The sequence below is a fragment of the Lactuca virosa genome, chromosome 3, assembly GCF_052849685.1.
Source record: "Lactuca virosa cultivar CGN04683 chromosome 3, Lactuca_virosa_CGN04683_v6, whole genome shotgun sequence".
NCBI classification, from domain to species: domain Eukaryota; kingdom Viridiplantae; phylum Streptophyta; class Magnoliopsida; order Asterales; family Asteraceae; genus Lactuca; species Lactuca virosa.
This window is the reverse complement of record NC_136428.1, coordinates 35,302,080-35,363,027: the sequence shown is the minus strand read 5'-3', so window position 1 is coordinate 35,363,027 and position 60,948 is coordinate 35,302,080. Positions and strand designations below refer to the sequence as shown.

The 60,948-nt window shown below is 35.8% G+C and overlaps 1 protein-coding gene and 2 long non-coding RNA genes across 3 annotated transcripts; 2 read left to right on the top strand and 1 right to left on the bottom strand.

Annotated features, from left to right (window-relative positions):
- Window positions 1–1,882: 1,882 nt before the first annotated feature.
- Window positions 1,883–2,139, top strand: LOC145162269 (uncharacterized). The gene is made up of 2 exons (XR_013738999.1): window positions 1,883–1,946; window positions 2,035–2,139. It is a non-coding gene; the product is annotated as an uncharacterized LOC145162269 (long non-coding RNA).
- A 16,189-nt stretch (window positions 2,140–18,328) lies between these two features.
- On the top strand, window positions 18,329–18,921 carry LOC145165470 (uncharacterized). Its single transcript, XR_013740065.1, has 2 exons — window positions 18,329–18,520; window positions 18,701–18,921. It is a non-coding gene; the product is annotated as an uncharacterized LOC145165470 (long non-coding RNA).
- Window positions 18,922–18,985: 64 nt separating this feature from the next.
- LOC145165468 (protein NRT1/ PTR FAMILY 7.3-like) lies at window positions 18,986–25,141 on the bottom strand. The gene is made up of 5 exons (XM_079084207.1): window positions 25,000–25,141; window positions 24,217–24,337; window positions 21,024–21,241; window positions 20,355–20,914; window positions 18,986–20,267 (listed from the first exon to the last, which is right to left on the bottom strand). The coding sequence occupies exons 1-5, from the start codon at window positions 25,024–25,026 to the stop codon at window positions 19,397–19,399; spliced, it is 1,797 nt and encodes a 598-aa protein (XP_078940333.1). The 5' UTR covers window positions 25,027–25,141; the 3' UTR covers window positions 18,986–19,396.
- Between the last annotated feature and the right edge of the window lie 35,807 nt (window positions 25,142–60,948).

Sequence of the window (60,948 nt, the reverse complement as noted above, 5' to 3'; positions counted from 1 at the left end):
TCGTAACGGGTACGAGTTTTGGGTTCCCCATCGGGTATGAGTTTTTTTGCCATCCCGAATTAATATAGACATTTTTTTGGGATACATTCACGCACTACAGTTGCAATAGGGAACGGACGTCTTGAAGATTCTTAGCATCAAAAAAATCCTATTTTCATTTGTAAGTTTATATCTTGATTACGTTTTAGTTTCCAGGGTTTCGCCATCTTAAACGGCTAAACCACCGAGGTTGATATTTGAATTTGTATAATCATTTGATTTTTGTTTTAAATCGTTGTGTGTAATTGTTATTTAGATTTAATACACTCCTATCCATACGATTTCTGATTTTTATAATTTCGTTGTTACAATTTTAGTTGGGCTTTAGCAACCCGGTTAGAGTTTTTAATAACTAATTGCTAATCAATTAATGAATCTGCAATTGTTCTTTTAATTGGTCTAAGTAGCAAATAATACATTTAATTTCAAGATGAATGTGAGTCTTGTATTATGAAATCATGTTGGTAAGATGTAAATTCTCTGAGCTTACATGAGGGTTCATTGTGTTTGGTGTTTCACTTTTGCTTTAATGTGGCTCACATCTAATTACACATTGTTCGTTTGATAATTTTGTAGTGATTCAGTTTAATTTGAAGCATTCGTTTTAGTTAGATAAGTTCAGAGCTTGGTTAAAGAGTTTGTTTTAATCGAGTGTCTGGTGAAATGAGTTGTTAGAGCTTACTGAAACCACAACCAACTAGGAGTTGTATAAAAATCATTGCACGTAACAATCCATGATCACACGTCTAGATCGGTCTTTTGATGCTAATTCAATCATCAACTAGTTAGTACCTTGTAGTATTTATTATTGTATTTTAGTTAACACATCCGGTTTCGTAGTTTGAACTCCATTTTATGTAGTTGATCATATTATTTGATATTATATTTGTATTATATCTAGTGAATTTGTTTTCGTGTTAATTAAAAGTTTGGTTTAATTTTGATTATTGTTGGCCACTTGAATTAGGGTTAGATCATTCAAGATTTCAAGTTATTTGATTTGCAAAGTTCGTAATTGTTTTGTGAATTAAAACTAGTAACAAACATTAATTTGATTTCCAATGAATGATTTTAATGTAAACCAAAATCACACATTCTTATGCTTCCGAGCTTGTGGGGAGTATTGAATGTTGTTTGGAACATTCACACAAAACTTAATGTAATTTTTTCAGTTTAATTCTTAGAGCTTTGTTAGGTTCATTTTTACGTATCATTTTAGTATATTTTGTTAATTATTTTCACGATATATTGTGTATATTTACTATGCATTTCATATGTTTCATTGCGGTTTTAGTTTGGGACAATTTTACTCGTTTAAGCTTAATTTGTGCAGATTTATGTAAGCGGGTAATGATATTTTTGAGCACCGATACAAGTCACATGGAAGGCCTTGCAATCACGATTGAAGTCCTGTGACAACATCCACGATAAAGCAATAAACCGAAGCGATTTAAAGATTTTTTTGGAAATTTGGTAGCAATGCGCGGTTTTCGTAAAGTGATTGGATCGAGGGGTAAACGAGGTCTGATCGAGCTGAAATTTTACCGGTGTCTTCATAACTGGCAGATCTTTAATATAAAGGGTGGAGATTGAATTTTGACATCGTTTGATACACATTTGGACCTCGTGTACAGAAACGACATAATCTGTCCAACATCAGATTTTAGCAGCCCATGTTGCAGCCCATAACTTGACTTTATCAGCCCATGTTGGAATTAATAGCAGCCCATTTGTTGAGTTTTTGGCAGCCCAATTTGTTGATTAATGCTCACGTGAATATTAGAAAAAAAGGGGGAGGCATGACAATTTGAAGGGACAGATCGGTTATAAAGAGGGGACACATATTTTTGGGGGATTATTCTGAGGTACGACGACAAGGAGAGACGAACGAGAACGGCGGCTTGAAGGTTTATTTTGGTTTTTGGCATCAAATCAATCTTTCTATTTTCTGTTTGTAAGTTTTATTTTTATTTTGTTTTGTCGATTGTTTTGTAGTTTTCAGTGGTTTAGCCGTCTTAAACGGCTAAATCACCGGCGTTGACATCCGGTTAATCATGTGAATGACTTTGGATTTGCAAGTGAAGTCATTGATTATGTTTCTTTTTTCCTTTTTATCCATATGATTTCCGTTAGAAAAATAAATTTCATTGTCTTAATTCTTTTTGAACTTGATCATCTCAATTAGGGTTTAGACGATTGAATTGCTATGTTGATTGTTTGGTTACGTAATCGACCATTTAATTAACTTAAACAACAAATAATGTTATTGACTTCGTAAGATGTTGAATGACGTTATGAAATCAATTGGTACAATTGTTGGTTTTCCGAGCTTATGAGAAAATCACTTGTGGTTGGTATATTTGTTTGAACATTAATGCAATTTTCACATAATTATAGAGAGCTTGTTCGGTAATTATGTAGTGAATTAGTTTCAATTAAAGAATTTGTTTTAATTGGGTGATTTTGTAATTTGGTTGAAAAGCTTGTAATCAAGTGCTAGACAAATAAGATTTATTATTCGATAAGCTCATTAATGAGTCCGATCAACCTAAAGAGTGTTTAAGAAACTATTGCACAATCACAACTTATGATCATGTTTTTCCAACAATTACACAATTATAATATGAATGTCCATTATGTTATTTTTAGTTTATTATTTTTCAAGTTGAATTAACACATCCAGTTTTATAGTTTGAACTCTTTTTTTCATCTAGTTAATTATATGATTTGATGTTATGTTGTTATTCTTTCTAGCCAGTTTAGTTTTGTTATAATTGAATGTTTGATTCTTACCCCGATTCATGTTGGCTATTTGAATTAGGGTTAGTTCATTCTCGTTATTCGATTTGTAAAATCCGTAATTGTTTTATGAATTGATGCTAAGTGACACACATCGAATTAATTTTGTGATAGGATTAACTTCGGTGTAAACTAAAATTGCACATTTTTACGCTTCCGAGTTTGTGAGAAGTATTAAACGTTGTTGGGAACATTCACACAAAACTTAATGCGATCTTTTAATCTATTTCTAAGAGTTTGTTTAGAGTAGGTTAGTAATGTTAGGTTTAATTCAAAGAGCTTGTTTTGATTAAACAATTTGGTGAATGGAAGACGCTAGAGCTTTTTAGGGTCTTCAAGTACCAACTTAGATTAGAATTTAATTTGACATCAATTTATCATTAGCTTGTATCATTAGGTAAATAGATTTTGAAACCGGATTGTTTTTACTTTTGTTTCTAGTATTTATTTGTTATACACTAGAAAAAATTTCAAAAATGGTCCTTGTGGTTGTCAAAATTATGTGATTTTGGTCCAAAAACGTTTGGTGGTGCATCAATTGTCCAATTTTGAATATCTTGTGTGATTTTAGTCCCTATGGTTGACATTTTTTGTGGTTTTCGTCCATTCCCAACTTGAAATGAAAAAATTGCCCTTATATAGATATTTTTTAATTTCTTTTAATTAATTTTTATTATTTTTAAATTAAAAAACCAAAAATAATCATACCCGCCCCACCCCTCCTCCTTCTAACCTACCACCCCTTACGTTTTACTTTTAAAGAAATTTATCCCATCTCTCTCTCTCTCTCTCTCTATATATATATATATATATATATATATATATATATATATATATATATATATATATATATATATATCCGGACCACCATCGCCGCCTGCCGGGCACCGCCACTTGCCGAACACCACCACCTGTCGGACACTAACACATGTTGGACACCACCACTTGCCATGGAAGAAAATCGTAGCGCCGTCGTCACGAAAACGGGATCTGCCATGGAAAGCTGAAAAAAGGGGATTTGCCACGGTAGAAACCCCACCGACATCATCACCCACCCAAACCTCCTTCATCGGCGTTGCCCGTCATCTTTCAACGATGATGGTTTTCAGCCACCACCGCTACCTTCTTCATCGTTTTTAGATCTCCTAGAACTACCACCCTTTTGATTTTCTAAAACCCTAGAGCCACCACATTTCTCATATGTATGAGGGTTTTGGTTCAAGCTCTAGTTAGGGTTTTCCATATGGATGGTGATGGTACCTGATGGGGATAGTCTTTGTCGGAGATTGCTGCTACGACGCTATTATTCTGGTGAAGATTGTTGAAGCCCTATTGGTGGCGTAGACAGCGGTGAAGGTGAAGACGACGAAGAAGAACACAACTAGGGTTTATCTTTATCTGATTTAGATTTACGACGACGGTGTGTGGCGGTGGTCCGGTGATGTTTGGGAAAGAGGTCGACAACTCCGGAAATGTAGGGGGGCAGACCGATGGGCATTTTCAGATGGGGGTGGGGTGGGGTTTTTGATTCCATTAACATTGAAGAAGTGAGGTTGAGATAGGTGTTGTAGAGGAGAGAGAGGACGGTGGGATGGGGTTAATTTTTAAAATGTCTTTAAAATATTTAAGTATTGTAAGTATTAAAAAGTGGAAAAAAGTAATTATAAGGGTATAAAAGTAATTTCAAGTGTATAGGGACCAAAATCACTAAAAAGATCCAAAATTGGACCACTAATGCACCACCAAACATTTTTGGACTAAAACCACATAATTTTGACAACCATAGGGACCATTTTTGCAATTTTATATATAAACTACTATATGCGCGTTTAACTAAAAAAGCTAGTGTTAATGAACTAGAAAGGTAACGAACTTTGGTCTTTGTTCACATTAAGATAACCATGTGTTTTTTCGTACACATTTGACCATTGAACTTGTTTGACCTGTTCAAAATAAGGTGATATGACTGGTAATTAGTGGTAACATTACCCTATTATGAACATGTCAAACAAGTTTACTGGTCAAATGTGTACGAAAAAAACATGGTTACCTAAATATGGAAAAAAACACAAGTTCCTTACCCATTTTGGTAATATTGAGTTTTTTATGTTAAGTGCAAATAATCATAAGATCCACTGATATGACATGAAATTGGGTTGTCCGGTCTTTGTTTATGAGGAGATGGTTAAGTCTTGGGCCAACCCAGTTTAGGCCCATCTAGTTAGGGGTTAGGCTGTATACGCTTACGTGGCTAGGTTGTATGTGTTTTAAAGACCTAGCAACACAGCCTAGCCCATGACTAGCTGGGACTGAACTGGGTTAGAACAAGCATAACCTAATTTTTCATTGACTATCAGAGCCTGATCCCTGATCCCTGGGCATGATCCCTGATCCCTGGGCACAGTCCCTGAGAAGATTCTTGTCGAATATTACTAAAACGGGTAAGAAACTTTGGTTTTTGTCCATATTTAGGTAACCATGTTTTTTCGTACACATTTGACCAATAAAGTTGTTTGACCTGTTCATAATAGGGTAATATTACCGTAAGTACCAATCATATTACCCTATTTTGAACAGGTCAAAGAAGTTCAATGGTCAAATGTGAACGAAAAAAATATTGTTTACTAAATGTGCACAAAGACCAAAGTTTGTTACCTTTCTAGGTCATTAACCCAAAACACTATTGTTATTAGTTTGTCTACTGCGGGCTGTTGGCAAAGTTAGGATACTTTAGGCAATGACTAGGATTTTCTATACGAATTTTGGGATTATTTTGTATGGATATGTGATATGAGTGACCATAGTTATTGGTTATTGGTTTGTCACATGAGGGATATCGGCAAGCAATTCGATACTGTAGGTCCATTGGTGCAAGCATCTTTTCACTTGGAACTAGGGGTGTAAGTGAGCCGAGCTACTCGTGAGCTACTCGGGATCGACTCGTTAAAAGCTCGACTCGAGATCGAATTAAACGAGCCTGAGCCGAGCTCGAGCCTAAATATGAGGCTCGTTTATTAAACGAGCTCGAGCCGAGCTTTAGTTAGTGGGCTCGCGAGCCTAAACGAGCTTAAACGAGCCTATATATATATACACACACACACACACATACATACATTCATACACACACAAACACACACACACACACATATATATATATATATATATATATATATATATATATATATATATATATATATATACATGGAGGCTCGTTTAGGCTCGATTAGGCTCGCGAGCCCACTGAATTGTTCACGAGCCGAGCCCAAGCTTCATTTTAAGGCTCGAATCGAGCTCGAGCTCGAGCTTCCTCAAAATTAAACGAGCCGAGCTCGAGCTTGGTCAGGCTCGGGCTCGGCTCGGCTCATTTACACCCCTACTTAGAACTAACCTAAATGAGTATAGTCCTGATACCTTGAAACCAAAAAGAAGTTTATGAAATCAAGGTTGAATAGACACAAAAGCAAACGACATTATTTTGGTGTCGTAAATTGTTTCTGTGATTTTAGGCAAAGATTAAATGGAGATGACTCTGAACCTTTTCTTTATAAAACAATCGCTTAATTTGATTTTTGCTAGAGTTTAGAGTCTGATCTTATGTGTTGATATTTATGAACTTATTAAAATTTATTAAAATATTAATTTGGATAAATATGATAAGTTTAAAAGTTTATGAATGTATGGATGCTATTTCAAACTTAAACTTATAAGAAGAGTATAATAGTCAATTGATAAAATTGCGAATTTAAAATGATTTTTGATTTTTTTTTAAATGTTAAAAAAGATTTGGACAAATTTGATATTTTAAAAGTTTATAAAAAGGTAAATATTATATTTAGAAATTAGACTGGACAAATACGACATTTCGATGTTTAAAAATAAAAAAGTGCATATATAAAATTCTCCCAAAATGCAATCACAATCCATAATATCAAATAATATAATATAGTCAAAGTTTAAATAAGACATAAAACTATTTTCTATTTATTAGTCTTCAATATTTCTTTGTAAATAAATATCTAAATGAATATTAATTTATTTTGGATTACTTATTTTTTATTTGATCTGAATTATCATGCAACAACTGATCTATTCAATTATCATGTAACAACTGATCTATCCAATTTTGATATTGAAATTTTGGGACTGCTATAGTCCATTTTATATTAGTCAGTTCAATTATTGGTTTAAACTGATTAAGTTCTACGTATCCCTAACTATAACAATGGTTAGATGTTGAAAGACACCCAATTAATAATGTGGATCACCAAGAAGCGACGATTAAGATTTTATCAAGTAATAATGTAGATCACCAAAGAAACAACAATTAAGACATGTTATCAAGTTTTTTTAGAGGTGAAAGGGATGTTTTTTTAGAGGTGAAAGGGATGGAACAAGAGAGAAATGAGATAAGATTTCATTATTTTTCTTGTAGATATTTTTTTCTATACTTTACAACTTTATAAGATTTATGAAAAAAATATCCAATAGACTACCTTAATCTATTAAAGATTTTGTACAGACGATAGAAAATTATAGGATAAAATTAGGGGTGTGAATCTGTATTCCTTCATATTTGCTTATCGTACTATTTTAAGACGAAAATTATAGGATACAACTAAGGGTGTGAATCTATATGGCTTCATATTTATAGGATATAATTAGGGGTGTGAATCTATATGGTTTCATATTTGCTTATTATTTTTTAAGATTATGATGACTTATTTTGTTTTATATTTTATTTTTTGTTGTACTTTTATTTTGTCGTTATTTAGTGTTATTATTATATTAGATATATTTTTTATTTTATTAGATTGTTAAAATGATTATTAATTTGTTTGTATTATTGTTATCATTATTACTATTAAAAAGACATTTTACTATAAAATTAAATAGAAAATACAAATAAATATATTTATTTTTTCTAAATATCAGACACAACATCATAATTATTTTGTAGTGTATATGATGGAATATATGCATTCACTGAGTATTATATATGGTTTTACATCAAACATAATGTTTTGATACGTGGAACATGAAACCACAAAGGAACCTCAAAGATCCATACAGTTGCAAACTTTATAGAACTCATTCACTTAAACCACCTTAAATATGAAGAAAAATGCTTACAAGCCTAGATCTAGAAGGATAACACACAAATGTAGAAACTTGAGGACTTACAAAAGTCCAAAATGTATGCGAGCAGGTGATGAGGAGGCTTGTTTGCTGGATCTATGCACCAAAAACACATTTTTCTTTTTCTTCTTCAATACCACCAATAACCACCAAAAAGATTCAAGATATCAATAATGGAGGTCATGGTTTGATCTAGGTTAAGAGGGAGTGATGGAGGCCGAGGGTGAGCAAACCCTGCAATCACATCCTTTAAATGAGGCTCTAAACCCGAAAAATTAAGGTTTTGCATGCTGGCCGCCACAACGTCGTGGTGGACACAATATGCACGTTCCTTTTCAGCCATCACCACGTCGTGGTGCTTCCTCCACCACGTTGTGACCACCACACAATCCACATTTGAAGTCTTTAATTTCCATAAAAACAAAAGAGGTATTTACTTGGAACTAATGTTACACATATGATTTCAATAAATTGTAAATAAAGAACTTATACAAACATTTCAAATAATAAAAACAAAAATAATGAACCCCATAAATGCAAAATGAAAAACTTACAGAGATAAAATATAGTTTCTAATTTGAAGCATTTATAAAAAAAAAAAAAACTCCGTCAAAAACTCTTTTATGGTGTGGATGCTCTAATATCTTCAAGTTTCTCTACTTTCCATTAAAAACACAAATACAAATTAGTCAAAGGTCTCGATTTGTTTAGGTTTCTGTTTTACGCTTAATTATCAAGGGTTTTTATCAAGAAAACCCTCAAATTTGTAACTTTTTAATGGTTTTACGTAATAATTTTAAGAACAAATTATGTTGGGGTACAAAGTTTTCCTTGAATGACTTTGTAATATTTGACTTTTGTAAAACCCACTTGCATTTAGAGTATTAGCCTTGTGACACATGAGAGATAGAGAGTGAGAGAGAGACATGTAAACACCTCCATATAAGGTGGGTTTAGTCCACTTGTAGAGGTGTGCTTGAGAGGTGTAAAAGTTGAGTGTGTAAGTGTGTGTTATTTATGTAGTCTAGATCTAGATCCTTTTTATGTAACACCATATACAATCAATACATCTCTTGAACACCCAAATCACCATGTTCATTGTGCAAACTTTAATTCCGCATGCCAAACCATGTTCTTTTGTCACTACAATTGGTATCAGAGCGGGTCTTGAAGATCAAGGTGATTTTTGAAGAACGATTCTCGGTTTGGCAACATTTGTCGCAATGGAAGCATTTTTGGCGAGTCTCTCTCTATGATCTCTCTTAATTTCATTGAATTCGTGCGTTGCGTTCTTGATTTTTGATCGTTTTGTCTCGGTTGGATCGTATTTGTTTCAAGCCCAATTTTAGATCCAATCTAATTTTCTTTCTTTGATCAAGCTCAAACAAAATCCAAAACCAATTGAAAATCATTACTGTTCATGTCCAATTTTTGAAGCCCAAAAGTTTTAATTCGTCACTGATCATCGTTATTTGAAGTTTGAAGCCCAATCAAAATCAATTCATGTTACTATTCACGTATGATTCATTTTGAGCCCAAACGAATATAATTTCAAGTACTGTTCTTCTATATTTTAAGCCCAATATGAAATCGAATATTGTCTGGAATGTGTTTATCTCAAGTTCATTCAAAATGTATTGATCCGATATCATTTGTTTGTTGATAAGTCAATCGGTACGCGTGTGCTTTATTAGGTTGTACAATTCATTCCAATTTTGTTCCAGTTCTTCATCGGAAATTCTTTCATCGATTACTCTTTAATCATGTATTCGGATTCCATTCAGTTCTAATAATCATTTGTAATGTGTTGAAAATCTAAATTCAAGATACGATTTCAGATGATTTGAATATGATGAAATCAGGTTTGTTTGTATCTAGACTTTGAAATCGGAAATTGATTTTTAGATCTTATAACTATTGGTCAATAACACTTGAATAAAGTGAAGAACAAGATGAAGATTCTTTGTTTGATCTAAAAATCAATGTTAGAATCATCAATTTCAAGTTTGCTGAATGTTAATTTTCGAAAAGTCAAACACAGAAAAAAGTCAAACTCGATTTTTAGATGACGATTCATTAAATTGGAGGCTGAAATCGTTGGTTTTGAATTGAGAACAAGGTATAGATGTCGAAATCATGATTGATTGGAGGATCCATTTCGAAAATTATTGGATTTATGGTCTTGATGACGAACAGTATTTGAAAGAAGGAACGGACTGGAAAGGTTGATTTGATTTCAATGAGTCGAGTCTATTGATTTCATTTGTAATCGTTTGGAATCGATGGCTTGGGTTGACGATGTATTTGGAATCGAAGATTTTATTGGTTGGGTTTAAGACAAGAATTGTTGATTTTGAGAATTGTTGCTGAGTTCTTGAACCAAAGATTCAAAGGGTTGGACTCTGTTGTTGATGGCAACGATTTTGGAATTGGGGCGTATGATCGAATGTTTGGAGTCGATAGATGGGTCTATGGTTCGAATGGTTTAGGTCGATGATTGATGCCGACCAGATTTGGTTTGGAACGAACATTGTTTGTGGTCAAATTGTTGATTTGGAATCGAAGGGTCCCTGGGTTTGGCTTTTGAAGACTAGATGGGTCGATTTCTTCGAAGATTTGGAAATCGATGTTGGCTAATGTTGTTTGATGTTGATGATTTGGGTTGATACTTTAACGAACGAAGCCTTGGTTATTTGATCGATGAATTGGAGAAGAACTGTAAGGAACGAAGGGATAAAACAAGCAGTGAGTTAATTCGATTCAGAGGTTGGATGATTTAGAGGTTATTGTTCATTAAGAGGCTTCGTTATGCTTCGATTTCGTATGAAAAATTTCGTATGCTTTGTATGTTGAGATTTTTTGTTTGATTGGGGAAGATGAAGTTTCATACGAAGAGGAGAGAGAAAATTTTGGGTGAAGATGATTTTCGTACGAAGGGGAGAGAGAAGGAAAAAGTTTCGTGTGTTTGGGTTGCCTGATTTCGTGTGAATTGAGGAAAAATAAAGCAATGTTACCTAAATGGCCCCTGAAATTTCGTTAGTTTAACACCTTTCCAAATTTTCATATGAAGAGGAGATGCTTTCGTACGAAGCGTTGAAAATTTCGTATGTTTGGAATGGAAAAGCAAAATTTTCGAATGTAGTCCCTCAAGTTTCGAATGGTTGACAAATGGAAAAAGGCTTCGTATGAATGATCAACATTTCGTATGTTTTGATCAAAAAGCAGAATTTTCGAAAACAGCCCCTGAACCTTCGAAAATTTGGCACTTAGAGAATTAATTGAAGTTTCGAATGTTTGACACTTTTCACCCAAATTCGAAAATTTTCTGAAGCTTCGAATGTTTGGGACAACTCTTCGTATGTTTGGTGCACAAAGACAGAGTTTTCGAAAATAGTCCCTGAGACTTCGAATGTTTGGCGGTTCATACCCAAATTCGAAAAAGGACTGTTTTTGCTGAAAATTGAAGAAAATGCATTTCAAGCCCCTACAGTTTGTGCAATTGACGCTTTCTACCCAGCTTTGGAAAAGGGGGAGAGTTTTGCATATTTTGCTGTTTTAGGCGCAACGGGTCACTGCAAAATTTTGAAATTGACAATTTCTACCCATTTTTGAGAAATTTTGTCAAAGGCGATCCGTGAACGAAGCTAAAAATTCAATATTTTTTTGGATTTTCCAGATTGAAGCACAAAGTTTATGCCACATGTTAAGGGGGAGTTTTGACACGAAAAATTCCGAATAGAGCACGTTCTCTTTTCCTTGAAGGTTTTATAATCAAATTTCGATTATAAAAAGGGGGAGAAATTTATATGGAAATTCGAACTTGAATTTTTCATATTACGCGGATTTGAAGACCGAAGTGACCTTAATTTTTGAAGCTTACGAAATGATGAAATTGGAAGTTTGGAAGTGATGTATTCGAAATGAGTTTGGTTTTATTGAAGATTTTTGGGGTGTGCTTTATGCTCAACTTTTGGTGATCAATTTGGAGTTTGAGAAGCTCGTGATCATTCGTTGATGCTCGGTTTGTATGGTCTCACATCCTAGAGCCCAAATTGAAGAATCATGGAAGAATTGAAGATTGAAGTTCGTTTCGACATGTGTCACCTTTGAGGCTCAGATCGCGTAGTTGCTCGATTTTGGAAAAATTGAAGTGGGTCATTCATTCCTAACTTTGAGGGGGAGAATGTTGGGGTACAAAGTTTTCCTTGAATGACTTTGTAATGTTTGACTTTTATAAAACCCACTTGCATGTGGAGTATTAGCCTTGTGACACATGAGAGATAGAGAGTGAGAGAGAGACATGTAAACACCTCTATATAAGGTGGGTTTAGTCCACTTGTAGAGGTGTGCTTGAGAGGCATAAAAGTTGAGTGTGTAAGTGTGTGTTATTTATGTAGTGTAGATCTAGATCCTTTTTGTGTAACACCATATACAATCAATACATCTCTTGAACACCCAAATCACCATGATCATTGTGCAAACTTTAATTCCGCATGCCAAACCATGTTCTTTTGTCACTACAAATTACTAAAATCGTTCCTGTGGTTTGGAAAAAACTACTAGTTTGGTACTGTTTTGCACTCGGACCGTTCCTAAGTTACGATTTTATTGCGTTTTTCGTCCCTTGTAGAACTTAAAATACTATATTGCCCTTTGTATTTTATTTTTATTTTTATCTATTAATTTTAAAAAATAACTTAAAAAAAAGATAAATATATGGTCCCACTGCCAACCCACCTATCCATCCTCATACCCTAACCCATTTTTTAAGACATTCTCTTCCTTTCCATCTCTCAACTTCGACAGTACCTCCGGCAACATCTTCGGCTCCGAAATCACCAGAACCACCGGTAACCATGTAACACCTGTTCCAGGTATCATTTAAATTATCTAAGTGTTAGGGTTTTGTGTTTGGACTCGGCGAGTTGGGGAGCTCCAACTCGTCGAGTAGAGGTTATTATGAGGACACGAGACTTCAGATCTACTCGACGAGTCGGAAGGCCCGACTCGGCGAGTAGGCACTGTAAAGAGAAACCCTAATTTTTAGGGGTTTGTACCCTATTTAAAAAAATTATGGCTCATTTGCAGCCTCTTCCATCGTTCCTACAACCAGAGAAACCCTAGTTTGAGCCTTGCACCTTCTTGATAGAAAGAGAGAGAGAGAGAGAGAGAGAGAGAGAGAGAGAGAGAGATAGAGAGAGAGAGAGAGCTTTTGAGAGTATTTTTGGTGTGATTGTGAAGATTTTGGAGCTTGAAGAAGAAGGAACAAAGAGGGAAGCAGTAGATCCGACATCTACCCTGTATTGGCGACCATATTGAGGTATAAAGTCACTATCTTGACCTTTAGCTGCGTAGATCTCCTTCTTGGAAATAAATGGTCACTTTTGGTGCCAAAAAGGGTGTTACACTCGGATTTGGACTTGTCACAAGGATATGGTTCCAGATCTGGACATCTCTAGGTCTTCAATGGCATAAAGTTGCTCACTTTATCCAACTTAGGCCCTTTCCATGCATTAAGACCTTGTAGGAACCTTAGTTTTGGTGTTTTAGCCTTGTGAGACCTTGCATGCATGTAAAGTTTGCAACTTTACGTGGTAACTACACTAGGAGAAGTTGGATCTGAAGTTTGGGACCTTGGATCTCACTGGAAAGGACTGAAGGAACTCTTCGAGTCCCTTAGTCGACTCGACGAGCCGAGTAGGGTTTACCCGTTTTTGAGATTCTGAATGAGTGTAGTGAAGGATTAGAGATTTGGTATGCATGAACTTTTGGTCTTCTGGACATTTGATGAACTCGACGAGTCACTTAGGTGACTCAGTGAGTTGACTCGGGATTCAGTGGAATGGACTCGGGAGGAACTCGACAATTTGCTGGATGCACTCGACGAGTTGAGGTCAACATGACCTTGACTTTGACCAGGGTTGACTTTGAGGATAATTATGGTATTTCGGGATTGTGACAAGTTAATCACATGATGATTATAGGCAGTTGAGTTAGAGCAGTGCGTGAGATTTACCTGATCTTAGCTTGTCAGTTCAGCGTTCGGGAGGTGAGTCTCCTCACCATACCAATGGGTCTAAGGCACCAAGGCCGGCCCATTTTGTGACATGTGGTATACTTGTTGTTGTAGAGATATGTGGTATGATAGTTAGTTATGCTAGCTATATATGTGATACTTGCTGGGAAGACCATGGGGGAGTCCATGACACTTGGATGTAAGACCATGTGGGGGAGCCCATCACTTTTCAAGTAAAGACCATGGGAGGAGCCCATGACACTTGGATGTAAGACCATGCGGGGGAGCCCATGGCTTTCCAGCTAAAGACCATGGGGGGAGCCCATGGCACTTAGGTGTAAGACCATGTGGGGGAGCCCCATGACATCCTGGAGTAAGACCTTGGGATGAGCCCACGACATCCTTATATGTTTGTATGCATGACTTATGTGATATATGTAACTTTATAGCTAATATGATATGTGTTATGTGGATTGTGTGTGGGGTATGCTCTGGGGAACTCACTAAGCATTAGCTTACAGTTTGTGGATTTGTTTCAGGTACATCTAAGCCCAAGGGCAAGGGCAAGGCTTGATGGCGCGACATGCACTATCTCACAGACCTTTTTATGGGACACTCTGATGATTTGAAATAATATTGTTATTGTTAAGAATTTGAAAACAAATGTATTGAGATTTTATGGTTTATGGAAAGTGTTTTGGCTAATTAAAAATGAAAATTTTCTTTTGAAAATTGGGTCGTTACAAACCACTACCGGTAGATCCAGATTTTCCTCCTCTGTCACCAAGATCCTCCTCCCTCTTCACCCCCGAACCTTTGGAACTCAACCCCTCAATACCCGAACCACCAGATCACCTGTAAAAGTATCTAAACCGCATGGATCGCTGAGGAAAATTGCATTGTCGCTTCTCTCCGCCCCGCTCTCTTGGTGGAAACTGTTTCCATCACCATCTATTCGGTCTTCCTCCTCTCTTTGCCATATAGGTTGTTTTATCTTCCTGAACGAGATCTGTTTGGCGATGGTCGATGGCAATAGTGGTGACTTCCATCAGGGGAGACAGTGGCAGCAAATCTGAATCTGGAGGTGTTGGCTTCAGGGTTTTTGTCTCACCGGAGATGGTGGTAGTGGTGGTGGTGTTCGTCGGTGTTTTAGTCACATTGGAGTTAATAATGGGCAGGAAGAAAAAGCCGGGGTGAGATCAGGTGTTCGATGGTGTTCTAATCTCATCGGAGTTTTGGTCTCGCTGAAGGGAGGAGGTTTTCTGGCAGAGTTAGTGGTGGTGTGTGGTTGTTCATCGAAGCTATTAATAGGTAGGAATGAGAGCTTGCAATTGATTTATAGGTTGGGATTAGAATTGTTGGTGACGGGATGTTAAGTGTAAGAAGATGATTTGGTGGGATCCGTTTAAGTAATTAATAATATAAATAATTCTAATAAAATAAATAAATGGAAAAATAAATGGAAAAGTTAGGGACCAAACACGTAATTTTACCCAAACCACAGTGATACTTTCAATAATTTGTTATAATTTTACTTCAACTTTCTACTTTTACCGTTTTTACCTTTTATAAAGCGAAGCACTTATTAAAACCCTAAGTATATATATATATATATATATATATATATATATATATATATATATATATATATATATATATATATGTATATATCAATTTTACCTCATAATTTTTCTGCAATTTGTTAATTCCACTCATTTTATATCTTTTCCGATTATACTGGTTGAATATTTTTTGTTGAAACGACATCTCATATGACGGTCTTATAAAAACAAGACAAAATTGCAAAAATGGTCCCTGTGGTATACAAAATTTTGAGGTTTTAGTCCAAACCCCGAGTTTTTTGGATTCATGGTCCTTTTGGAGTGGTTTGTATGTGGAATTGGTCCCTGGACTTAACTCCCGTTAAAAGGATCTGTTAACCCCCTCATGTGCCTCACACGTGAGGGTAAATCCGTCATTTCATATGTAAGGGACTATTTTTGCATAACCGTTTTTTGGCTTAATTCCTTTTAAATATCCCCACTGCCTGCTATCTTCTTCCCCAACGTCCCCAACGTCTCTTTTTTCTACCCTTCTTCTTCTTGAGCTCTGTTACAACAATGGTTCTATGTTTTTGTGGAATCACATCCTCAGCGAACTCATTTTTTGAAATCTGATGTGCTTGTTCATATGCGGTATAAGCATCAATCTACTATGCCATTTTTAGGTCGATATGGTGGATCTGTGGTTTATTGCTATGAGCTTGATATTCACGTAAGCTGATCTCGTTTTTCTTCTACCTAGTTTTAGCACATTGAGGGATCTAATCTCCTTAAATGTTCATCATTTGAGACGTTATGCTCCGATTCACAACATTTACAGGTTAACAAGGGCGTGCAGTGTCTTGACCACACATACCCTATTTGTTTCCTTAGAGCTCTGTAAATCTCCTTGATTTGAATGGAGAACGCTTCATCTTTGATTTACAATGCCATTTCTTTTAATGTGGATGTATCCATAAGAGTTCAGGAGTCTTGTCAGCTTTTGCATTTCTTGGCCCAAAATATTGAACATATAATCCATTTTGCATTAATTTCTTTGTTGGCTCATCTAATCATGTATTTCTATGATGCTTTACAGGCCGTGGATCGAGTACCTTGGGTTTTCAAAGCTTTACAGACATCGCTATCTTCAAAGGCAAACAATGAGGGGCCACATCTAATGGTGGGAGTTGCAATCACTCAAAACATTCCATTACAACACTTTTGATGTTACAACATTTTGATGGAGGTAATTGTTTATGGACTTGCAGGGTTCAACCTCTACTAACACATCAAGCAAAAGGCGTAATGGAACACTATCCTGCAAAAACTGTGGTGGAAGATCATCAATTAATGGAAAAAGCTCTTCAAGTTGTTTTCTTAGCATAGTTTTGGAACTTACTAGCTTAATCAATTAAGACTTTACTTGGACAAAAGTTTCAAAGGGTTGTAGGAGTTCATCAAGGAGACCTCGAAGTTCAAACACAATTAACTTAACTAAGGATTCAAAAGTTCTAGAAATGCATGTTTCTGAATCAGAAAAGGTGATGTTTCAATGTTCACTATAATCATACTATTTTAGCAGAAACTCATTAGTTGTAGGTTGTAACCTAAACACTCTTTTACTAAAATTGCAGTTGGGAGTCTCTGTTCTTGGGTGTCACTTCAGTGAGAAGGCAGAACACATTCCAATCAAGAAAAGGAGATTCTTATTCCGGGCATCATCTCTGCCACATAATCCATCACTGGAGAGTCCCAAAGCTTATAATCATGAGCTAAAATTAAACCCGAATGCAGCTTGTCTACCCGAATCAGTTACTGGAACGTTAGGGAACGTTGGGGAAGAAGATAACAGGCAGTGGGAATATTTAAAAGGAATTAAGCCAAAAAACAGTTATGCAAAAATGGTCCCTTACATATGAAATGACGGATTTACCCTCATGTGTGAGGCACATGAGGCGGTTAACAGATCCTTTTTAACGGGAGTTAAGTCCAGAGACCAATTCCACATACAAACCACTCCAAAAGGACCATGAATCCAAAAAACTTCGGGTTTGTACTAAAACTCCAAAAATTTGCATACCACAGGGACCATTTTTGCAATTTTGTCTAAAAACAAATAGAAATAATAATGCGAATGAGGCTTGAACTCAAGATCTATATAAGGTATTCATATGCTTTATTTGTGAATCAACAATATTTTTGTAATTGATGCTACTTTAATTATAAAAATGTATGTAACTAACGATATGTTTATTAAATTTTTGTAATTAACGTATATATATATATATATATATATATATATATATATATATATATATATATATATATATATATATATATATATATATACCAACATGTATACATTGAGATAATTTTAGATTGAAATGTATATGTTAGGTTAATTACGTATATTAACTACAAAAATATAATTAAAATAACTTTAATTTTAAAAAATATTATTGTTTCATTACATCATTTTCATCATTTTTTCTATATTTTTATAAGAGATTGACCCTATGTGTCATGTTAAAATTAGCCAACCAATATAAACCATGAAAAAAGATACAACGAACAAATTAAGAAGTTGCACAAATATTATGATGTAAACAGTAGAAATAAAAATATTTAAGACAAAACCATAAGAAATTACTTTGAAGTTTTTTTTGGCAAGTTTTATTTTATGAAAAGCTTGAAAATTAATGATAAAAATAAAATTGATAAAGGTATAAAGTTGAAATAAATTAGTAGTTAAAAAAAAAAAAAGATAAAACTTTAAAAAGGTTGCAAAGTGGGTTTCTTCAGGATATCCCATTTATCAATTCCTGTTCAACAGGCTTGAAACTGCCATTTGTTCTCGGCACTCGGCGCCTCATGAGATCCGATTGTATCTATCATCAAAGGTGAATCGATATCTCCAAAATGGTTCCATTAATGTTCTTTTCAGCCATTATCGGCCTTCCTCAACAATCTCTGCCTTCACAAATGAGTGAGTCCGATTATCACATTTACGATATCAATTTGTTTTATGCGCTTTGGTTTCAAATTTTACTTTTCCTAAGTGTACTGCATCTGCCCTAGATTAAGTTATATCTGTAATGTCAACATGTTCATCCCTGAAGATCGAGTATTAACCATCACTGATGATGTTTTGTCTTGTTGATTGTAGGAAGAAAAGTTTTGAAATGCAGAATTTAAAGATTTAAACACTCTGTGAGCACATGCCACAGTCACACAGACAAATGTAAGCCTCAGATCTTAAAGTTCATATCTTTTATTGACTTGGCATGTCGATTCTACTAATTATGAATGAAAACCTAGAAATCATGTTTTTGTTCTATGAGAAGGATCTTAAATTCTTAATTTACATGTTGTTTATGGATTTACTCATTTACCTTGTTTAAATAGATTTTTTTTATGGTTTCATCATAATTCAGTAAGAACACAATGAAACTTGATTAAACAGAGCTCACATAGACATAAATTTTTGTTACATAATACAGAAAACAACTCAAATGACAAAAAAGACATGTTAAATCAGTGTCTTGTTGTACAACAGAATGAACCACTGAAGGCAAGATCATGAGCTCATGAACCCGAAAGTAAATATACTCACACCTTAACAAATCAACTTCCCTTAGCTCCTAAACCTGAATTGCTAAAGCAGATTAGATGTACGTGAATATGGGAACAAGGGTGTCATTTCTGCCTTAAGCCAACTGCAAACTTAATTTTTCCAGAATAAAAGTGTTTACAGAGTGATTTCACCTTCAACAACCCCATCCCATGTTTTATTTATATATATATTTGGGATCATATCATCACACACTGTTGAACTTGGCCATCTTCATTAGTCATTTACATTTCAAACTTCAGAGTCATCAGTGTCATTCCCTTCCACATTCTTCCCTTCAAGCTTAATACTCTTGTACCATTTAGCAAACACAATGTAGACTGCTAGATCTACAGCTGTTAAGCATGCTAGTAGGAAGAAAAACCTATCCAAATGACCCCGATTCAGATTCCCTGGGATCCACCCTGGCATATCATCTTCTGTTGATATCTTCATCACTATAGTCACAATGAAGCTACTAACATAATTCCCAAGTGAAATCGATGTCATACATAGAGCACTTCCAAAGCTCTTCAAAGCATCAGGTGCTTGTGCATTGAAAAACTCCAGTTGACCTACATACATAAAAACCTCAGAAGCTCCAACAAACGCGTATTGAGGTACCTGCCAAAATATACTCAAGGAGCTAGACGCATCACAATGAGTGCAATCTTGATTTGCATACTTTAGTCTGTAACACTCCACTATTCCAGCTGAAACCATTGATAGAATTGCAATGATAAGTCCGATTCCCATTCTTTGAAGCTCAGTCAACCCTTTAGAGTCTTTCTTCTTGAACATAAGCACCAGAGGTCCAAGAACTCTTCGGTAAAGGAAAATGAAAAGTGCAACACTAAGAATGTCAAAACTAGACATACTGGATGCAGGAATTTGGAAGCCTGAGATTGTACTTCTCATGGCTGCACCTTGCTCAACAAATAGAGACGCCATTTGTGTGAAAACAACCGAGTAGATTATCGTGCATAACCAAATGGGAAGTAATCTTAGTATGCATTTCACCTCTTCCACCTGTGAAATCGGGCATAAAGTCCATGCATTGTAGGTTCCTTGTTTCGGGTCATTGAAATCCTTCGAGGTAATGAATGCCGCTTTATCCAAAAACCTAAACAAACAAATATACCAATATCAACATCTTGAATTCATTTACATTTAGAAATATGATAATAATAATGATATAACCAACGCTTACTTGAATTCATGGGTATGAAGTATCTTCCTCCCAGTACTTGGAGAACTTTCCCTTTCATCTTCAAACAAAGCCTCTTCACCTTGTGGCAATTTAACCTTCCACTTCTTTGATGCAGCAACAAACACTTGACAAAATCTGTTTAAAGGGTTTCCACTTGGCTTGAAGTGTCTGTACCTTATGGTACCCCCAAGAAACAGGACAAGTCCCATAAATGCTGACCCAGTCGATAGCCAAAACCCTAAGGTCCACATACCTTCATCCTCAAAATAGCTCAAAATTGTATTCGAAAAAAGGGAACCAAGGTTAAGTGCAAGATAAAAGTAGCTGAAAAAAGCTACTTTTGAGTGTCCCTCTTTCATATCCTCTTCATCAAACTGATCGGCTCCAAATGTCGCGATATTTGGTTGGTACCCTCCATAACCCAAGGCAACCATGTAAATTGAGATATAAAACAACCCTATCTCCCAATTCGAGTGCTTAATGCATAAAGTTGTCCGATCTCCACATCCTTTTGGGGTTATTAAGAACATGCTTGATGCCACCGATAGCCCTCCTAATCCCTACAATCACAATCACAGTTACAGTTACAGTTGCAGTTGTACATGGGAGAAGTACATGTATAGGTATAGGCACAGGTGTACAAAATTAGGGTAATGTAAATGAACTTACTAAGACAAAGATGGCTTGAAAAATGGCACAAGTTTTGTATCTACCCCAGTAAGAGTCACTGAGAAAGGCACCAACAAGTGAGAAAATATAAACAGTTCCGGTCCATTTGCTAACATTGTTTGCAGCCTCAGCATTGCCCTGTTGTAGGACCCTGGTTAGATACAACACCAAGTTCACCCCAACTCCAAAAAAGGCTAAAGTCACGAGCCCTTGATTCACTGTAAAAAAATAAAAATAAAAAAATACACCATGTATAAAGTTAGGTCACAAAAAAAGACAAATTTTGCTTTTAAAATGACCCAAAAGGACAAACCAATAAATCTTGAAAATGAAATAACAAAAGACGTGATCATCTTTGGTATTCAATGTATTCAACTTATTAGGTTAGTTATATACGTGGAATTGTGCAAGTGTTTAAAAATACACATGTATTGTTGGTGTATTTGTACAAGCAAGCTTTCACGTGTCGGATTCAATAAGAGTGTCTTATATATTATGATGTATTTGTATTGAGAAGTGTGTGGTGTACGTAGGTAATTGATTTTAAGTGGTGTGTTATGTAGTATCATATCATGTAATTATTTGGGCAAAGCAACATCAATCCCTTTACACGATGACAATTAGGCATCGTTTTCTACTTAATGTGCAATAATTTCTTTTGGCTAAGCAACCGAGTGATTTGTAATATACTAATAATGATCACAATTAATGAATTGGGACCCTATAGATGATTAAGATGTAGTTGATATGACTAGAAGGTATGAATATTTAATTCCAATTACAGTAGGTTGTTAATAGATAGTCATGTTTAGCAAACATTGGGTTGAATATTTTAAGCGACTTTGTCTATGGTATCATTTTATAAGTGAGCAAAACCGCAATATCAACCTAAAATAAAAAATTACTGAAAAAACGGAACCATTTTGACAAACTGGACATTAGATTTTTATATTTTATAAAAGTAGAAAACTCTCGTTTGTCACGTTTATAAGCAAAAAAGTAAAAAAAAAAAAAAAAAATCAGTATAAAAATATTTTTTATTAAATTATAAGAAATATTAATTGATTCAAATTATTCTTTTAATTTTTTAATTTTTTAATTTTAGTTACTAAACATAAATTATCCGAAAACCAAACCTGAGCAGATCCAAAAGATGTTCATTCCTAGTCCACAGAAGATACATGTACTTGATCTAAAAGCTTACACGTAGCACACGACAAACAAGTGACAAAATTTGTCAACATAAAATTTGTCATCATGTGTTCTTGATTTTAGTCCCTTTACTGTTTATTACTTTATTATAAAGAAAAAGAAAACATAATAAAAATAAAAAGAGATACAAACATGATCATTTTGCAATTTCCAAAAAAAAGATAAGTATGGAAGTGGTTCGTTTGTTTGATAGTCATATAAATTAATTAAAATATTTTCGTCCTAAATAATTTGATTTTCGATAACTTAAGTTTTTATTTAATAATAAACTTATAATACTATAATTATGATTTTTTTTCTTAAAAATATTTGAATAAGAATATTCCAAAAATAACTGTAGGAGAGTGAGTTGAGTTAAAAAAAAATGGGCCATGTTTCACTCCTTGTTTTAGGTTGGGCCTCGGGAGTTGCTAAAAATACATCTCGTGAGTTGGAGTTGGAATGATGACCACACGAAACGTTGGTAACCATGCCACGTTGCCTAATCAGCTTGCGTCATGTAAGGATTTACCCATCGCGTGTCCCCCACGTCTCATACTATATCTTTCTCCATATTTATTATTTTTACCCTTACAAAAACTTTCTAAAATAACCAAAACTAAGACAGACCATATAAATTCACACACAAAAAAAAGTATAAAAAATGTTTTAACATGTTTTTCAATCATATATGTTTTATAATAACTATATAATTATGTCTTGCATGTTATTGAAATGTTATGATTAGTGTCTTTAAATTTGTTTTATATATATATATATATATATATATATATATATATATATATATATATATATATATATATATATATATATATATATATATGCGTGTATTTTGTATGGGTATATTTTTGTAGAATGTCGTGTGGAAGGAACTATTCCCAAAACCAAAAGTTTTTTTGTCTACAAACCCCACATCAACATAGTGCCAGTTGTAAATACTTTTTCACCATCAGTCGACTCTCTTTCATGACATACCTCATTGGATTTGATGTTGATTTAATTTAATATATGACCACTCAAACAGTCGAAATATTTTTAGTAAAAACAAAATCGATATGAAACAATAATTATTTTACATGAAAAAGGATATAAAGAATAATTCTTACAGTTTCAGTTTCATTTAGAACTAATATAATTAAACATTTGATAAAAAAAATTATAAAAAATTGTATTTTCTAGACGAAATACTATATATAACTTTTCGAATCTAAGAAGTTTGCATAAAAACGTTATCTTTTAATACAACAATATTGCATATTTTTAAACAAAAAGTACACTTTTTTTTTTTTTTTTTTTGTCATTTTCAAGATTCTCTACACGCAATTTTCTAATATATTTATGTCATTAGTTATTGAATTAAATGTAAATTTCCTCAATAAATATAATTAAATCAAAATACATCCACACATAGAGCTATCAAAATTTTTAGGATAGAGTAGACCTCCACCATTCCAAACTTCGTAAATTTGTTTTCAACACCTTTCATATTAAATTTAATTTATATATATATATATATAAGGAACTTATATGACTGTTGATTTAATTTTATGTAATGATCAATAACTAATAGTTTTAACAAAAGTATGTTTGTATCAACCATAGTGAATATATCCTATCATAATTAATTTCCTATTCAAAATAATGTAGGAGCTCGAGTTTAAATTTTACACTAATATGTTATCCAACAAGTTGAGATTAATACAATAAAGTTTTCTTCTCTTTGGTATATTTAGCAGACATTCTTAAAAATTACGCCCATACATGCATACAGATTAATTTATCGATGTATATATATTCATCACATGGATAGATAGCTTGACTTATCCAATGTACAGTTGAATAAATATTATACCTATATAGATAAGCGAAGTATGATATCAAGTTCTTATCTTTATTGTTTATTTTTAGCAAATCATTTTTTTTATTATTATTATTTTATATCATATCAAAGATATAGTTGAAAAAATAAAAGGTGGGTTACCGAGGATGATAGTTCCAGCTGTCCAACGTCCAGTTTTTCCTTTGATAGCTGGTCGGCCATGGAAATCTACAGTTCCATCCAGGGTGCTTGTCCCTTCTTCATCATCATTAATACACTTCACCTGCCATTTGTTTAGCTAACTTAATTAGTTCTAAAAAATATTTAATTGTTTTTAATCTAAAAAATAATTATCTTCGGGTTAAAAAACTTGAAGGCTGTCATACTAATGATCAGTGGAAGATCCCAAGGTAAAAGTTTATAGTGAGATTTCAACTAATTTTACGAGTGTTCGAGAACTATCCATTCAGTAAAATATGTCCTACAGCAATCTGTGTGCATGTGACGTGTGTTTTTGAAAATCCGATCTATTTGAGTTTCGCGAAGTGAATGCACGTGTCATAATCATTTGACACTTGATGCATGGCTCTTCAGTTATCAAATCAAAAAAGTTTCTGGAAAATCAAATTAATCGATCTTATTAAATGAAAGACTCGATTCAAGTCATGAGATAAGAAATGCAAAATTATAATTACACCATTGTCAAAAAGTTTCTTGCGGGTAGGAGATGCAATGTATGCTTACTGCTTAGGAAATAAATGTTTGACAGAGATAGTTTAAGGAAAAAATGTTTTATAGTGAACAGAGTACCTAAACTACCCTTGATGAAATCAGAAAATACAAGAATGTTCCATTTCTTGAACGATATAGAATTAAAAATAATTACAGTTTTTGCTATATAGAAGGGTAGAAAGAGAGAGAGAGAGAGAGAGATGAAGCAAGCACCTTCTTAGATATGTTGATGGACTCCATTTCTGTTGAAGCTAGAGAGAGAAAGTGTGTGTTTGATAGAGAGAGAAAGGCTTGAAGATTGTAAGTGACAAATTGTTGAAGAGGCTCTGAGGAAGATGGACAAAACAAGAGTAGAATAAGGAGGTGGTCTTATAGGCCTTGTCTTACTACATTCAACGGTCCAGATCAATGCGATTAAAACTTTTTCAAACTCTATCAACCACATGGTTTTTCCGTATATTTTTTTTATAGTGTTGTAACAATTTCTATTTTTAGCATTTATTAATTATTATTATTAAAAATATTTTTTAGACTTATCGATGGTCTAGACAATGTTAAAAGCGACTTAACATCTTTGTGCTTTATTTTCATCCTCAAAGAATATGAGGAAATTCGAATTATTTTTAAAAAATGGGAGAAGAACTCAATCTTGATTTTTTTTTTTCTATAAGTCTCCATTTGGTATCATACCTTGTAAGAAATGCAACTTTATAGTCATGAAATTTTTTAGATTTGTAGAAAAAAAAATTATATTAGGTTTATATGGTAGTTAGATGAAGACCTAAATACCAGTTTGATGGTTAATATGAAAATAACATGTTCATCATGTCAACCCTTGTAGTTGTAGACTATGATTTAATTTTTATTTGATTAAACAACAAGTAATACATTTTGTGGAATTATGATAGGATAACAATGTGATGCATAACATTTTCTCTTCATATAAGTTTTCAAAACATAAAGCTTAATGATATTTTTAACTATTCTATTCAAAAAACGATATTTTATTTATATCAATTTGTTAATGTTGTTTTCAATTGTGGTCGCACTAAAAATACCTAAATAAATGGGCCCCCTTTTTCTCAAATCACTTCCTTTTGGCCTTCTATTTGGGTGCTTTTTCCCATTGATGATGCAATCTTTTTTATCGTTTTTTATACTTTATTATTGAAAACACCACTATTTTGATTACAAATATTATTTCGCTGGTTTAATCAGATTTTGATTTATTGAGTCGTCGATTTAATCGGTTTACAAAATCTCTAAATTAATTATTTAATTGCAACTAAATCAAATAAGATTAAGGACGTTTTCGGTAAAACTAACTGCTAACGGGTAGCTGGTAGCGTTTTGTTAAACGCTACATGAGATAACTTTTAGATTTATATGATTTTGTTTAAACTAAACGCTAAAAGTTTATAGTGCCAAACAAGACATTTTATTTAAAACGGAGCGTTTTGTCAAACGTTAGAAGCTAGATACTCCTAAACACTCCGTGTCAAACAAGTCCCAACTTTAATTATATAAAATATTTGGTTTAGGTTATTCGGTTCATCTTGCATGTTAATTTGAATAATATTTTACACACATTTTTATAATATTGATTCTTAAACACCATCAAAACTTAACAGGTTTCGTTCATAAAAAAACTCACAAAAGTTATTACAAGGGAGTACATTGTATGTAATAGGTTTTTTTTTGAAACGACAAATCTAACCTACTCCTAAATTACACATTAAATTCACCTATGTCCACCACAAGACTTGAACCCTCAACCTCAAGGAGGGAGGACAACACCAGATACTGTTGGGCTAGAAACCCTTCGGTGATTGTATGTAATAGGTGGTTGTCTAGACTTCATAACTTTAAATATATTGAAATAGTGAAAAATACACAACATAAAAGTTGACACATAATATAAAACTATTAATCTAATGACTTATTGGAGTTATTCGATTTACCCGAATTAGTGAATAATCAACCAAAACCGAATCAAACAAATTCATTTGTATTCGGTTAGCCGAACCGAATTACCCTAAAACCAAATAATTCAAATCTCAATTGGTTCGGATGTTTATCCGGATTTTTTTTTGTTTTTTTCTTCCAAAAACATCTAGTTTTGATAAATTTCTAAATTAAAAAAGCCTTTCTTGCTATTTGTTACGATTTCTTGTAGTGCGGGTGGAAAGCGAGAAACAATCTATGGTAGAACAAGATTCATACAACTTCTTCAAAGTTGGCGGACAATATTATTTCTTTTTTTTTATATGGTTGAAACATAGGTGTAATTTTGATAATTGTAAATGAGAGTTTTGGGTTTGTTCCCTTTTTGACATTATGTAAGTTGTTTTTTGTTTTTGCCCGACCTTTTCATTTTTGGCCGTGATTTTATAATATTCGTTAGTTCCAAAAAAAAAAAGTATTTAAAACCAGGAGTTGTATCCTCGCACGCGGCTTCCAAAAATTTGTGATGAACTTGGAATGGAATAAATGAAATTGACGGAGAAAATATGAGTAAAACTTCAATTATCTAAAACCTTACGGGTAACTAGATAAATAAAACTTAAAGACAATTGATAGAAAAAGAATCAGAGTTAAATCTTAAATATCCAAAATCTTAGGGGGTAAAATGCAATAAATAAACATAAAAACAGAATTTTGAAATATTTAGAATCTTGGGTGGTAAAAAGGGATAAATTAAACAAAAAACAAAAAATTAAAATAGAGTAACTTATAGAAATGACCCATGTGGTTTAGTCTAGTCTAAAGGTATAGTCTAACATTTTGGAAAATTGATGCCAAACATCCCATAGTTTCAAGACAAACTAGTTTTAGTCTCAGCCCCATGTACCGTAACTCGGGTATGATTAGAAATCACTCACACGAGCTATATATGAGGGAAAATGCAAATTTAAATATATCCATCTAACATCTATATTTAGTTTACAAAATTAAGAAGTTGTCTATCACTCACACCATCTTCTTCATCTGTCATTGATCTGCACAAATTAACCACACTCGATCAACCCCTGAGTAATGGTGATTTGACAATGTAGAAGCCCGAAAATCATGGTCACGTCATGGACGAATATCAACCTAGGAAGGAGATTTTGGTGCTGTTAAAGGTTTGGATCATGATGCAACTTTGGGTGGGTCCCCTCATCTGCCCTAAGGCTATTGCCTAGGTGGGTGAGGGCAACGAACAATCTTGAAACTCAACCGATGACTACAAAACGATAAAAATTTATGGTCTATTATAGTTGAGTTTTCTTCTTCATTTATTTATTAATTGGTTTTAAGGGTTTATGTAGTGGTATTTTGGGTTTTTCAATGGGATGAAATGTTGATGTGGTAATCCAGATTGTTTTGAGTTTTATTCAAAATCGTTTTCTCAAAAAAGCTAAAAATGGCAATGGAAGATTTATAATTAGAATAAACTTAAAACCATTTTAAGTTTTTAACCCACCAAGGATCAGTTTGCAATCATGGAAAAATTAGATCAACCATAAAAGAAAAAGTGTTATAACTTTTGAAGACTTTGATTCTCATGAGAAACTGAAAGTTGATGAAGATGACATGAAGCTTCACAGAAGAAGCTCTCCATAATGTATCCACCAAGCAATGATCAACCACTAAAACATACTATTCTTCACTTGTATTAAGTTGTTATTAAGCCTTTAAGACTTATACCAAATAAGCTTTAAGGAGAAGCAACTTATGAACCCTTAAATCATGCAACAAATTGCAATATAAAGAGGAGGAAGAAGAATATGTAATTCTTGGATTTTGGCAGCTACAATAGGAAAGAAAAGAGATGAGAAGTGCAAGGAAAAACTCGGTAGTTTTTGCCTCATACACTTCTTTATATACTTGGACAAATATACTAAAGCATCATACCTTCGACTAGTCAAAGCATGGTCCTTTATGACAAGTGTGAGATGAAAGAAAGAAAGCCAACAAGCAACCTTTGTCTTGCTTTTTCAACCTACGGTTTTGACAAGAAAGTCAAAACTATCCATTCCATTCTTCCAAATATCTAGTTACATGTTGTAATTAGATGATTACTCAAAATTGAAAGATCTAGTATGCCCAAGAGTCATTATAGAATGATATTGCTAATAATATATGATCCTATAGGGTCACACCTTATAGCAAGTTACCGTCAATTGATTATTTATTAGTATAATTTGATTATTAATAAATATATCAACACTTGTATTTAATTGGAAAATTATTATTTCATGGAAATAATATTTTACTAATTGAGAATTTATTATTTGTGAAAATAATATTTATTGGAGAATTAACAACTTATGAAATATATCATAAAGTATGATTATTTATAAGTTATATTTATATCTTAATAAACTAGTTCAATTTATATAGAAGGTAGTTTTATATAAAATAAGATATTTATATATTCATATTTATATCTTAATAAGCTAGTTACAATTTATATAAAATGTAGTTTTATATAAAATAAGATATTTATAAATGACTAGTTATATAAATATATATGTTGAGAATTCTCTATAAAAAATGATTGAATTTTAATAAAGATAACATGTATGTATATATAAACTAGCCATGAGACAACTTTTGTCTTCTTTGTGGCTTGCCTTTTTTGAAAAATGAGAGGAGACCAAGTATGGTCTTCTTTTGAATTATTTAATCAATTCTACCATGCTTGTAAGAAGTATGTCTCATGATTTTGTTTTATGGTCTCTTCTTGCTTTTTGGCCTTTATATAAGGGAGAACATGGAAGGTTAGAAGTGAGTTCTTGCAAGCCTCATTCTTCTTCTTCTTTGGAGCCTAAAACCGAGAGCACCTTTGCTCTCTATGTGGCTGCCAAATTTCGAGCTTTATAAGCTCTTCCTCTCCTCCATTCTCTTGCATTTTGATGTTAGACAAAGTCCCTTTGTTGCTTCACCTTTAAACATATATTTGGGATATATTTCAAAGGCTTATGAACAACAAATTACAAGTGAATACTAGTATGTTTTGATGGTTCTACTCTTGCTTGGTGGATACTTCTAGAGAACTCTTGTTTTAGAGTTTCATGCCACACTTCATCAACTACCAACCTCCCATGAGGATCAAAGTCTTCAAAGGTTGTTATGCTTTCCCTTTTATGGTTGTTTTAATCTTTCCAACTCTTGCAAAATGATCCTTGGTGGGTAAAATAGTTTTAGTTTTATTCAACATTTTTAAAGTTTCCGTTATCATTTTTACTGGTTGTGAAACCAGATTTTTGAATAAAAACCCAACAATTGGTATCAAAGTCATTTTGCAAGATTAGTTAGATTATTTGTTTTGTTGATGAAATCTTTGTTTTTGGAAAACATGGATGGTTTTCTCTTTGCAAGAAAAATTCATACATATTTTCTGTGACAACTTTAAAATGTATATAATTGTTATTTTTTGACCAAAAGTTTACATGCATCTTTTTGGTTATAAAAGTTGTGTTAGAAAAACAAAGAGTTGTTTTATATATTTTTGAGTATATATATATATATATATATATATATATATATATATATATATATATATATATATATATATGTGCATAAACTAGTCATGGACCTTTGTGTTGTTGCATGTGTTGATTTATTTGAAAATGATTGTAATTATTTATTTATTCATATGGTATGTAATAATTAAATAGATAGTTTCCTTTTGTTAACTTTTGTAAGTAATATATTAGTTTTAGAAATAATTTATTTTTATAAAAATGTAACAAGAATGAAGATGGTGACCATTTTGAAGATCAAAAGTTTATAAAGTTGATTTTATTAAAGTTTCTCAAACTTCATAAAATTATTTTTATAAACTTGCTACAAGGTGTTGAAGCAAGTGGGAGCACATGAAGACTTTACAAGATAAATGTCCCTTATATCCCTTTAGGAATGGACTTGATAATTTTGTGATGGCTCACAAAATTATTACTATTTAATGGCTTGGTTTATGCACATATGTTATAATTGTTATGCATGCTTGTATTGTTTTATGTTTATATTATTATTATTATGTTATGGTTGATAAATTAGTTTTTCAAATGCAAAATAATATTTGAACATAAATAAACATCACAAGGAGTTTGGTTTTAATGAAATTTACCTTTTAACATAAAATGCTAAAAAAATAGTTTTACAATAAAACAAGTTTTATCGTTGAAAACTGGTAACCAGTAAAATTTCGGGATTAAAATTGTATAAGTTTAAAATTGAGATTTATAAACTTATCAAACTCCAAACCTTATTTTATAAAAGAATTTTTTATTAAAAGGTTTACAAATGTTGCGCTTAAGCATCGCCTTAATACTAGCTATTAAAATTTGATCGCGTCAATTTTATAAAACCGAGTTTTATAAAAGGAACATTGTTAAAATGTGATTTTTTCATAAAAATAAGATTTTTAAAAGGTATACCATGGTTTATTGAATGCATGCAATAACATGATATAACATGTTTTTTAAACTATAATTATAAAAACATCAAAGACCCCTTACAAACCTCAAATCTGTGCAATCATTTTTTAAGAACACTCGCACGTCTCTTGTATGCACTGGTGGGATAAATGATACCTAACCACTTGATGTTATCTTTTGATGGCCGGGGTGTTTTCGCTATTTCTATAACCAAGTTATAGGCCCGATTACACAAAATTTTCAAATTGGATGATTTGATCGGAGATCTTTAATGATAAAGGATACCTAAGCAAGAGAGTTCTGAGACATAGATGGGATCAAACATGTCTAATTAAAATTGTTATTAGTGATCCCATAAATCTAAGAATTATATGCTAAGATATAATTGATAATCGATATTTACCGGGTTAAATTTGGATAAATGGGATAAAGGATACCTAACCATTTATTTGTTTTGCACCTTGGATTCTAGATTTTGATAATTAATATTTTTAGAAACTAAAAGGGTATTGATTATTAAAGATTAAGTATTGAAAATACTAAATGAATTTTGTTAAAATTTTGTAGATATATAATCCACTCTCATAACCATGAATTGTCATTTCTTTTTTAAATAACTTAATGAAACAATAACATTCAATAGATACAACTTCAATGAATGAGTTCATGTCTTAAGAGACAATATCGTGAGAGATGTGAAATTGTATACACTTAAAGGACCTATTCCTAAACAAATTGTTTTGAGCAATAGACCGAAATATGATACCTAGTAAATGCATCACAGTGATGCTCAAGATGCTTCTGACATCATACAAGGAACAATTATTCATGACTTCTAGGAAGTTTTGGATAATTTATATATATATATATATATATATATATATATATATATGATAATATAACAAGTTAAGCAATATTCCAATAAATATAATGATATTTTGTTGGAATAGTGCAAAGTTTCTTTTTTAAATAACTTAATGAAACAATAACATTCAATAGATACAACTTCAATGAATGGGTTCATGTCTTAAGAGACAATATCGTGAGAGATGTGAAATTGTATACACTTAAAGGACCTATTCCTAAACAAATTGTTTTGAGCAATAGACCTGAATATGATACCTAGTAAATGCATCACAGTGATGCTCAAGATGCTTCTGACATCATACAAGGAACAATTATTCATGACTTCTAGGAAGTTTTGGATAATTTTTATATATATATATATATATATATATATATATATATATATATATGATAATATAACAAGTTAAGCAATATTCCAATAAATATAGTGATATTTTGTTGGAATAGTGCAAGGCTAAAAGAGTCACCTTGTGTGATCTAAAAGGCCCATGTTTTATGGAATAAACACCTTTAAGCCCAAGAAACCCAATAAGGGCCACATAGATGGATCTTGTTTCTTTTGTGAAGAAACTGGACACTGGTACAGGAACTGCTCCTCTTATCTAGAAAGAATGTCTGGAAGAGACTAGTACTTCAGGTATCTACTGGATAGAACTCATACTTTTCGTGTAACACTCAAGTACTTGGTACTTAAATGTTAATCTAATATTTGTAACTTGATTGCAAATATTTACAAAAGAGTAACTAGCTGAGCACAAACAAGTTGGGACTATACTCTCGAAGTTTAGTTTATTATTTATGCTTAGAACATAAATTGCTTGTAATATAAAAAATTGTTTGTTTTGGAACAATGTATGTTTTAAATTTAGCATGTCTAAATATTTGTGTCTCAGTTATTTATTTAAATGTTTGATTATTTACCATATCGTTTTTCATAACGATAATACTCATATTCTGAAATGGTTGACTTCTATTTCTGAGACTAGATCTCTTAATAGAATTAAAAAGTAAATATCAACATTTGATAAATAAAATTAAGTTCTATATACAAGCACTTTTGACTTAAACTTGTTTTAAATCAAACTTATCCATGACATTGTTATCTTTATTGTATAAATGAATTCCACATATTCCAACTTCAAGAAAGGGATCTTTAAAGGCAAATAATGTAGTTTATTTGACATATGTGAATCTTATTTATATATATATAAAAGATTCATAATAATATTTTCAATAAAGTGTAGAGAAAATAATTATTAAGGAACTATACACTTTAGTGTATGACTTCCTTTCTAATGAATGTCTATGATTGAGCACAAGATACAACTCAGTAGTACCATCTAAAGCCTTAGTGATGATAAATGGTGAATTAAACTTTACTTGATATAGTTTACTTTCTAATCGGTAGAAATGTCCTCCTTTTAACCTTTTTGGGATTATACTTCAATCACTATTAATTGTATCCAGAATACAAACACCAACTAATTACATAATTGTAAAATATTCTAAAAGGGCATTTAGATTATTATATACAAACCCACCAATAATAAGTTCATTTATTCCTCTGAAAGCTGAGTTAGCAGAAAGCAAGCTTCTAATGACAAAGCAAGTGGGAGGCACGTGGAACTTGAAGTAACTCAAGAACCATAGTCGGATGTAACAATTGTTGGCACAAGTTTCAACAAGGAATTATTGAACATGAATAGCAGCTATTCATAAACACAAATTGTTCACAATAATGGTAGAAATCATCTATGACTTGAGAAATGTGGAATCTCTCATTGATGAGTTCTTGATGGTTTCTAGTTAAACCATCAACTATCAAAATGTTATATAAGATCCTGGATCTGACAAATGACTTAGAGTCATGAACATTGAGATGTTATCCATGTTTAATAATTAAGTATGGGCTTGATTAATCTTCCTTTCTATAGTAAGGCTAGAAGGAGTAAGAGATTCTTCTAGAAAGAATATATACATGGATATATATATATATATATATATATATATATATATATATATATATATATATACACACACACACACACACACATTTAGTAATACTTGTTATATAAGGATTTTCTCATACTCATGTCATTGACTATAGTCCTTATCATACTCATGGCATTGAATGTGATCAAACTTTTTCACAAGTAGCTATGATTAGATCAACAAGGATATTATTTATTATAACTTCATATTCTTAATATGAGATATAGCAAATAGATTTCAAGAAAGACCGCTTTTCTTAATAGACATCTACTAGAAGATATCTATATAGCTTAGCCTGGAAGTTTTCTTAATCCATGTTATCCTAACCTAATGTGTAAGGCTTAAGATCCACTTGTGGATATAAAGCAAACATCTCAAGGTTGGAATAGTCATTTTAATATAAAGATACAAGTTATGCTTTTATATCAAAATGAAAAAGAATGTGTGTGTGTTTACTAAGAAATAGTGGGAGGATAGTGATATTCCTAATCTTGTATGAAAGAGACATACTTAATCATTTGAAATGACATTCCGACTATGCAAGGTGATTTTCACCTTGACTCAGAAAGTATTTCTAAAATGAAAGACTTAGGAATGAAAAGATACATTCTTCGAATGTAAAATCTATAAGAGATAGATAAAGATGATTGTTAAAGGTTTTTAAATTCTTTTTGCATGAAATGAAAATATCTTGAAAGAGGTCAAGATACAAGATTCCTTTGGAAGATTCTTCATTGTTACATGACACCTCTTGAGTCCGTCTCAAAGGACCTAGCACATAGGTTGAGCTAGATGAAATGATTTATATTCTATTTGCTTGACAAATGAATCCATCATTTATGTCATATGATGAGATACAAAATTGAATACATGGTTAAGTCACTAGATGACTGTGAGAACATTCTAAGAGTACTTAAGAAGAGCTAAGAGAATGAGTATGACATAATTAGTTTAGAACAAAATCTTAATGTAAAGAGCTACATATGATTTTGATTTCTAAATACATATAGATAATTATGAATTATAATTGGATTATAACTTCCTTATGGAATGAAGAGCAAGTTTAGTTAGAATGAGGTCCAAGAAAAACTTAATGACACAATCTACTACAAAATAAGAATACACAACTTTTAAAGTTAAAGTCAAATATGATTAGATGAATGAGTTCATTGAAAAACCATGTTGATTTCTACCTTTGAAGGATCACATAGAAATCTTTGTGACTTCGAGAGTTGACTTAATCAAGCTAAGGGACTCTATGTCACGAAAGAACACCAATCATATTCTCGAAGATATTTAACTATACCTAGAGTAAAAGTCAAATATGGATATATAGTATTCGTGAAATTCACACAAATTAAATTTAGTCGAACCCATTAATAAAGTCTTTCCTTTTAAGCTAAGTATGAATGGTCACACTTAAGCCATAAGACTTTTATTATTCTAGAAATGGGACTTTGGTTTGGATTTAGTATTTGGATATTGGAACATTGTAACAACAACTATTACATAATGTTTCGATATATCGGGATATGATCATTACATTAATACTTGTTGTGTTCTATATTAACATGTTTAATCCATGAATAATCTTATTATTCTAAAGGTTCATAGTCGGTCATGATTGTATGAGCAATTATGAAGTAAGACTAATATGAAAAGGATTAGTTGACTCTCACCAGATGAAAGTAGGCAAGAAGTTGTAACCAAGTTTCATAGGTACTTGTCAGAGAACTAGTATTGAATGGACCTGCATCAAGATCAACTCATAGATCGCAGTCGTGAGTGACACTTGATTAAAATGTATTATCTTTGTATCCTTAACACATGAGACACATAGTGGGACTTAAGTGTAGGGAGTGTTGTGCTTTGATATGACCAAATGTTGTTCCTTAACCGGGCAGTTATAAAAGTCATTTTCGAGTATGGTGTGAACTATGCAAGAGGCTTATGTAGTCAAGATGGGATTTGTTCCTCTTATGTGTTGAGAGTTAAACATCTAACGTGTGTTACCCAAAGTTGAATTACAAATGAGATTGATTGCGATCCAAGGCTCATGTTCAATAGAATGTCCGTAACAAAGGGATAATTGATAAACTTACCTTAATACATCAACTGAAGCATAGAGCTTTTGGGAATTGGATGTTGATGAATGACATTCTTCGTCATATGTTATTGGGGGCAGTGAAATGTTGCTAGACGTTCACCACTGTCTATATCAATCTATGATTAGTCTCGTGCAAGTGGGAGATTGAAAGATCTAGTATGCCCAAGAGTCATTATAGAATGATATTGTTAATAATATATGATCATATAGGGTCACACATTATAGCAAGTTACGTCAATTGATTTTTATTAGTATAATTTAATTATTAATAAATATATCAACACTTGTATTTAATTGGAAAATTATTATTTCATGGAAATAATATTTTACTAATTGAGAATTTATTATTTGTGGAAATAATATTTATTAGAGAAATAACAACTTATGAAATATATCATAAAGTATGATTATTTATAAGTTATATTTATATCTTAATAAACTAGTTCAAATTATATAGAAGGTAGTTTTATATAAAATAAGATATTTATATCTTAATAAGCTAGTTATAATTTATATAAAAGGTAGTTTTATATAAAATATGATATTTATATATGACTAGTTATATAAATATATATGTTGGGAATTCTTTATAAAACATGATTGAATTTTTATAAAGATAACATGTATGTATATATAAACTAGCCATGAAACAACTTTTGTCTTCTTTGTGGCTTGCCTTTTTCGAAAAATGAGAGGAGACCAAACTGTTGGATTAGGTGTCTAAGCCCATAACTATTTTGGTATGTACTTGACCCGATTAAGAGCATGGTCCTTTTGGGTTGGCTTCACTCATGCAACTTGATAGGATGACGAGAGGAGAGAGAGTAGAATTTATTATATGAATAATAAATTCGTACTCAAAATGGTTTTATTAATATGTTACAAGATTAATACATTATTTGGAAATCATATTATTTAATTAGTAATGATCAGAAATTTATTTGGAATTAATTTGGTGGTCAAAAGAGACTGATTAAATAATTGGGGACTGTTATGCAAATCATTGATAGTTGCATAAATGAGCTGATGAACTCCATAGAGTGGAGTGGACGAAATTTATGGGGAAGCCCATAAGATTTCGTCCAAGGTCTCTAAGGAAGGATATCATATTATTAGGGTTTCCATCTGAAAACCCTAACATCCACAGCTATATAAAGGACCCCATCGTCCATGCCTTAAGAAACCCTAGATTGGTCGAAATCTCCTCTCTCCTACCTCATCCTTTGCATTGAGTGTTTGTGACTCCATTAGAGGTGCAACACTTGGGGCACTAAGCTTTCAGAGGTCAAGGACATTCAAGGTGTTCTTGTTATTGCTACATAACAAGTAAGGTAAGATTCCAAACCCTTATTTACATATGAATTTCGTTCTTAGACATATTAGATTAGGGTTTATGCTTTGGAAGATTGTTTGCATGTGTAACTTGAGAAAAACCTAGATCCAAAGCATTAGGGTTGCATATACACCATAGGAATGATGTTATGCTCAAAACCCATCAGTGGTATCAGAGCCAAGTTAGTTTTTCTGTTATATGATGCAAAAGTTAAGTTTTCAAAGCTGAAAAATTGCGAATTTCGAATCTGACCAGACTCACCTCGTGAACACAATGTGTTCACCTCGTGAACACAGTCTGGCATCAGATTTCGAAAATTTTGCCCTAATTTGATTTGGATAATTACCATAAATTATTTTTCCAAATAAAAATCAGATTTTTTAATTATGGTAATTGCTATCCTAATCAAATTAATGGATAATTGTCAATTTAAGATAATTACTTGTTTTATAAGATAAAGATTAATTATTTGTATTTTGATTTGAATTATATTGTAAGAAAAATAGATTAGGTCAAATATTGTGATGATTATTAATTATATGATATTTAATTATTTTTCAAATTTGATCTAAAAGATAATTTTGAAAAGTTTCAAAATTTGCCGTCAAGTTTTGGAATTTAAAATTTGACTAAAAGTTTTAATTTTGAAATATTAAATTCTTAAACCCTAGTAATTTGAAAATGTTCAAAAATGCACCTCTTGGTTATGGAATTTCAAATTTAATTAAATAGCTTTAATTTTGAAATCTTTAATTTAGAACCTTGATAATATTTTGAATAGTTCAAATTACACCCTTAAGGTTTTATTAAATTAATTAAATGTTTAATTAAAAGGGAAAATTAATAAAACCACCTAGTATTTTGAAAAGTGTAAAATACACCTTTATACTATATAAAATTAAAAGTCTAATATATTATATATGTATAAGTAAAGAGTCAGTCTTACCGTTAGTAGGCCTCATTCACGAAGCTGGTCTATAAGGGGTGTTTAAAGAAGCGGTCTGTAAAATGACCACCATTGGGTATCCACTCTTACCCACCGCACCCTTGACTAGTGGAGGGTCGTTAGCCGAACGGGTAGGATTGGACACAAACTTCCATTAAAAGTATAATGAAAATACGAAGTAACTAAACACTTTTATAAATTCCCAAATCTTAGTTACTTTAGGAAAAATGTGAATTTGGTGCTAACCCATGAAATTACACTTTGTTCCTTGCCGAGACGTTAATGGAGCGTGTGTGGTTAACCGACGCACTAATTTGGGACTGGCAAAGGGGGCAAAGAGTAACTTGATGTTTGTCATAGATCAATGGAGTGTGTGTGGCTAACCGACACATTGATTAGGTGATAGTAACATTGAGAGTACCAAGTACATTTGCATGGTTAATCATACCTTGTTTGTGATCCTCAGTATCCCAGTCACAAACTTGAAGGGCATAATCAAGATTACACATGCCATTGAAAAGTTCAGTGAATCTCAAATGATCTAGGAGTTTCAATTCATTTAAAACTTAAACTTCTTTTTCGTTTTTCATTGTGGAAATTGGTAAATCGTCATTTACCTACCTTCAAATGTTCTGCAATTGGATTACGACATCCCTCTTCCGAGTTGTAGAATATTGTGTTGGATCCTAGCCTTGGTATTTCATTTTGGTGTTATATCAAGGATTCTTATCAATTAACTTGAATTTTCTCCCATTTTGTAGATGTCAAACAACTATGATCTTCCTGAATCCTTTGGAAAAAGCTTTCCACATGAAGATGATGTTCCACGATTGGATCATGGAAATGAAAATCATGCTTCACCTCCTCCACCTCCTCTAATAATTCTCCCTGACCCACGTGTTCGAAGACTTGAAAAGTTCAAGGTTACTCAAGCCCTATTGGCAAAAAGACATGAGAGTGGAAAGTTTGTGTGTGCATACGTCTTGGAGATGAAGTCACACATTGACAAGTTGAGAATGTTGGGTGTCGATATCTCAAGGAAGTTGGCCAGTGATTGGGTTCTTCAAATCCAGATAAAACAGAAGTATCAATCATCATATCACATTAGTGTAAATCAAGAAAATGCGGAACGAGGTGGTGTGTGCTCTGCAATCATCCTGAGCTCTTCCCTTTGGAACTGGAAGTACCTGAAACATAAACTGAAAACCGTAAGCACAAAGCTTAGTGAGTTCCTCAAAAATACCACATACTATACATACATAAATAAAAACATAATGGGCCCCGCCCCGGCATCGAGCTCCGCTTGGTTTACATATATGTCAGTCATCGGGCTCCACCCAGTAAACATATAAAACATATAATCATATAATCATACAAACACATGCGAAAATCACAAAGATAATAGCATATCGTACAATCATCGGTCCCCGCCCACTGAGTATAACGGGCCCCTCCCAAGCTCGCATAAAGGGCCCACCTGACAAAGAAATCATATACGCATAACTAGATACTAGCATACAGTATAAGCATCGGGACCCACCCAATAAGCATACAAGCACATACAAATGCAAGAGTCACGCAGACATCTAGTACCCTACATAACAAACCATGGGCCGACATTGGTGCCTTTATCCCGCTAAACATAGTGAGGAAACTCACCTCGTACTACCAAACCTCACAAAAAGAATCTCTGGTTACTGGCCCGCTAAAATCCCTGCGCTAACAATCATAAAATAATCATCCAGTCAATAATCGGATCCCGACCCACGCTAAGTGTCCAAACTAGGGTAAAAGACCTTTTTACCCTTTCCATAACATGGCCCAAGGCCAAGGTCCAATCCAACAATCCAAAGGCCCGAATTTCAAATAAACACCCAAGGCCCAAATATGGCCCAAATTTCCAAATTGGGCCCAAACCCTTTCATGGGCCTTAATCCAAGGTCCAAAAATATTCCTAGCCCAAAACACTTGAATTCTGATGGCCCAACAGGGACCTAAACATCTAAGCCCAAACTATGGCCCAAATCGAAGACCCAAGATTCTGAGACCCACCCTGCTGAGTACGCGGGGCGTACTCAGCTCATACGTGCAGCGTACTTGCCTTAGGGCTTGAATGCTAAGCGTACCTTCTTGTATGCCCAGTGTACTCCCTCATTCAGCCAACTTCCATTTCCAGCTCTTAACTTGTAACGACCCAAAAATCAAGGGTCAAATTTTCATTTTTAGTATAGCTAAAACATTGATACTATTTATCTCAAACATTTCAAATCATCCATGAGTAAAAAATTTATCAGAGATTATCCCAAAATCATTCATTGCGGAAATCATAGGTGTGTGCACTGCGATCAATCCGAGCCCTTCCTTTCCACAACGATGATACCTGAAACCATAAACAAACCTGTAAGCACGAAGCTTAGTGAGTTTCCCAGAGCATACCCCACACAATCCACATAACACATATCATATTAGCCATAAAGCTACACATACCACATAAGCCATGCATACATAAACCTGTAAGGATGTCGTGGGCTCCCCCAGGGTCTTATACCATAGTGCCCTGGGCTACCCCACATGGTCTTTACCTAGGAATGCCATGGGCTACCCCACATGGTCTTACATCCAATTCCATGGGCTACCCCACATGGTCTTTACCTAGGAATGCCATGGGCTACCCCACATGGTCTTACATCCAATGCCATGGGCTCCCCCCGGGGTCTTCCCTGCCAATATCATAAATAATCAAATAGCATATCATGTATCACAGAAGTATCTACACATAACACGTACGTAAACCTGTAAGGATGCCGTGGGCTCCCCCCAGGGTCTTATACCATTGTGCCATGGGCTACCCTACATGGTCTTCCATGCAAGTATCACAAAGACAACTAGCATACCACATATCACATAATCACTCGCATACCACTTAGCATAAAGCTAACTATCATACCACATATCTCTACTACAACTAGTGTACCACATAACATAAAATGGTCCGGCCTTGGTGCCTTAGACCAATTGGTATGGTGAGAAGACTCACCTGGCATTGCTGAAGTCCCGCAGATAAAACTCCAGTGCTGGTTGACAGGTTCCCGAACTGTCAACATCATACAATACCCAATTAATAATTGGGTTCCAACTCAAAATCATAAGTCCATGCTTGGGGGTAAAAGACTACTCTACCCCTAACTTGGCTTGATTCAAGCCCAAGGCCCAATCCAAAAGCCCAAAAGTCCAACTATGGCTCAAAGCCCAAAATATGGCCCAATTTTCCAAATTGGGCCCGAACCTTTACATGGCCTTATTCTAAGGCCCAACCATTCATTTCAGTCCAACATTTGACATTCTAATGGCCCAATATCATATAATCCTTAAGGCTCAAACTATGGCCCATCTATGGCCCAATTTTCCAAATTGGGCCCAACCCCTCATATGGGCCTTACCCTAAAGCCCAACAACATATTATAGTCCATATCATTATTCTTGGATGGCCCATTAATAATCCCATCACCAAAGCCCAATGGAAAGGCCCAACTTAAGGCCCAAGTGAAATTAGGGTTCCACATAAAATGACGATTAGGGTTAAGTGTTTCTCACTTAACCCATTAAGGACTTAATCCATTAAGTCCATCACTCTTCTAAATAAATCATATGGTGTGATTGGGCTTAGTACACAATTCCATTCCAATGGCCCAAATGTGGGTCCCGATAAGTCTAAAGCCCAAATGCTCACAATTAGGGTTTTTCTAAACCCTAATTAGGGTTTCCCCACCCAACCATAGCCCAATAGGCCCACACTAAATCTTCAAGCCCATTAAGGTTTCATTAGGCCCATTAGGGTTTTGCTAGTCAGGCACCACCCACTACCACCTCGGGTAGTGGAGGTCAATGGCGGCTTACGGCGGCAGCCACCACCTCACGGTGGTGGTTATGGTTCTTTTCATTATTCTTTTGCTAATTACAATTACAACACTTTAATCCAAAAATAAACACACACACTAACTAATCTAAACACACACACACACACAGCCACCCTAGTGGTGGCCGGCGGTGGCAAGCGGCGGCAGCCACCACCTCACGGTGGTGGCGGTGGCTATTCCTGACTTTCCGGCTAGACAAGACACACACAACCCACGATCCTGATTTGCTCGAAAGGTACAGCCACCCACCTGATGGCTTACGGCGGCGTACGGAGGTCCGACAGCAACAACAACGACACAACAACGATCTTAGCGTTCGGCAGCCGCCCTCAACGGTGGCTCACGACCCACACACGACGGGTATGGCTTGCTCCACAGTCCTCCGGTTACCCACAACTTCCGATGGAACGAACTTGACTAGGCGGCGGCACCCAAAACATAGCAGAGAACTACCGTAGGGATCGACGGCGACGTCAAACAGAAAAGAGAAGAAGAGGAACGGTGGCGACGGACTTCGACCAACGGCAGGGGCTCCTCCCCAGTTCGTTTCTCCGACGAGAAGATCATGGCGTCCGACGATGGACGCGCATTCCAGCAGCAGCAACCACAACGACAGCGAACGCGGTCGATTCGTCGATCTTCGGCAGCAGCGGTTCACGGTTACGTAGTCCCGCAGTCACGGTGGCGGCGGCGCTTCGATGGCGACTCGTCTGATCGGAAATAATGAAGAAAAGAGGTGGCGGTTGGAGGTGTCCTTGGGAGGGTGAGGGCTGATGGGTTTTGTGTTAGGGTTAGGGTTTGGACTAAGAAGCCATCGACTCTATATACCCCGGTCATTTAACAACTTTTCTATAATTGCAATCCTGGTCCCTCCCCATGGGATCTTTTCAAATTAAATCCAATATTGATCCTTTTGCCCCTGATTCCATAATTCCCTTTCATAATAAGTCCTAATAATTACCAAACATACCCTCGCTTCTAAAATTCTTCTCAAATCAACTCCGTAATTTACTAAACAGCCCCCAAATATCAAAATTCTTCACAAATTAGTCCGGGAATTACATTTATTAATTTATTTAAATAAACGGGGCGTTACAATTCTCCCTCACTTCAATTAGATTTCGTCCTCGAAATCATTTCTTACCATTCCTTACACACCAAGCCACTCTAGTAATATGGCCACAACCCCGAGCATAGCCCCAACCTTCCCTAGGCATTCTAAATCATCCCTCGCAGGGTTCTAAAACTCGGAAACGAACGAACTCTTTGCAACAAGATCACATTTAATCCATCTGGAATCTGCTATCTCGGGATGGTCTGAATCCCTAACAGACCACTCATACTGAATCATTATCATTGAATCCAGTCTGTTCATCCCTCGACAGGCTACTCAACTTCTGATAGCTCGAGGTTACCACTATAAAACAGGTTCACAGACCTAATTATCCATGCAAATCACTTACACTTGGCCAAGGCTCAGTTAATCCCTCTATGAGTGACTTGTCACTCCCCAATAAACCAGCTATTATGTGCGTACTTGCAAACTAAAACAAAAATACTAACACTGCCTAAACGCAGAAACTGCCCGAACACTGAACTGCCTGAAGCAGTATGTTGCCACATGGCTGCTTTCCAAAATCTAATGACACCTCCCTGGTCTCAATTCGTTCACCAATCATCTGAAACACCGGGTTTCGGCCCGGCTGCGGAGCCAAAGGGCTCCCTACTTAGTCGACTCACAAGACTTCTGAACAAAATCCTTCTCTGGAACTAGTTGCCACTAGTTATCATGCCACTGTGGCTCCAACAACCTCCTGATCCACCCGATCGGGTCCATGCGTCGAATCCTGACGTTACCGAATCCAAGGCTAAAGGTGGTTGCTACCCGACCAACGGTAGCCTAATATACCAAATGACCTTACGCAGTCCATTACTTCCCTAATCTCAAAACTGTAGGGGCGATCCTATAGGTTTATCACTGTCTCAACCAGATCTAATCCATCTGGGAAATTTCGAAACCCAATCCATGGATTTCCATATCCTCACTGCTACACCCGAACTGGTGGGTACTATTGTTCCTTCCGCGTCCTAACAACGCACTCATGTCTTCTACTAACCAAGTGAAGGTTGCGGCTACGCCCACAGACTTACATCACTCCAGCACTATCTGCTACCCTCGTGAATGCTACGGCTACACCTGCAGACTTACAACACTCCCCATACTATCTGATCGCTAGCGAATGCTACGACTACCCCCGTAGTCTTACAACACTTTCCACACCGGGTCGAACACGCACTCGACCTAACACTCAACTGAACCTGAGTCCTAACTAGAGCTCTGACCTGGTTCCCGAAACCTGCCACCTGATGCCAAGGAAAAAACATGAACCAAAAGTTGAAACGTTTTCTAAACTTCCAACTCACCCAATCCTCCACCAAGATGGCCACTCGACCGCCTTTCCCCCTGACGGGGATGCGAAACTCATCCGCGTTTCACACCTATTTCTGCTTCTGGATACATAATCGATTCTCCCCCACTTAGCTTCGGCTAAGTCTTCACGGCTTGTGAGAATTGAAGGATTCATAATCCTTCTCGCTTTCTAATATCCCACTGATGAAAACCTGTGCTTACTAATGCTAGCGATCAATCACCGGTTACATCCTAAGATCGCCCATTCTCTAAAATCTTGAAGAGTACTCTTGAAATCTGGTCTAGTCTGACCCTTCAATCCATCCCCCATGATGACAACTGGAGGCCTTAATCTTTACCCTGGCTGACGAGTTCTCGTTCCCACTTTCATTCTTGCAGTATCACTGAACTCTAACCTAACACAACCCATGCAAAAATGCAATTCTCTTGAACATTCAATGACCGAACACCCATACATCTAACACTCGCAACTGAATCCACTACCTTCATGCTACCAATCCTTCCCTAGCAATGGCAGTGCCTTGAACTCCAAAGTTCTTCCATAGACAGCTGACGACCATACCCGAACAATGACATAACTACTGAACTCTAACTTCCCTGGAGAACTATCGCTTTAACTCTAACTCGATATCCTCTGAACACTACTCCTGCATAGATCACAACAAGGATCCAGAATGATAACGGTACACGCGAAACCCACTTCGCAAGCAACATCCCTCTGTAGGTTCATCAAGGACTTTTCGGCATGCAGGATGGCATACATGATCCTTGATAACCCAGACAATAGCAGAAACCAACCCGAGATCTGACTTATCCAAAATCACTCACAATTCCAAAGCGATACGTATTCCCAACGTCCACCTAATACCAGTAGATGATGACATACCCGCAACGTCCGGAGGAATCCCGATCACCATCTGCTGACATGATCAACGCCTAAACCCTTGGAGCGACAAACTCCCTTGTGCACTTTCCGCACGTGCTGCACTGACTCAGGCCATGCTGGCCTTTTACCCGATGATCGGAAGTCATGGGTCTCTTCCCGGGACCCTCTACTATACGCACCTAGCGCGAACCTCTCTTCTCAAGGTGCTTCAACTCGATCTCGCATCTGCAACCTTTTGGAAATCATATCCTTCAGGGTCTGACACCCTGCCATGCTCACTAACTCACTTGCCAATGGCTAAGTTGCAACAACTGGAACGTCCTCTGTCCCCAAACCGGGTCACAAACTTCTCCCGAAGCTTCTCAGATTCTCCAAAACTCTCACCGATTCGCGTGTGGATCCTGTGATTTCAGTAGTACGAGCCCAATACTACCTTCCACACCTATCCATACTTTCCTCGGCAATCCTCCCGAATCCTCCAAGTCACTTCCTCAAACTGATGCACCCAAGTCTCACTAGTCTTCACTACTAACCTGCTGAATCATATCCTAGGCTTTCCTAGGTTCCCGACCTCGCTATACCATCAGCTGCTGAAGAACTCCCCATGATGCCAGCCATCCACCTCCTGGATATCGTCACATCCACTTAGTAGTTGACTCCCATCACTCAAGAGTTCCACAAAGCACAAAGCAAGCAGCATTCGTGCAGTAGCACTCCGATTTAAAGAACTATCGTAGAAGATTCCGCCCACATACCACAACTCGTGCTATCCACATCCATCCATCCTCACTGTCGGCAGCCTTATGCATGCAAATTATACACAGAACAGGATCTAATAGATTGTCGAATAATAGACTCTACCCTAGGACCACAACCAGACAAGGAACAGGAAATAAGGCCAAATCAATTATTCTAAGGCTATAAGATCCTAACCGTATACAATTTTAAAAGCATACACATAGCAGTTACTAATACCAATAATCATTCTCATTCCAACATGGCATCCAGTATCTCCAAGGCTACAAGCATCACATATCGGGCCAAATCTATCGCTGACTACTCAGCACTAGCATGCAAGTCTACCAGCTCATATAACATATAAATGCATCTCTCCTAGCCCTAACTAGCATACGATTCACAGATTCATAATCAACTCATAACAGATAACACATGTGGGTATTCTAGGGAAACTTACTTGAGCTCGGTTGATTGCATGCACCACACCCTTTCTTGTCTTATAAATTCTTTCCTTAAAACATTTTTCATTTGAAAACTTTACAGATCCTCAGTTTGAGTTCAGACACACCCGAAAGTATGTCCGAAGCCCTCAAACCAAGGCTCTGATACCAACTTGTAACGACCTAAAAATCAAGGGTCAAAATTTCATTTTTAGTATAGCTAAAACATTGATACCATTTATCTCAAACATTTCAAATCATCCATGAGTAAAACATTTATCAGAGTTTATCCCAAAATCATTCATTGCGGAAATCATAGGTGTGTGCACTGCGATCAATCCGAGCCCTTCCTTTCCAGAACGATGATACCTGAAACCATAAACAAACCTGTAAGCACGAAGCTTAGTGAGTTTCCTAGAGCATACCCCACACAATCCACATAACACATATCATATTAGCCATAAAGCTACACATACCACATAAGCCATGCATACATAAACCTGTAAGGATGCCGTGGGCTCCCCCAGGGTCTTATACCATAGTGCCCTGGGCTACCCCACATGGTCTTTACCTAGGAATATCATGGGCTACCCCACATGGTCTTACATCTAATTCCATGGGCTACCCACATGGTCTTTACCTAGGAATGCCATGGGCTACCCCACATGGTCTTACATCCAATGCCACGGGCTCCCCCCGGGGTCTTCCCTGCCAATATCATAAATAATCAAATAGCATATCATGTATCACAGAAGTATCTACACATAACACGTACGTAAACCTGTAAGGATGTCGTGGGCTCCCCCCAGGGTCTTATACCATTGTGCCATGGGCTACCCCACATGGTCTTCCATGCAAGTATCACAAAGACAACTAGCATACCACATATCACATAATCACTCGCATACCACTTAGCATAAAGCTAACTATCATACCACATATCTATACTACAACTAGTGTACTACATAACATAAAATGGTCCGGTCTTGGTGCCTTAGACCAATTGGTATGGTGAGAAGACTCACTTGGCATTGCTGAAGTCCCGCAGATAAAACTCCAGTGCTGGTTGACAGGTTCCCGAACTGTCAAGCTTGGGGGTAAAAGACTACTCTACCCCTAACTTGGCTTGATTCAAGCCCAATGCCCAATCCAAAAGCCCAAAAGTCCAACTATGGCTCAAAGCCCAAAATATGGCCCAATTTTCCAAATTGGGCCCGAACCTTTACATGGCCTTATTCTAAGGCCCAACCATTCATTTCAGTCCAACATTTGACATTCTAATGGCCCAATATCATATAATCCTTAAGGCTCAAACTATGGCCCATCTATGGCCCAATTTTCCAAATTGGGCCCAACCCCTCATATGGGCCTTACCCTAAAGCCCAAAAACATATTATAGTCCATATCATTATTCTTGGATGGCCCATTAATAATCCCATCACCAAAGCCCAATGGAAAGGCCCAACTTAAGGCCCAAGTGAAATTAGGGTTCCACATAAAATGACGATTAGGGTTAAGTGTTTCTCACTTAACCCATTAAGGACTTAATCCATTAAGTCCATCACTCTTCTAAATAAATCATATGGTGTGATTGGGCTTAGTACACAATTCCATTCCAATGGCCCAAATGTGGGTCCCGATAAGTCTAAAGCCCAAATACTCACAATTAGGGTTTTTCTAAACCCTAATTAGGGTTTCCCCACCCAACCATAGCCCAATAGGCCCACACTAAATCTTCAAGCCCATTAAGGTTTCATTAGGCCCATTAGGGTTTTGCTAGTCAGGCACCACCCACTACCACCTCGGGTAGTGGAGGTCAATGGCGGCTTACAGCGGCAGCCACCACCTCACGGTGGTGGTTATGGTTCTTTTCATTATTCTTTTGCTAATTACAATTACAACACTTTAATCCAAAAATAAACACACACACTAACTAATCTAAACACACACACACACAACCACCCTAGTGGTGGCCGGCGGTGGCAAGCGGCGGCAGCCACCACCTCACGGTGGTGGCGGTGGCTATTCCTGACTTTCCGGCTAGACAAGACACACACAACCCACGATCCTGATTTGCTCGAAAGGTACAGCCACCCACCTGATGGCTCACGGCGGCGTACGGAGGTCCGACAACAACAACAACGACACAACAACGATCTTAGCGTTCGGCAGCCGCCCTCAACGGTGGCTCACGACCCACACACGACGGGTATGGCTTGCTCCACAGTCCTCCGGTTACCCACAACTTCCGATGGAACGAACTTGACTAGGCAGCGGCACCCAAAACATAGCAGAGAACTACCGTAGGGATCGACGGCGACGTCAAACAGAAAAGAGAAGAAGAGGAACGGTGGCGACGGACTTCGACCAACGGCAGGGGCTCCTCCCCAGTTCGTTTCTCCGACGAGAAGATCATGGCGTCCGACGATGGACGCGCATTCCAGCAGCAGCAACCACAACGACAGCGAAGGCGGTCGGTTCGTCGATCTTCGGCAGCAGCGGTTCACGGTTACGTAGTCCCGCAGTCACGGTGGCGGCGGCGCTTCGATGGCGACTCGTCTGATCGGAAACAATGAAGAAAAGAGGTGGCGGTTGGAGGTGTCCTTGGGAGGGTGACGACTGATGGGTTTTGTGTTAGGGTTAGGGTTTGGACTAAAAAGCCATCAGCTCTATATACCCCGATCATTTAAAAACTATTCCATAATTGCAATCCTGGTCCCTCCCCATGGGATCTTTTCAAATTAAATCGAATATTGATCCTTTTGCCCCTGATTCCATAATTCCCTTTCATAATAAGTCCTAATAATTACCAAAAATACCCTCGCTTCTAAAATTCTTCTCAAATCAACTCCGTAATTTACTAAACAACCCCCAACTATCAAAATTCTTCTCAAAAGGACTTAATAGATGACTTAATGCATTCATGAGACCATAAACACCATAAAGCTTGCACCTTTAAGCTTAAGAAACTCATAATATGCCCAGATCTAAAGAATAAGCCCCTCAAACGACTTAACTCATCAAACTAAACCAAAAAGGGACCAAAAGCACAAAAACCATGACATAAAGAGATCTAAACACACAAGGGTAAAGGTTGGGACTTTATATCTAAAAATTAACCAAAAGATGGAGCTCAATCTGGATGTCTAAGTTTTCTTCCAAATAGTGAGTCCACCAACATCTTCCTCTTTCACTTCAAGGAGCATAAACCACCAAAATCAAGACCAAGGCTCAAGAACAATCAAAGATGCTATTAGGGTTCGAGATTAGGATTTTATGGAAATGGAGGCTGGTAAAGAGTCCAGCCCTAGGGACTTAAGGACCTTATATAGGGTGCGACACCCAAAAATAGGGTTTTGATATCCTCCTCGTATGTCCAGCGTACCCCTCGTACGTCCTGCGTACGAGGCCTCAGATCCGCGACCAACTTCCACTAGTTACGCTAAGCGTACACATGTGGTACGCCCCATGTACTAGCTTCTCAGCTAGTACGCTAAGCGTACCCTATGGTACGTCCCGCGTACTAACTCCAAGTACCAATTATGTGAAAATTAAATATGAAGGGCTAAAAAGAAACACATTCAATCAAGTGTTACAACTCTCCCCCACTTAAATTAGATTTCGTCCTCGAAGTCATCCATTACCATCCCAGGCATGCCAGACATCCTGAGCAACACGACCACAACCCCGAGCATACCACAACCTTCCCAAAGGCAACCGAAACCAACCCTAGCAGGGATCTCCAAACCCGAAGATGAACGAATCCTTTCTCAGCCTAAAATAATCCCATGCAGAATAACCACATCTACTCAACCTGAAATCTGAAGTCTCGAATTGGTATGACCCCCCGACAGACCGCCCATACTGAACCATTGCTAATTCAATTCCACTTATCTCCCAAAATGACTGCTCAACTTCTGATTACCTGAGGTTCCCAATAGAAAACATAATCATTGACCATACGTTGCTGCCGACAACCTTTCACTTGACCAAAGGGATTACATATTCCTTCGAGAAAGGCTCATCCTGATGTTAAAAATTTCATGAATATAATGAACAATGCGAGAAAAACTGGGAGATAAACCTTCTAGTGATGAACACGAAACTGCTTCCTTTAATTGCCGAACCAACACAACATTGCTAAAATCCTAAAATCCCATACTTGCCTCACCCCCACACAGATAGAACCAATCCAAAACACAATCACAAGAGCCTGATCTACCATCAAAACTGAAATCATCCTTTAACCCTGAACCCTTCAACTGTTGCCCTAGGCATACATATACCATATTTCATATCCTACTGAAATGAAGACCTTACACATAAATGTTGGGTTTTGAGCACTATAAAACTCCTATGGTGCACATGCAACCCTAAATGATTTGGATCTATGTTTTCTCTAATTATACATGAATTTTCAATTTTCCAAAGCATATATCCTAACTAGCATACAAATTGTCAAATGAACAATACAACTAGTTGATGACTTACCTCTTAGAAGGACTTGTATTTCTTGGCCTTTGAAAGCTTGAGCACCCCAAGTGTGATGCCTCTAATGGTTCACAAACACCAATTTGCAAGAAGAGGCTTGAGAGAATAAGTTACTTGCACAAAATCAATATCACTCACCAAGAATGTTGTGGCAACCGATTTTAGTCATGAGGGCGTGCTTTTATAGTGTAGCAAATGCTAGGGTTACACTTTGTAAACCCTAATGGCCTTTCATATTACTTAGGATCCATGGGTTAACCGCCATGGACTATCCATGGATTATCTCATTGGTTTAGCCCATCCTAAATAACCATGGATCATTAGCCCACACTATTACAATCATTGATTTACACAATCAATCCCCATATATTTAATTAGTCTCTTTTTATCACAAAATGAATTCCAAATTAATTCTTGATCAATGCTAGTTAAATAATATGATTTCATATTAATATATTATACTTGTAATATATTAATAAATCATAATAACCTTATTCTCAAAAGTCCATCCTATCAAATTGCACTGGTGAAGGCAACCCAAAAGGACCATGCTACAATCGGGTCAAGTACATCCCAGTTATAGTTATGGGCTTAGACACCAAATCCAACAGTCTCCCACTAGGATAAGTCTAATAACTATAGCTGCCAATGTGACTTCAGGATCCGACTTAGCAATCGTAAGCTTTCAAAAGTCGCTGTCGAACTCTGACCTAGTTAGTGACGCGTCCTTCAGATAAGGGATCATATATTCCTCTGTTCTCAAGATATCTATGCGGACAAATACATGGAACATAGTCATACTTATTGTCCTGCAATTTGTTTCCCGATTTCCGATTCGTGTGACATAGAACATAACTGAACACGTCAATTTAGTTCTGACCGGGCCTGTCACATAGTCAAAACAGAATCATCGATTGGCCCAAGATATCGCTTTTAATCCTCTTATGATAAAAGTAATTGATAAACTTCGACATTATATGCTTGTACTAACTACTCATTAAGTCATGCACAACGATACGTTTTATAACATCAAGTTACTGAGGCGTTTTCGTATCATCAATGCACAACCAACTCGTAGTCAACAACTCATATATCTTAGTTTGAAGATTATATGATAGTATCGTCTCACAATCACTTGTGATAAATTCCATGAAGTGATTCAGGTGAGCGTGGGTTAATCCAATACTCAAATCTTATTTCAGGAGCACTCATGAATGGTGTAGCAAACTTTTGCTATGTCTAACTCCTTAGACAATCTACAAGCCAACTCATAACAATCTAGCCTCATTACCTACTTCCAAAGTATGATCGACTATGGATAGTTTAAATAATCTTATTATTCGGGAAGTCAAAACATGCAGAGTGAAACACAAGAATAATACTAATCCTATATGGCCCCAAAACTTTTGAGTGTAAATAAAACACCTTTTATTTAATCACCATATTGATTACACATTATTCATTGTATATTGTTTCGATTTATCAACTAATACTTGAATTAAAACAATAGCTATCCCATGCTCCAAGCATGCACTCTATGTTTACCTACGATCCTTACTTTGTGAAATAAATCAATTGTAAACATTTCCAACGATACTCATTTCACAATTCCAAATCCTTATCGTAAGTGTAAGAATACCAAGTTCTTGGCACTTACTGTAATTTGTTAGATTCTAAACTTATATGTAGTGATCCTTTTGTAATGACTATGTACACAAGTCACAGAGACTTCGTCAATTACAAGACTTTCCATTGGAGATTGTTACAAGACAATTCCATAGATTCGAAGTCTCATATTCAAAGCACATTCCTTTGAGCATCATTATTGCATAAAAGTTTCTAACTTTCTCATAGATTCTTGATATCCATCTCCCATTATGGAAACTTTTCCATAATTACCATATGACAGCTCATTGTTAGTAGAATCCTGTCTATTCATAATAATGTCAATATGGTCCATCCATTACTATACTTCCAACTATCCATAAGCAACCAATCTTTTGCGAACCTTGGATTGTTCTTAACAGTTGTTTAATAACTTTAGTCATATCCAGTTCTAGTCTTTTTTCCCTCTTAATGCCATAAGCATTTTGGAAAATTAGAACACATGAATATTATATCATATGCAATCGATCCTATACCCGAAGCATATAGGATACGATTCATAATGTCTTACATAAAAACATGCTATTTGACCAGTCTTTTGCTATAATATTTCCATATATATAATTTCCAATGTTGAAGCATTTCAACATGGTATTCATATACATCCTTGACTAAATTTGATTAAAATCTGAATCTAAACTTTTAGAATTGAAATGAAGTATAAGTTCCTCTCCCTTAATTATAGCAAAAACAACTTTTCAACCCTGCAACTTTGCGAATTGAAAACTTTGTTTTCTATAATTAACATTGCTAACTTGCAACACTTACCATAATAATTATGCTCCCACTAGCATAACAGTTTTTTTTTACTTGCATAACATTTATGCTCCCACTAGCTGTGACATAAATCCAGAAATCAGCTGGACTTCTAGAAATCAATACTTTATTGACTTTCTTACAAAAGTTCAGATTTATGACACGAGATGCTTCGATAAGCCTTTATCTAAGCTTCTCAAACTCATACACCTTTCCTTAGATAGCTCACATGTGTGTCTAAACAATTTTAGAACTTATAGCAATAAGTCTCAAATGTTTAAACCTTTTGCCATTTCTCACAATTCGAACTATGAAGAGGGATGCCATAGTCATAATCAAATTTGAGAATGCAAATATCACAATTGCTAACTCTTTAAAATCTACTTAGTGAAAGCGTTTCCTCACAATCATTTTCATGAATTGGAGAGAAACCTTATGACACTTAGACTTTTTTATGGTGTATGTGTTCCTATCCATGTGAATTTGTCATAACCATAATCTTCAGACAAGGTTAGTGACAAATCCAAACTCATATGGACGGAACCTATCTAATCTTAATTCCTTGCCACTCGGTAGCACAAGGGCCTACCATATCTTCCAAACTGTTATGCAAACAATTGATAACTCATAGAACTCACATGCATAGTCAACTTTAACTGGAATGGCCACAGAAACAAGAATATGTCAACACGATAAGTTACAAACCTCAAGTCGTGTGCTAGTGATTAACAATAAGTTTACTCTTGATTAGTTCTTGAAACTTTTCAAGACCTTCAAGACTCCCACTAACCTCTTGACATATAAGATTCTCTTTGTCAAGAAACATTACTTGACAAACAAACATTCAAGAGTTAGTGCGATTTCTTATCAATACAAACACTTTTGACAATGGGTCTTAGATGATCTTTGTTTTATCCAAAACATTACAACTTACCAATTTCAAATGTACAATGGTAGAAAACATTTTACTCTACATTTGCTGATATGTCACTCAATATACAATCTTGGAGTATGACTCTAAGATTTGATTTTGGAACGAAGTATGATTCATCTTAATTGATTTAACCATTTCAACAATTCCTGATTCCTCTTCTTAGCCAAACAAATGCACTAAGGCGTCCATAGAGGATCAAATTGTGATATGGTTTTCATAATCATTATGATGATCATAAAACACGATACTCAAGTACTCTCCCATCTTTTCATATTGGAGAAAATTTTATATTTCTACCGACTTTGATTCTTCTTATTCCTTCAGCTATACATTGAGACTTTTCAATGACTCGGAATTATACTTAATCTTGTAAGCATAACCATTTTTAATAACTTTAGTAAACCATAACGAATAGTCTTATCGTTCTTTGTGGTGGACCTGACCAGCACACAACCAAGTGTACCCAATCCCCTAGTCCTTCACTTAACTCACCTTTGTATGTGAATAAGGAATTAGTCCTAATTTCCCAAAGATGAAGGTTCTCATTCATCATACAATACAAGTTGCATGATCCCAAGTTTCCGTCCAATTGAAACTTGGGTGCTGAGAATCTTTCCTTATTTGGTAAATTCAGACACTACCACAAACGAAAGAATCAATTCCATATTGCTAAAAATACAAACATCAATTTTCCATAAATGCCATTGTAAGGAGGTATAAGATAAGATAAAATCAAAAATTTTATTTATTTATAAAATGCGGAAAAACTTTTCCTTACAATGCAATTACATATGAAAACTATGTTACTATATATTTCTAAGCAATCTATCATAACTCCTAAGCAGCAGCTCAAAAATCTGGTCATCGAACCATGCGATTGAAATCCATCTCTTCGCGATCAGACTCAACATGCTTTTTCTTTAAGCTTCCTTTATTTTCTTCGATCCTACAAAACATCAAAATGTAATCTTATCACATCATGTATTAAGAATCTCCAATTAGGAACTTAATAGAGTTAGATAGCGGATTTACCTAAAGTAGAGTCAAACCTTTTTGACTTTACCTTCTCTTAGATCTTTCAGGTATTCAGGGCAGCTTCGCTTCCAATGTCCCTTCAAATGGCAGTAGAAACAAATGGACTCTTTGGCATTTGTACATAGAACTATCTCAGAACTGGCTTTTCTCTTATGGTCAAATCTTTTGAACATAGCCAATTCCCTTCCCATAGGAGAAGGGATCTTTTCTGGACTACCTATTTCATTGCCTATGTCCATGGCAGCTTGGGAAGTAGATCTTCCAATCAAATTTGCTTGACCATTGCGCCAAATCATTGCTGATTCAACAACAATACGCAAATAGGTAAGATCAATAAGGGTCACTCGCGGTCTGTCATATAGTAGTCTTTAACAAACTGACTATACGACTCGGGAAGTGACTGAATAACCAAGTCAACAGCCAACTTCCTCGGGAAAACAACACCCAACATTCCCAGCTTGTCAATGTGTGACTTCATATCCAAGAGATGTGCACACATAAACCTTCCATCTTGGTGTTTACTAACCAATAGGGCTTGAGTGAACTTGAACTTTTCAAGTCTTCGAACTTGTGGGTCAGGGAGAATAATTGGAGGAGGTGGAGGAAGTGAAGCATGGTATTGTGGAATATCATCTTCATTTGGAAAGCTTTTTCCAAAAGATTCGGGAAGACCATAGTTGTTTGAACTAGACATCTACAAGGGAGAAATTCAAGTTAGTTGATTTAAGTCCTTAATATAACACCTAAAACGAAATATTAAGGCTAGGACCCAACACAATATTTTACAATTGCGAAGAGTCCGTAATCCAATTGTAAAATATTTGAAGGTAGGTAAATGACGATTTACCAATTTCCACCATGAAAAACGAAAAATGAATTTTAGGTTTTAAATGAATTGAAATTCCTAGATCTTTTGAGATTCATTGAACTTTTCAATGGCATGTTTAAATCTCGATTGTGCCCTTCAAGTTTGTGACTGGGATGCCGAGGATCACAAACAAGGTGTGAATAATCATGCAAATTAGCTTGGTACACTTAATGTTATAAATCAACTAATCAAGCTACCCTTTGTCACACATTGTCAGTCCCAGATTAGTGTGCCGGTTAACCACACACGCTCCACTAACGACTTAACAAGGTGCAAAGTGTAATTTCATGGATTAGCACCATTTTCACATTTTCCTAAAGTAACTAATATTGAGAATTTAATAAAAGTTTAGTTACTTTATATTTATCATTATACTTTTAATGAGGGAGAATTAATGTCCTATCCTACCCATTCGGCTAACGACCCTTCACCAGTCAAGGAAGCGGTGGGTGAGAGTGGACACCCATAAAACTGCAATTTTATAGGCAGTAACCTTATACCCCCTTATAGACCGACTTCGTGAATGAGGCCTACTAACGGTAAGACTGACTTGTCTTATATATATATATATATATATATATATATATATATATATATATATATATATATATATATATATATATATAAACTTTTAATATAATAATAGTATAATGGTTGAATTTTAACTTTTAAAACTCTACGGTTAGGAATTAAAGTTTCATTAGTGAAACTTTACAAATTTTCCAAAACTTGAGGGCAAGTTTTGAAACTTGTCAAAACTCTTCATTTCTATAACTTATGAGTTAATGTTGGTTTTATGAAAAGACTCTTGATTTTCCATAACTTGAGGACAAGTTATGGAGTTCATTAAAGAACATTTAACAAAGAAAATTATCATATAATTTTTTAATCATGTTTTAAACTAACTCATAAGGAAAAATAGTTTCAAATCAAATGATACAAGTAATTAGATTAACTTATAAACTAACAACTATCATAAGAAATTTGACAACTATCTTTTGATGACTCTTGGAATTCATAACTTATGAGTTTAATGCAATTTTAAAGATGAGACCTTTCATTTTCCATAACTTGAGGACAAGTTATGGAGGTCATTAAAATTCATTTAGATCAATTTCTAACAACTAATATTATCATATAATTCAAGATTGATCTAACTAAACTCATAAACAAGATAATATCTAGTCAACAATATGCAAGCAACTTTGTTTATCATATAAAACAACAATTATCTTAAAACTATGACAATTATCTTGTGATTGGATGTGCATAATCACTACCATATCATAAAAAATTTTAATGATGTAAAACAGTTTGCAGTAGTGATTCCAATCCAATCTAGGCCAAGAAGACTCGAAATTCTGCCACCAGAACCATGGACTCGACGAGTGCATGAACTGACTTGTCGAGTTGCCCTTGATACTGAGTGGACTCGTCGAGTCAGCCAGTGGACTCGGCGAGTTCATCAATCAAAGGCCAGAAATTCGATTTTTTTCAACTTTGAAAAACAACAAGCATCAAATATAACAGAAAACAATCCTAGGCGCTGATACCACTGTTGGGTTTTGAGCACTATAACACTCCTATGGTGCACATGCAACCCTAAATGATTTGGATCTATGTTTTCTCTAATTATACATGCATTTTCAATTTTCCAAAGCATATATCCTAACTAGCATACAAATTGTCAAATGAACAATACAACTAGTTAGATGACTTACCTCATAGAAGGACTTGTAGTTCTTGGCCTTTGAAAGCTTGAGCACCCCAAGTGTGATGCCTCTAATGGTTCACAAACACCAATATGCAAGAGGAGGCTTGAGAGAATAAGTTACATGCACAAAATCAATATCACTCACCAAGAATGTTGTGGCAACCAATTTTGGTCATGAGGGTGTGCTTTTATAGTGTAGCAAATGCTAGGGTTACACTTTGTAAACCCTAATGACCTTTCATATTACTTAGGATCCATGGGTTAACGTCCATGGACTATCCATGGATTATCTCATTGGTTTAGCCCATCCTAAATAACCATGGATCATTAGCCCACACTATTACAATCATTGATTTACACAATCAATCCCCATATATTTAATTAGTCTCTTTTGAAAACAAAATTAACTCCAAATTAATTCTTTTGATCAATACTAGTTAAATAATATGATTTCATATTAATATATTATACTTGTAATATATTAACAAATCATAATAACCTTATTCTCAAAAGTCCATCCTATCAAATTGCACTGGTGAAGGCAATCCAAAAGGACCATGCTACATTCGGGTCAAGTACATCCCAATTATATTTATGGGCTTAGACACCAAATCCAACAATAAACACTCGCGATTCCCAACGCGATTTCCCATCAAAAACCAACTTGGTACATAATTTGCAACCGGAGATCCAAGGACCTACACCTGCATTTCATCCGAAATCTTCTGATTCACAGAACCCCCTCACTAAACCAGGGTATAAAGATTCCCAGGCCATCGCTGAATCTACCATACTCGCACCTGGTCCAGCCACCAGGTTCCCAATAGTCCAAATGACAAGGCTATCCTAGACTAAGCATCCCTCTACGCCATTCGCTGACCACATACTCAATCCTTCAAACCAAAATCCAATACCTCGACCCAACAGTCTCTATCAGGTTCCACCTGTATGGTTATAAACACACGGGCCTTGCCCTCGGGTCCCACCCAAACTATACCATGGAGCGGGACTCGCCAATTGGTCCCACCCATCTAGAGCTACACAGTACCGACTCCGCCTCGGACCCCCAATGGTCCTCATCCTAAAACAGAGAAATGCACTCTGACACTCCTGTCCGTCTTGCCCAAGGCACGAACTGATCCTCTTTTTATACTCCTGACCACCTCAACGATGGGCTACCTCAAACCGGTGAATGCTACGATCCCATCACAGTCTTACAACACTTCTAACCAACCATGGTGTTACCACACCCAAACCATCACAACCCCAATTATCCTGAGTTGAACCCGCATCCGACTAAATTCAAATCAGGTGTTCGGATCATGCTTCGAACCCGAAAGCCTTCATCAAACAAGAACAGGCAGAGGGGCTCTAACACAACCCTCAAGCTGGATCCATCCACAAGCCTGCTATACCTCACAAAGAAGACGCCGGCCACCTGTTGGAAGTTTCTTGAACTCCCAACTTACACAACTTCGATCCATACGACAACTTGGGTTATCTCTCCTCCTGATTGGGATGTAAAACTTGCCCTAGTTCTATACCTGATCCAACTCCTGGGAATTTTGATCAATTCTCCCCCACTTGGATTCATAGAAGCTCTCCCATCCTATAAAATTTGATGGATCCCCAACCCATCTTATCTTCTTATAATATGAACCGACTATGATCTGAGCTTACCAATACTAGCATTCCATCACTAGCCGATCTCTATGGTCGCCCAACCCCTGGAATTTAGATTGATACTCCCCGAGATCCCAACAACCTGATATTCCCAAACGATTCTCATGATGTAGCACCAAACCCTGAAGTCCTTTATGTTGGTGACTAAAGACCATAACCCTTGCTCAGAACTGGGGGAATCTTCACCCCAACTTCCCATCCTCAAAAGAATATCTGAATTCTAACCAGCTAATCCGATCATAAACCTCCTAAAAGATACCCTGAATTGATCCCCCCAACGAATCGGAACATCCACTGAACAAACTGAAATCCGCTCAGCAAGATACAACTCACTAATGACTCTTGGCATGCAAAATGGCATATAACAATTCTTGATGATATAGCCCAGACAATAACATAGAAAAAATAGTTAAAAATAATTATAAAAAAAACTCATTAACCAACACCACCAACCACTACCCACCACCATCACCACCCACTACCCACCACCACCAGCCACCACCCACTAACCACCAACCACCACCATCCACCCACCACCACCAACCACCACCATCCATCCACCACCAACCACCACTACCCACTACTCACCACCATCCACCCACCACCACCCACCCCATCACCACAACCTACAACCCACCACTACCACCACCTCCACCACCTGCTACTACCCATCACAACCACCGTCACCCGCCACCACCACCACACCACCCACCACCCACCATCACTACTACTACCACCCCCACCACCACCTACCATCACCACCACTACCCACCCATCACCACCATCACCCGCCACCACCACCCACCCACCCGCCTCCACCACCCCCACCACCACCGATCACCATCACCACGACCTGACCCCACCACCACCCACCCACCACCCATCACCACCACTCGCCTCCACCACCCACCCATCACCACCGCCCACCACT

Excerpts from the sequence above, each read along its gene's own strand:
- LOC145165468 (XM_079084207.1), bottom strand. The coding sequence starts at position 25,026 with ATGGAGTCCATCAACATATCTAAGAAG. Across the intron at positions 21,242-24,216 it reads AGCTGGAACTATCATCCTCG|TGAATCAAGGGCTCGTGACT; the intron begins GTAACCCACCTT and ends ATTTTTTTACAG. Across the intron at positions 20,915-21,023 it reads TTCAAGCCATCTTTGTCTTA|GGATTAGGAGGGCTATCGGT; the intron begins GTAAGTTCATTT and ends TTGTGATTGTAG.